General features: G+C 39.1%; 2 protein-coding genes across 3 annotated transcripts in view; both read right to left on the bottom strand.

The window, feature by feature from the left end:
- Positions 1-13,343, bottom strand: part of LOC120298917 (interleukin-20 receptor subunit alpha-like) — a 16,760-nt gene extending 3,417 nt beyond the window's left edge. The window contains exons 1-6 of one of the 2 annotated variants that reach the window (XM_039323123.1): positions 12,920-13,343; positions 9,705-9,834; positions 8,535-8,713; positions 6,331-6,506; positions 3,000-3,141; positions 1,370-1,512 (exon numbers count right to left, since the gene is read on the bottom strand). In XM_039323123.1, the coding sequence (XP_039179057.1) occupies positions 1,370-1,512; positions 3,000-3,141; positions 6,331-6,506; positions 8,535-8,713; positions 9,705-9,834; positions 12,920-12,998 (849 nt within the window). In that variant the 5' untranslated portion in view covers positions 12,999-13,343. The remainder of the gene's footprint in view (positions 1-1,369; positions 1,513-2,999; positions 3,142-6,330; positions 6,507-8,534; positions 8,714-9,704; positions 9,835-12,919) is intronic. The other variant, XM_039323133.1, reaches the window with a different exon arrangement.
- A 15,532-nt stretch (positions 13,344-28,875) lies between these two features.
- On the bottom strand, positions 28,876-50,057 carry IFNGR1 (interferon gamma receptor 1). The gene is given in 7 exon segments (XM_039322665.1): positions 28,876-30,522; positions 33,167-33,279; positions 35,060-35,231; positions 35,677-35,822; positions 36,481-36,647; positions 36,819-36,933; positions 48,626-50,057. Coding segments are annotated over 7 exon segments (1,245 nt in total). The 5' UTR covers positions 48,714-50,057; the 3' UTR covers positions 28,876-30,078.
- Positions 50,058-72,089: the final 22,032 nt, after the last annotated feature.

Here is a 72,089-nt window from a genome sequence, read left to right as displayed (position 1 = left end):
CCATGTTTGTTGCTTAATGCACACTGTATGAAGTCTTGCTCTAAGGATATTCTCTGTCTCTTGATGGCATGGCAACTGCTTGTAATCCATTGAGAGCAAATGCCCCATTGGAAGGTATCTATCTACACTTCCATCTTCCTAAATACAGCACAGTTCCCTCCTGCCAAATCTTGCTTGGCAACTTTGGATTCTCCTTAATGAGCTCAAAGCTATTGGTCCTTTGCAGGATTATTTGCAGTCATCTGGTTGTCATTCAGGCCACATTTGGGGTATGTGTGTGTGTGTGGTTATCTGTATTCTCAGAATCACTTGAATCAGAGTGAAAATGGATAGGGGACCTTCTTGGGACTTCGGAAAGGACTGTGTTGTAAACAGGAGATAGATGGTGGCATATACAGAAGGAGATAGTGAGACTCTGAGGATACAGATAAACTCCCAAGTGGCCTCAGTGATTTTCAGAGTAGTAATGACCAGATGATTGCAAAGAATATAAAACCTTCCATTCCCCATCAGTTAGTTAGAACTGAAAAAGCTTCTTGGATAAGAAGCAAAACATTTTCAATGAAAAAAACCAAGAAAGTCCAGTTGCCTTTTGGAAAAACACCTTTGGGACATCTTCCGATGTCTTTCGCCATCACTGTGGGTAAAGCTTGTTATTGATTTGCCACAATGCTGTTTGAATGACGCTAAAAGATTCTGTAAGTCAGAGGTCCCCAACCTTTTGGGCTCCAAGGACTGGTTCTGTGGAGAAAGATTTTTCCGCGGACCAGAGGGGGCGTGGTTTTGTGTGCTGCCTGCATCCAGCGGATGGGGCTTCACTTGTTTGTGCAGCCCGGTTGCTGGTATGCTGCGGCCCGGAGCCAGTCCACGGACCAGGGGTTGAGGACCCCTGCTGTAAGTCATTTGTAGAAATCCTCCATAGTCATGTAAAGCACTTTGAGCCCTTCCAAATAGTTGCATAGGTGAAAAAGAGATATCTTACCAAAAATATTGTCTCTACCTGGCAATTGTTATTTTAAGAAAAGCAATTTTGGGCAACTGCTCCTTGGTATGGTTTGCTTCTACAGTACCTATCAGGAGATTCTTCAAGTGAACTATTTTATGTAAACTGACCTGAGGATAAAAAATGCAAAATTCATTCCTCCACAGCTGTTGAGTCTTCCTGTTGTCCATTTCTATTAATGCATGACAGAAATTGCAGCATCCGCAATTCCCAGGAATAGCTATCTGTATTTAATGTCCACCATTGTTTCAGCTAAAGAGCTTTTTTCAAATAAGACATTTGTACTTGTATAAAATAGGTTTCATTGCATATTGTCTTAAAAAAATTATGGCATCGTATATTTCAAAGATGACAAAGAAGCCTTACCAAGTTCTTGGGATACGTTTGCTTCACAAGATGAGTGTACCTATATAGACAACAGCTTGACATCAAAATAATCAGGACTAATAAAAGGCCTGGTAAAGTATATCCAAATATGACTGTTGCAGTTTGTTTGAAAACTGGATCTGCTGAGAAAATATAGGTTAGATGTTTTCCATTTTTCAAAGGGCCAATAGGCAAAAAGCATTAACAATTGACAGCTATCTTTCCCATTTGAGAGCGGAAAAACATGCATTCTGCATGTGGTTTTCAACTTACAAGCCATTCATTTTGTGATTGTTTGAAGTTACAATGGCACTGAAGAAAAGCAGTCCTCACACTTAAAACCATCATAGTATCCCCAAGGTCTTATGATCAAAATTTGGGCATTTGGCAACTGGCATATATTTATGATGCTTGCAGCATCCCAAGGCACCTGACTGCCATTTGTAATCTCCCCAGCCAGCTTCTGACAAGAAAAGTCAGTGGATGAAACCAGATTTTCTTGACAACTACGTGAATCGTGTGCTTGTTAAGAGAATCTTGCTTCTTCCACAGACCTTGCTTCACTTAACAACTGCAGTGAATCTGCTTCTTCCACAGACCTTGCTTCACTTAACTGCAGTTATTTACTTAACAACTATATATAAAAAAAAGGGGTTGTAAAATCAGATGCAACTGACTTAACACTTGCTTTGCTTAGCAACAGAAATTCTGGTCCCAACTGTTGTAAGTCAAGGACTACTTGTACACTGAATAGAAAATATGCTTAAGATGTTATATCTATTTGGAAGTTTAACATATTTTAAAGTCTTTCTAATTTCGAGTAAAAAATCTGATCAGATTAGAGGGTTATTCAGAACCGAGAAGTGCCCTTTAGCTTCTGTAGAGAATTTTGACAGTTCTGTCTTCAACATATGCCCACATATAAGCCAGAATATTTATGAAATATATTATTTTTCAAAACGCACTGCATGTTAGCAAGCATTAAAATAAGGTCCCTTTTATAACTTCTTGCTTGTGTAACAGCTGGGTTATGTTCTTTTAAATTCTATATTTAGGCTGTTCATCCAGAGTAAGTTATTGATTTCTCTGCCAGCAGTTTCTTTCTTCGCCTAATTTATCTGCATTTATTAGGAATACATAGGCAATTAATAATGACTAAAAGGGGCTGACTTGCTTGTTTCTAATAAAAGATTTAAAATTATGCTCTTTAGAATCCCATCAAAGCAAAAATGCAACTACTTAGTATTGCAGAGCTGGAAATGAGTGGTAAAAACAGGTCTATTTTTGTAAAAGTAACTAGCAGAGGCCATATTGTAATATGAAGGTTGCCTTTTCTATCTATCATGAGACATGAATGGAAACCTAAGGTCAGCTATGATAGATCTTGGTTGATCTTTCAAAAAAACAATTATGGTGATATAGAAATTGAAGAATGAGAAGGTTTCCATTTGTGGCAGATGTAACAGATGTAACACAGGAAAAGTTACATGTATTATAAAGCCAAAAGATTCTTCTTAAGAATTTTCAAGAGAACTAGAAACCTATGTGGAATTGTTCCTCAACAATTTTCGTCTGTTCATAGTATTGATGACACACAGAAGTGTGGTGTATTTTATACTCCTTTGCTTACCTTTCAGGGTAGCAATGCACTGTTCTTCAGATAATTCACTAAACAGAAGTGGAGTAATATATACTTGTACTGTGACACAGTATAGTCTATTTGGCTGTAACTGTTGCACCTCCAATCTGTTGTTTTGAATGCAAAACATCCACTAAAGAAAGGAAGAAGGAAGGAAAATCTTTTTATGTTTTAAAAACTTAACTATATTGAGATGTCACTTACTGAACAAATACAGTTGAAAAGCCCTTTCTGAAAACTACTCTATAGTTTTCTATAGCCTCATATAAAAGCAGAAAATATGCCATATATTTGGGATTGAAAAGCCTAGCTCAGTGGTGGCAAACCTATGGCATGCGTGCCAGAGGTGGCACTCAAAGCCCTCTCTGTGGGCACTCATGCCATACGCTGGAGATGGCAACCATCCCTCTTCAACTAGCCGCCTGCTAACTCGCCGAGGTCCCACATGGCTGGATGCATCCCAGCACCCATGCGCTCTCTGGCCTCTGGGTGCAGGGTCCGATGGTGTCAGGCAGTGCCCGGCCTGGCCCCTGTCTCACCTTGCCCTGTGACAATGGCATCTCCGCCCTGCCTCACCCCACAGGACGAGCCTCCTGCCCACCGCCCCACCTGCCAGAGACCCCCTGGATCTCCCCCCAACCTTGCCCGGCTCCAACAGGTGTCCCTCCCCATGAGCAACATCGAGGTGATCATGCCTACCTTGGCCACACCCACCCAATCTGCCATGACACCACAGCCATGCCCACCCAGTGGGCCACGCCGACCTGGCACCCAGCGATAAATAAGTGGATTTTGGGATGCAGTTTGGGCACTCGGTCTCTAAAAGGTTGCCATCACCGGCCTAGCTAAAAGCACTGCATAACAATAAATATTGCAATCATGCAATAAGGTGTCACATATGATACTTCCTCACTATACGTGGAAAAATGAAAGTTTGTTCTGCTTTGAAAGGGAGTCTTTTGTCTTCAACAATATTTTGAACCAGAGCTTTGTTCAGGCAACAGATGCTTGAAATTCTAACATAATAAGTAACTTCTGATTTGATACGATAGCACTTATGCTATGTTGTGATATGGCTATAAAAGTGAAAGACTGTTATTTTTACAACCTGTTATGAATGCGCAAACCGTGTTAGATATGGCACCCACAAACAAAAGTTGCAAACAAGTCACTGACTGGTTAACAGTTCCCAATCTTCTGGGGGCACATTTGGAATTAAAAAAAAAAATGATATGGGAACAGTTGCAATACAACTGCTGTGGGATATAGTTGGTCACATATAAATCAGGTTGAGGGCACTTTAAAATGTTCATAGTGCCCTCTTGTGGTCTGGCTATGTTCATATAGCATAAACTGGGCAACTCAGTTGTGCTGCTGAAATTGGTGGCAAAATGTTCAATTTCCAATGATGTAATATTTAGGAATTATTTCTATCCACAAAAATAAAGGTAGAAATGGAAGCAAATACTGTACTGGGGAGGCAAACAAATTGGATTTTCAGCCTTCCTCTCCAACAGTGACCTGTAGTGAAATATTATAGCCGGGGTCTTCAAACTAGGCCCTTTTATGACTTGTGGACTTCAACTCCCAGAATTCCTCAGCCAGCATGCCTGACTGAAGAATTCTGGGAGTTGAAATCCATAAGTCATAAAAGGGCCAAGTTTGAAGACCCCTGTATTATAGCAACTACAAATCCCAAAGCAGGTTGAAAAAAAAATAAAACCATCCCTGTTATTTCCCCTTTCTACCATGTTACCTTCTCCTTATGACATCACCTGGGGCCATTCCCTTGGTTAACCGCAAATTGCCTCTGCTAATTCTGGGAAAATCTCCATCCTCCCTGATGCGTTGTGTTAATCTATTATTTCTTTACTGATGCCATATTGAATATACCACATATATAGCATCATCTAATTCCATTTTGACTTGGTACTATGGGAGGATCCACTCTCTACATCTCTATGTTTTCCCCTCCTCTTCCTCTCATACACACACAATGCTTGAGAGAGAGGCAGGCAAAGAAAAGTGAAGAAACTGGGTAGAGAAAACTATTTCAAGCAGGAAGTCAAAAGGACTTGAGTAGAAGGGCAAAAAGTATCAGCTCAGTTTCCAGCAAGGATTCTAAAGCCTCAAGAATCCTTGGTGAGAAGTAGATTTTCATCTATTTCAGCTATATATTTTAAGCCAGCTTTTTTTTTTTTTGAGAGGGGGGTTTATTTAAGGTACGAGTCAGCAAGGCAGATGGACAGCAATGCCACTGGAAGTACAGTGGTTCCAGATTATATCTCGATCGCTTCTCTTTGGAGCTTTGTCCTGCTCTGTAGTTGCTTCATAGTTTTGCTTCTCGTTTCTACTTCTGGCTCTGTTTCCTGAATTTTTTTTTTCAGTCCGCGCTTGCCATATTTAAGGTAATTAGATAGAGGATAAGCATTGATTTGACCTGGCAAACTGCCCTGGAGTTCCAGGTGCATCTTTCTTTTCCAGGAATTCATATACATTGGCAACTCCTCAAACTGGGGGGAGGAGAGGGAGCTTGGGAAAGAAAACAGATTTTGAAAACAAGAACGCCCTCCAACACGAGGCAATCTCCTCCTCACATATAATCTTCTGTTCTAGACTACAGATTTCCTACTACAGATGTGCCTATGAAAAGAGAAAGATTAAACTGGGAACATCTACAAACCCAGACGTCAGGCACAGTTACATTCTCACTGGATCTACAGTTATTGTCTGAAGACAGCCTTGGATTTTATCTCTGTCTGTCTACCTCAGCGTTTCTCAATCTCAGTACCTTTAGTCTGAGTGGAGTTGGCATCCGCTCACCTTAAAGTCACTGAAGTTGAGCTACACTGATCTACACCTTCATAAGCCAGAAGGATGCCACTTCTATCTAGTCCAGTGGTTCTCAACCTGTGGGTCAGGACCCCATTTGGGGTCGAACGACCATTTCACGGGGGTCGCCAAACAACGCAGTCCGCCATTTTTTCCCCCTTTTTCTTAGCTGTGTTACTCCCTTTTATTCTATTGGCTTTTGAAAGCCAATAGAATAGGCTCTCTTGAACAGAGTCTAATTCTACTGGCTTTCAAAAGCCAATAGGAATTGTCCAGGCTGTCTCTGCCCTGCTGAGCCCGCCAAAAATCCCATTCTGCAAACGGTGCTGCACGAGTTGAGTAGTCCTCGACTTACGACCGGTTGAGTAGTCCTCGACTTACGACCGGTTGGGGGTCGCAGCATTAAAAGGTTGAGAACCACTGATCTAGCCAGTAGCACAATCCATTTAAATTGCCAAGCAATAGTTTCTATTTCCATATTCACACTTACTCTTTTATTTATGTTCTTGTTGAATACTGACACGTTATATTGTAGGCCCGAGTATATTTCCTGCAAATACACGGGTTGCTCCCTGGGATTTCTCTTCCACTTCTCGGGGGGGACAACAGTGACTGAAATAGAATTCTCGGTCGATGAGAGGGCAAATGCAGGTGGATCGATAGTTGCTGAAAAGCAAACATATATAATTATTTAAAAGAGTAAGAACACAATAAAGGAGAATATTTGTAGCTCAGGGTTGAAATGAGGGGTCCTTGATGCTCTCTGAGCTTGCTTGTTTCCTTGCAGTCATTTCATTACCGAAACTAAGTAACATCATCAGTGCTAGGGATGATGATATTACTAGCACTGATGATATTATCTACTTTGCGTAATGAAACGTTTGCAAGAAAACAAGAAAGCTCAGAGAACACCGAGGACCCCTCAGTAAGAACACAATCAAAACCAACTGAGACAGAATTTCCTTGTTGGTCTATCTCAGTGTTTCTCAACCTTGACAATTTTAAGGCATGTGGACTTCAACTCCCAGAATTCCACAGCCAGCATTGCTGGCTGTGGAATTCTGGGAGTTGAAGTCCACATGCCTTAAAATTGTCAAGGTTGAGAAACACTGGCACTCTATCTGATTTATTTTTACCTTGAACTTTTCAGTAACGCAGGTTTAGGCTTGCCTATTCCAACAGGTACCTCTCCAGTTTGTCTCACTACATGGATCATCATTTCAAATCAGCACAGACCATTGTGGCTAGTCGTGAAGAAACCTAGGTTCCAACACAATTATAGAGGACCAGATTGGCTAAGCTGACTTACGTTAAGAAAAGTTTTAATATCTTCCCTTCAATTGTATCATTAATTTGAATTTATTTAGAAAAATTCAGTATATTGAGCAGGATCTAAAGAAAAAAAAAACCTGAAAAAGTTTTCCATGAGTCAAAAGGCATTTATATTGGTTTTCATAATCAGTTGCCATTGAATGTATACCGTATGGCCAACCTGGCTTTGAAATTGAGAGGTGATTCAGAAGCAGTTCCTGATGAAGTGTGAGAATTTTTTAATCAAAGAGAGAGAGAAAAAATAAAGCTACTAGACTTGTCCAGGCTTCTCACTGAATCTATATATTGCAATAAATATCTTTAGAAGCTGTATTGTTTTGATTAACACAGTGACACTTTCGGAGGGGAAATGGAAGTGTGTATCTGTGTGTTTCCCATGGAACTTCCTTTTTCAACTTCAACAAGTTTGGAGAAACAGACCAAAACCAGAACATTAATGAGTGCCAGTTGCAGCAGACTGAAATTAATATCCTCTACCCAGAAAAATAATAAATCACCTGCTTTCTCTGTTTAATGAGCTGGGATTCAGCAAATCCAATATATACCCCTAACTAATAGCGAAGGTGCAACAGCATCCTATTTCATAAATGGCAGCCTCAGAGACACAACAGTCTTAGAACAATGCAGTCAGGGGCAAGTACTTTATAACTATTCTTCCATGGCTTCCCCTTAGGTATTATTATGAAAAAAAAAAAAAAAATCCCAAACTCCTGTCTGAAGCTGCTGTTCACATTTTGAGGGAAGCTTTCTTCTGCAGCAATGGGAGTTTTCTTGATCATTCAGCAATTAATGGAATATTTACTTTGTATTTCAAAGAATGCAATTGAACTGCCATGCACATAACAGTTATTATATAGCAAAAGCCTGAGCTGAACCTTAATTATACCATTTTCAGTCTTTGTTCCTAGTCACCTTCTACTTGCATTTATTTCTATAGAACAATCCTCAGGCTGTGTTTGGACCAGTTCCTCTTTCGCCAATCATACATTTTGCATATTCCAACATGCAGTGGTGGGATTCAGCCGGTTTGCATTGGTTCGGCAGAACCGGTAGCTAAATTTTGCTGAGTTCGGAGAACCGGCTGAATGAACACTGCTTCCGGAAGTCTGTTCTAGGCCTTGGAGGCCTGGAGGAGTCCTCCCAGGTTTGAATGGCCCACTATGGATGCACTTCAGAGGCCCAGGTCTGCATCCAATAAGAAAACCGGTTGTTTGGGTATTTGAATCCCACCACTGTCAACATGTGTCTGTTGCATGAAATCAGTGGTAAGGGATGAAGGTGAAAATCAGCAAATATCTAACACTAGTTGCTGCCCTTCAGCATCTCACAACATTGTTATGAGCATATATTAGTTGTCCTTACTGTCTGTAAATGGATTGAACCTTGGTGATTCTGCCCAGACAGAACAATTTCCCTTTAGAGAGACTTTCACTCTGGCATGATATTGCTCTTTGTGGTTGTAGGTTTCCTGTGAGAGGTCACACCAGGTTTGATTGATATTCTTACATTCCGGATACTTAATCCATTTATCTGTGCCATATCTGAATATCAAAAGGGAAAAGAAAAACAGTCAAAATTAGCATTTTTACAATTAATCCTTAATTGGGGTTGAATTCCGGGGAGGAGGGAAATGCAGAGTTTTAAAAGATTTCTTTGTTGTTTAAATATTAAATGCCTATTTTAGGATTTCAGAAACTGGACTTGGGGATTTCTTCCAAAAAAGTGCATTGGGGAATGGTGGGGGTATAGCTGTGTCAAAAAGAGCACAGCAATTTCTGCTTCTGGAATTACTTGCTGGTAAATTTGGGGTGGGCTGTGTCTGCAACTCTTTAAAGCAGCTATATCTTTCCCTGGGATCTCTGGCTGACTGTAGAACTGCTACACAATCCTGGGAAAAGTCAGGGCTACTTTAAAGAATTGCTATAGCTGATACATTCATGATACACCTGTTGTAAAGTGCACTTTTAGAATCCAGCCTGAACTGTGGCAGAATTTTACTATTCTATGATGTTCTCATACATAAAAAAGTTATGTAACATAGCAAATCCTCTTCCAGCTAAATTTTAAATAAATAATTCATTTCTTAAGTTATTAGTAAGGAATGATGTTGTGATGAAATAGTAAAAATAAGATTTAAAGACAAATTTTTCAAGGGCTCTGAATTGTTTCAAAAATTCAGTATTATCATTGAGGAGTGGCTTTTTCATGTCTAATACTGCATCCTTCAGCATACTCTACTGAGAGCTTCAGCAAGAAGTTAATAAGAGTGAGTTAAAATACCTTTAACTCTATGCTATGTGTTTTCTCCTCTTAATACTCTCCCAGGCAGCCAGTTGCAGAAGAGATATTTCTCAGTGGAAGACTGAATAAAGCTCTGATGTAAAAATTTAAAAATTAACCTTAGGACTGCCTCCCTCATTTATAATCTTCAGCCTCTTATGGTTATAAAAAAACAAGCAGAATGAAGTATTTGCACATGGAAATAGCTGACTTTTACAATGTACACAGTGTAAAATTCAATAGCCAACATACATCAAATACTTCACTTTATAATTTAATTTGTTCTCTGCTATTCCTTCTGGTGGCAACCAATGCAGGATGTTCTTCATGTTTCTGGAGATAAAATGGACATTCTGTGGGCTGGGCAAAAGACAATGTGATGCTATTGGGAAAGAAAACAAATGACACAAATGAACAATTAGATTATGATCCACACATTAAAACAAATTGGGGGGACTTAAAACAAAATAGATGAAGGGGCTTTGACAGAATGAAACTCTTGGGTGGACCAGAAGTTCTTTCAGGAAAATTGTTCCGTCTCCCTTCTTAGGCATTGAAAAATAGAGGATGTTCTTTGCTGTCATATAGTAGCTTCATATGGAAAAAGCAATCCTGTAGGCTTAATAGAGAGCCAGTTTGGTCTAGTGGTTAAGGTTGCTGTTGTGGAGAAAATAGGAGGAAAGTGTATTGAGTTATTTGTAAAAATAAAAAAGGTGGAATACAAATAAATAACATAAAAATAATATCTATTCCCATTTTTAATGCTATTGTGGATAGTTTGTTTTAATTATAAGGATACAATTTCCATAGACTGAAGTTAAAAATGATCATTGGGCTTATAGTTTACTGATTATATCTATAATATATAGTTGAAAATTTAATAGAGTAGCAAGTTTGTGACATTTTGGGGGAAGTTCATATTTATTTCCACTATGTTCCTGGCAATTTCTGGGGTCAATACTGTGTAAAGGTGTTTTGCTTCTGGGACAGCAAAGAGATAGGCCTGTATGGGCCTGTTTGGTTGCAGACTGGATTTTGATGATGAGGCTCATTGAATATTTAACTTTATAGAAGAACTCTGCAGATACAGATGGTCCTCACTCACCACTCTTCTTGTTCAGTCATTGTTTGAAGTTATTACAGACTGAAATAACTTTATGGCTAATTTACCATCTTTGCAGCATCCTTCAGTAACTTGAGAGTAAGCACAGCCATAGTTCCCAGCCATGGGCTGCAGTGCAATCACATTGCTTTCAATGTGTACAAAACAATGAGCAGGCACTTGAACATTGTGAAGGGGAGTGATTAGGAAGCAACCAAATGCATGAAAAGTATAAAACTGAATAGTCTTCTTTCTTCTGGTTGGAAAACACCACCATAGTCATATGATTTTCCATTTAGTGACTGCTTCACTTAACAGTAGCTTACAATTAGAGTTATTTACTAAGGACCACCCATGGTCCTTGGTTATTGGTTGCTCCTCCAACAATCATCCAATGTTACAATGGTGCGGAAAGAGGAATTTTAAGACCTATCCAATCACATAATTGCAGTTGAGTGCTTGGCAATTGGCATGCATTTATGATGGTGACAGCATCCCAAGGTTACATGATTGCCATTTATGACTTTCATAATGAGCTTCCAGAAGCAAAGTCAATGGGGAAGCTGGCTGGAAGTCAGCATGTGATGTCATGCTTAATGACATTCATTTCACAACTGCCGCTGGGACTAATATAATAAATTGAGCATGGTCACATGATGAATCATTTTACTAACTGTGTCACTTAGCAATGGCAAGTGAAGATTACCTGTACTTGAATTTGAAAGCTACAAGTAACTATGATTTGGTCTTGTGAATTACTGACAATATTTGGGAATAACACTTAAATTACTTAAGTACATTTATGGAGATTTTTTAAATACTAAAGATCTTAATGTTATGTTATGTTCCAAAACTTTGGGTTCTTACTATTTTGTGGGAATTGTGGTTATATCAGGTCTGCGGTATTGCTAAGAGAATTATTTTGAGAAATTGGAAAGGTAGCATTATTCCTGATATTAAGGAGTAGATTCAAATTTATCTATCTTTGAAAGGGTAATTCTATCTACTGTACTAATAAAAATGACATGATATGTTCTCCTCTGGCATAAATTTTGAAATATTTTGTTACCTTAAACTGTCTTAATTTATTTTCTTTAATTTAGATAGGTTTAAGTATGTTTTAATATTTTAGGATATATAATATCTATAGGTGATTTAATCTTTTTTTGTTAAGTTTGCTATTGTTTTCTTTTGTTGTTTTAAATAAGTTTTCCATTTTTGCACATTTCTTCTTATAAAGCTTTTTAAGATAAATAAGCTTAGTAGAAATAAAACACTGAAGTTCTTTTTCAAATCTGTGTTTGTACCGTATGCATGCAAACAATAGAATTAACCATATTTTGAGTTTGCATAACACAGTAAACCATAAAATAACCAAACCAGCTGGATTCATAATTGAGGTTAGTGCTTAAATTTGACCAAAATTAAAGTTATGCCATCAGGTTCACTGTAACGTTGATTAAATGTCTGTGAGAACTCAGTACATAATGCAGAATTCTATGCATCTTATTTTAACCATGTTATTGTTATGCATTGCCAATGTTGTCATTATGTAGGCCCATCATAATATGGAGCTATCTTTATAATTCTTTTAAAAAAGCATTTCTCACCTAATTGCATTGGTATGTCACTTTTTCTCCAAGAAAATCAAGATAGTATATGTGGATTTCTCACCCTTTCTAGGAGAACAATTTGTTCAAAATCTGCCAGGAAGCTTCATTCTGAATGAAGATTTGGGTCTGGGTCTCAGTGCAACCATCTAACCATCCGCTGCATTAGCTGATCAATGAAAACTGCAGGGCGGAGGAGGCACCCATCCCTAGAAATAACTTCAAAGCAACAGTAGGATTCTTTTTTCCCCCAAAGAGTGAGCTGTCCAACAAGGCAAGAAATCTTGAAGCATAACTAAAGACAATTTGAAAGCATGGGAAAACAGCCCAGCCCTTTCTAAGCCAAAGACCTGTCTGATCGGGTTCAGCTACCTGTTAAAAACCTTGCAAGTTTCCCCTAAGTCTACTCAAGTCTTGCACACTGTTTGCATAAACAGTGCCATTTTAAAAAGTGAGCTTGGTTGCCCCCCCCCCGCCCCCGTGATTCGTCCACTCTGCAAGTATTCCGAGGTATCCCTTTCCTGATATTTGCAAATAATAAATGTAACGCCCTTTCCAAGACCTAACCAATCTTTCGCTACCCTCTCATTATTGTTGCTGGCCGCTTTTTTTTTTTTTTTTAATCTTCATCTATCAACACATCCGTCGCTCTTAGAAAAACGCGCCAGGAGCAGAAGCGGCTCAACGTTTCGGGTTAAGCCCAAAGCTGCGAGGAAGCTGCCCCGGGCGACCCCCGACGTTCCCGCATCACCTACCTGCCACCTCTGAAAGAGGCGCGGGGAAAATCAGCCGGAGCAGGAGGAGCCAGAGAGCTGACGCCGCGCGGTCACTCATTGAGAAAGGACAGCGCCTGTGCGTTGCATGATGCTCTTCTCCGCCACCTATCCTCAATTCGGTCGGACGCAGAGGGCGACCGCAGCGGCGACCCCAACAAGCCAAGAAGCGAACTTCCGGTCTTCCTAGGGCTGACACACTTAGCGACTCCTGCCTGGCCGCTTTTGGCTCGTTCCCCTGAGAGGGAGTGACGCGCAGCGACCCTGCCGTACACTTCGCGCCCCGACTGCTTTCCAGGGCTTGGGCTAGTTACTTGCAAGTTGCGCGCTAGCGCCTGGTTCCCGAATCCAAACACTCAGAAGCCACGCCTGTTTAAGCGGAATAGTGGCGAAGTGGGAACTGGGTAGGGCCTGTCTGGGGTTTAAATATTGGGGGGAGGGGGAGGTGAGGGGGGCAGAAAGTCTAATTGCAGGGCTAAGATGCTGGAAAATCTCGTCAAAAACCAAGCTCTTGTTTCATCTCTCCCTGGCCCCCCCCCTTTTTGCATAGAAATTTCTTCCAGAAAGTTGTCTTTATTGCTTGATTGATTTTAGTTAAGTCTTATTTACCATAGCGTTATGAAATCTGTTTATCTCTAAATTGTGTGTGTGGGCATTGGGAAGCTGTTAAGTGCCACAGCTTTACAGAAACCACAGAGAGGTCTTTTTCAAATATTTTTTTTTCTCATCTTTGTGGGAGAGAATGCACAAAGCCACAGTTTTTGGCAGTGGTGCAAAATCCTTTGGAAGTCTGTAATTTTAGTGACAAGGTACAGTACTGTTAAACGTCAGCATTTCTGCCAGAAGGACTATGTCAATTTCTGTTTCCTATTACATGGTCTTAAGAAGTGGTGTATCCTACAATATTTTACTTGATTAACCATTTACATTAATTGAAGAAAAACATTTTAGTTAATTAAAAAGGCATTCACAATTTATGGTGCAGAAGAACCTTTATTTACTTTTTAAAAAATGTCAAAAAGCTGGGGCTAGCCAGCACAGCTTTAGAACCAAGGTATCTCTCTTCCAAGAGTTTTGACGAGAAGAGGATACTCTTAATATTGTTGCCTGCTGCAACACCAACTTCTAAAAATAAATAATTATATATGCATTTTATGAATATGTAACTGATTTGCTCAACAATGAAAATGTTCCATAAGATTGTACCACATTTTTTTATAATGCAACCCTACATAAGATTATATAGAATCACAAAATTTCCAGGAAATTGTATACGGAACTGCAGCAAATCTATAGAATGGGCTCCCTATTTCTTACTAGACATATGTAGGATTAAGCTGCAAATCATGTGACATCAATAGCCGCAAGGCCAGCAACATTGGCTTCTTGCTCTAACTCATTTTGTACAAGTTGAGGCATCACTTCGATGGTTCTCATCCTTTGGGGTGTGTCAGTTGCTTATTATCACCTGCCAATGTGTTGGCACAGGGCAACTGGTCTATCAGTGAAAAATGAGTATAGAGCTTTGTTGTTCATATTCTGAGTCTGGATTCACCCATTGCATAAAAACATAAGCCAAAGCTTACAAATCGTCATGGCATTTTGGGAGGCAAAAGTCTAGCAATCTGGCAAATAAAAATGGGATTATTTTATTAGAGTACTTGGCAATCCTATGTGACTGACATGCAAGTGTCTTTATAGATAAAATTTTGTGCATTTATTCTGGCAAGGATGTTCCAGTTGATCATTTCAAAATCGGCACTGCTGATTTAATTCATCTTCAGAACCTCCTCACACTTAGTGGGTGTTTGAAATTTGAAACTGATTCTGAGTTTACATAGTGGATTAAACCATGGTTTATGGACTAAATGACAATTGGCTTATGCTAATATGTGAAGATTGATTTATCAGTGGTAAAGTCAAATTCACACGACATTCTAAGCTGAATCCAAACAAGCCACATGATAGCTTAATAAGATGTGCAGAGTCAACCTCTTTTACTCTTGATCTTTATTGATCTAAATGTTTTAAGTCAGCTAACTAAGGACTAAAAATGAGTTTTACTGCAAATAATACTGAAAGATCTTCAGGCTGTTTTGAAGTTGGCAACTGTCCCTGGATCTCCATAATGATATCCAGTGCTTTTTTTGTAAAAAAAAAAAAAAAAAAGGTGCCGGAACTCACACACGTCATACAACCCGCCTTGCCTACCCTACAAGGATCCATCCAAAAAAGGTGCCGGAACTCCGTTCTGGCGTTCTATGACAAAGAAAGCCCTGATGATATCCTAAAGCACTTTTCATGAGATTAAACTTATCCATCAAGGGTACTTTTCTCTATATCCTTCATGTATTCATCATATTTATATAGCTGCCCATCTCATAGATCGTGACTATGAGGGAGTTTCAATAAAAAATACAATGATCTAAACTCAGACTTTCATGCTGTTTTCCATTCCAGACTGAATTCCTATAATAATGTGGGGTTGTCTATTATTATGAATTGGAGCAAGTTTATACAGAAAACCACTTTGTCATTACTTATATGAATTCTTTGTTAAGGGAAATATGAGAGCTATTGGACAGAATATATCAATCAGGGTAAAAACAAAATAACCTTTGTCCTTAGAGGCTGTTTATGTGATTACCATATAGTGAAAAAAAGACTTGCTTATGATTAAAACTGCATTTTATTTCTTCTATCTATTTTATGTATATGTTAATTCAACTTGATATGTGTGTACTTGATATAAGAGATTCTGATTCCTTTCCATAAATCTAAGGTCTTTGAAACATCTGAACACAATTGATGAACACAATTGAATATTATCCTTTTAAAAAAAGTATACTATTACCAGACTGTGCTAAACAGTCATATTAGGAAAATAAACAGAAATGCCATCTCAAAAATAGAACTGTGCTTAAGATTGTTATTTCACTTTAGCTACCCAACTTTCTTATGAGTATGTGTCAGAAATAGTGGCTTTGTTTTACTACTCTAACTGAAGGTGCCTATGAATTTGTAACACAATTAATTAAAAGAATTTCCTTTTCCTGATCTTTCTATCGTTGAGCTCAAAATAATTTTCTTTTCCCCCCAAAATGCATTTAGAAGAGCAAGCCATATAAATGTTGTTGAAAGCCCTCTAAATTAGAAATGTAAATAACATTCTCAGATTTAGTCCAAATAGCATCACATATTGCCAGATGGACTGAAGGGAATCATGCAAGAATTTGGAAGGAAATTATATGAAGAGATTTTTTTTTAATCTCTGCCAGATAGGCAAAGCATTTTTAAAAACAATTATATTTGGATGGAAAGAATCCAGAGACTAATTCAAACATGCACAGATATAGCAGAATTAAATAATCAGACTCAAAACAAAATATTTGTTTCTTTAAAATTACTATTTTTCTATCAAGGTTAAAAAAAAAAACACCCCTCCAAGAGTCAGTCTACATAGCAGCAGGATATAAATTTAACAAACAAACAAGATGAATTGGTATCTTTTAAATATCATGTTCAGAACAATGGAAAAATATTTTTTACTCAGCCAATTCTGACAGAAGAGTAGCCATGGTAAAGTTTCAGGAATCCTTCTATTCAAAGGAGTTACAAAGCTGAGACCTTCACTCCTATATACCTCCTTCATAAAGTAGATAGCAAACTCCTACTCCTAGTGTAAGAACAACCCTACATCACTAATAATAATAATAATAATAATGATAATAATAATAATAATAATATTGGAAGGGACCTTGGAGGTCATCTAGTCTAACCCCCTGCTCAGGCAGGAAACTCTATACCATTTCAGACAAATGGCTGTCCAATCTTTTCTTTAAAACTTCCAGTGTTGGAGCATTCACAACTTCTGGAGGCAGGTTGTTCCACTGATTAATTGTTCTAATTGTCAGGAAGTTTCTCCTTAGTTCTAGGTTGCTTCTCTCTTTGGTTAGTTTCCATCTGTTGGTTCTTATCCTGCCTTCAGGTGCTTTGGAGAATAGCTTGACTCCCTCTTCTTTGTGGCAGCCCCTGAGATATTGGAACACTGCTATCATGTCCCTCCTCGTCCTTCTCTTCATTAAACTAGACATACCTAATTCCAGCAACCATTCCTTATATGTTTTAGCCTCCAGTCCCCTAATCATCTTTGTTGCTCTTCTCTCTACTCTTTCTAGAGTCTCAACATTTTTTTTTACATCGTGGTGACCAAAACTGGATGCAGTATTCCAACGTGGCTTTACCAAAGTATTGTAAAGTGATATTAACACTTCACGTGATCTTGATTCTATCCCTCTGTTAATGCAGCCTAGCACTATGTTGGCTTTTTTGGCAGTTGCAGCACACTGATTGTCCACTAAGACTCCGAGATCCCTTTCACAGTTACTACTATTGAGCAAGAAACCACCTATACCAGTGATGGCGAACCTTTTAGAGACCGAGTGCCCAAACTGCAACCCAAAACCCACTTATGCATCGTCGGGCGCTGAGTGGGCGTGGCCCATTGGGTGGGCGTGGCCCATTGGGTGAGCATGGCTGCAGTGGTAATGGCAGACTGGGTGGGACAAAAAGTTCAATCAATCAATTCCAACTTTGCGAGATTTTTTTCCCCGCAAGAAGTTGAAATTGATTGATTGATTGAACCTTTTTTTTTTTTTGCACATGGAGGTGGAGGCCTAAAGCAAAAAGGTTTTATAAAACCCAGCTAAAGGCCTAGGACTGGGGTGACGGCACGCATGCCCACAGAGAGGTCTCTGCGTGCCACCTGTGGCACACGTGCCATAGGTTCGCCACCATGGACCTATACTATACCTGGGCATTTGGTTTTTCTTGTCTAAATGTAGAACCTTATCTTTTTCACCACTGAAATTCATTTTGTTTTCTAATATACAGTGTTCAAGTCTGTCAATATCCTTCTGTATCTTAAGCCTGTCTTCTGGAGTGCTGGCTATTCCTGTCAGCTTGGTGTCCTCTGCAAATATTATGACTTCCCCATCTATCCCCTTGTCCAGATCATTGATGAAGATGTTGAAGAGCACTGGGCCTAGAACAGAGCCCTGGGGCACCCCATTACACACTTCCCTCCATGTAGATGCAGTTCCATGGAGGACCACATGCTGAGGATGGCTGATTAGCCAGCTACAAATCCATCTGGTGGTGATGCTGTCTAACCCACATTTTTCTATCTTATCAAGTAATAGATTGTGATCTACTTTATCAAATGCCTTACTGAAGTCCAACTAAATTATATTCACCGCATTCCTCTGGTCCAGTAATTTTGTCACTTGGTCAAAGAACGCAATAAGATTTGTCTAGCATGATCTGTTTTTGACAACCTATGTTGGCTTTTGGTAATGACTTTGTTTGCCTCTAGGTGGTCACTGATTTGTTGTTTGATTATCTTTTCCAGAATCTTGAGGTCAGGCTGATAGGTCTGTAGTTTCCTGGATCTGTTTTTTTCCCTTCTTTGAAGATGGGAACTACATCAGCTCTTTTCCAGTCCTCTGGTAGTTCCCCAGTACTCCAGGATCTTTGAAAGATATAATTCAGTGGTTCTGATATAACATCTGTCAATTCCTTCTTGACCTTGGTGTGTAATCCATCTGGTCCTGGTGATTCAAACTTGTCTAGTGTGGACAGGTGCTCACTTACCATTTTCTTGCCTATCTTAACTTGTGTTTCTAATCTGTTTTTTATGATACTGTTTTTGATAGGTTGGACTGCTTTTTCCCTTTGTGTAAAGATGGATGCAAAAAATGAGTTAAATAGTCTGCTTTCTCCCTGTTGCTTGTCACCTTCTTGCCACTTTCTCCCACTAATGGACCAATCATTTCCTTGACTTTTTTCTTGTTTTTTACATGTTGAAAGAAGCTTTTTTTGTTATTTTTGACTTTGATCGCAAGCCTTAGTTCAGTTTGAGCCTTAGCTTTCCTCATTTCATCTTTGCAAGCTCAGCCTATTTGCTGATATTCTGCCTTAGTTATGTGCTCCTCTTTCCACTTGTTATACTTGTCCTTTTTGTCTTTCAATTTATCAGATAGTTCTTTATGCAGTCATGCTGGTTTCTTTTGAGAGCTGTTATTTTTCTTCTTCATTGGTATTGTGCTAGACTGGGCTTTTATTATCTCACTTTTCAAAATTTCCCAAGCTTCTTGAATTGTTTTCCCCTTGAGGTTTCTAATCTATGGAATCCTTCCCAAGCTGTCTCTAAGTCCAAGACTCTAGTTTGACTATGGTCTATTGCTTGTGCTTGCATAATGTTAAATTTCAATATTGCATGATCACTCCCCACAAGGTTCCTGTGGCTTCAACACTTTCTATCATTTCATCCCTGTTAGTGAGAATTAGGTCCAATATGGCTAATCCCCTAGTTTTCTTTTTTGGAGACAAAGCTGTCTGCTAGGTTTGTTTGATCTTCTACTTGATGTAGAGTTTGTCTCCCAATTGATATCAGGGTAATTAAAGTCCTCCATTACTATCGTGATGTGCTTCCTACATATCTTAGCTAGCTGACTAGCAAAAAGTTCATCTATTTCGTCTTTTGGTTGGGTGGCCTATAGTATACACCTATGGCAATGTCATTTCCCCCCCCCCTTTATACTGACTCAAATGTATTCAAGACAGTTTTCATCATTGTTGTACTCTATTTCTGTAGAGATGTAGTTATTTCTTTTATAGACAGAAACTCCACCTCCTCTTTTATTTGGTCTGTTTCTTTTAAATAATTTAAATCCCTCTAGCTGCGTGTTCCATTTGTGGATTTCATCCCACCAAGTTTCCGTAATGGCAACAATATCATATTTGCCCTCATTTACCTGAATTTCTAGTTCACCCTGTTTATTGCTCATACTCTGTGCGTTTGAGTCCTTTATGACTGACCCTGTGTTTATTTTCTATATAACTTGTGTGATGCCTGAGTTCCCCTATTTTTTTACCACCTGTTTAATTAGTGCACTTTGTGTGGCACTCATTGTTAAAAGCTTGATTTTGCTTGACAGCTATGTTGATATTCTTAACTATGGTCTATTGCTTGTGCTTGCATAATGTTAAATTCCAATATTGCATGATCACTCCCCACGAGGTTCCTGTGGCTTCAACACTTTCTATCATTTCATCTCTGTTAGTGAGAATTAGGTCCAACAGGGCTAATCCCCTAGTTTTCTTTTTTGGAGACAAAGCTGTCTGCTAGGTTTGTTTGATCTTCTACTTGATGCAGAGTCCATAGTCTTGTGTTACATGCACTGATAACCCTATAATTGTTAGATTGCCGGGGACAGGAAAGTTCTGTATCAATTAACTCACTGTCCCCGTTGTTCATAGTATATCAATTACAAAAGAGTGGAAGAATCTTGAATTTTCATTTTTAACAGTGTTGCCAAAAAGGTTATTTCAGCAAATAAAGTTGGATATTTACAATGTGCAGTGACTAAATGCATTTGCTTTAAAACCTTTGGCTGTCTATTTGTTATAGTTCAGCCCATACAGATTTTCACAGGCAAAACACCACCCTTTCCAATTCTTCTGACAAAACTCTCTGTTGATAAGATTCAACATTACATGCACTGGTTTTCTGATCCTATAGGCCTAGCAACATTTACAGGAATAGTTATCAGGGAACTTCTGCGCTTTTATAGCAATACCACTTACACTTTATATACTGCTTCATAGTGCTTTACAGCACTCTCTAAATAGTTTACAGAGTCAACTTATTGCCCCCAACAATCTGGGTCCTCATTTTACCAATGTCAGAACATGGAAGGTTGAATCAACCTTGAACTGGTCAGGGTTGAACTGTTTGCAGTGGGCAGAGTCAGCCTGTAGTACTGCATTCTAACCACTTTCTTTTTTTCCCCTTACTATATGTGTCTACAAAATAGTAGTCCTATTGGTCAGGCCAATATATTTGAGACAGTCATCACTTCCTCCTTCAAAAATTGGATCTTTTTCTCTTCCCCCCCCCCATCCCTCCTCCAATGGAGGCTCTTAGTTATAGATAAACTAGGTAGCTCAGATTTCCTTATCACATTGTTAATCCTCAAATAAAGGTGATTTTTAATTAGATTCTTGCAAGTACCAGCCTTCAGAATTCTTTCTACAAAGTAATTCTCCTAACTTTATTGTTTCCCCACATGCTTTTTATGCCACAGAACATAAGCTGCCAACCAACAATGCTAACCACCTTTGTAAGGGTTGCTCCATCAACTGTTACTGGCATTCTTATTCTAGGTTTATACCAGTAGAATTGTAAAGTTGGAAGAGATACTCAGTCTAGACCAGGCATGTCAAACTGCCGGCCCATGGGCTGGACACATCACGCTGAAACCGCACCCAACCCAATGCCGGCAATGGGGAAAAAGTCGAGATACGTCGCGCGACGTCATGTGACATCGCAAGTTTGACATGCCTGGTCTAGACCATTGAGTGCAGCCCTTTGCTTAATGCAGGCATCCAAATTAAAGCATCCTCACTGATGACCATCTAGCCAGTTTGCACGTCTTTATTGCCTTCACCTCTTGCAGTATAGGCTGTACTATCAAAATGCCCTTATGATTAAGAAGAGGTTTCTAATATACAGTGTGATTCTGCCTTCCTGTAACTTCAGTCCATTTTGTTGTTGGGTTATGTAGTGCTTCCCAAAAACGTTCTACAAGAGTATAATGGAAAAAAATGGAGGGGGGAGATATTTTTTTCTAGTTATAAGCAGACTTGGTGGGAAATATGAAATTAAAACTTGATATTTTCTATATGTTAAGAATGCATATATAACATATTTGTTACTATATTTTCACAGGATATTGCTATAAAACTTGTGATTTGTTGAATACTTTTGTAATTAAAAAGTATTTAATGCAATTAAAATGATGTAGTAGTTAGATAAAAATGTTATATGGGGTAGAGAGCTTCATGGGTACCGAAGACACAGTGCCACTTTGGGGTCCACAGGGTGAAAGTATCCAATGTGGAATAGGAATAGGTTGGAAACATGGATCTGGACTTCTTGGGAAAAAAAGCTGAACTGTGCAACTTCAGTTCTATTGTCATTTTGTAAAGTATACCTAGAAGCTTTTCTCTGTTTTGGCATGTTAATAAGATAATGAAAATATTATTTATTGCTGGGAATAATTTCTGATGCATGAAGAAGCCTTCAGGGTTTTAGACATGCTTAGAAGTCACAGGTGATTTTTTTCCCATTGCAGACTGTATGTGTCAATAGGAAAACATTCTACATCCTGCATGACAAATGGAGCTCTTGGCTATTCTGTAAGTGGCCCTTGGATTCCTTCATGTTTTTAACACTACCCAATAATCAGATATCAACTGGATAGTATGAATCATTATTTCTGCTTCCCAGTGATCTTGTTTAAACAGCTGGGACATTGCCCATCTTGATGTTTCAACTTCTTATTAATTTCTTATGTTGCCAAGGTTTGCAAGAATTGAGATTCTTTTTTCTTGAAACTTCTGTGGAGTCTAAAGTTATTTCATTCCTATCAGCCTGGTATCCTAGAGGCTTCGTACCCAGCCATGGACATGCTATCTAAAAATGACAACTGCACTCTACAACATCTAAAGGGACACAAGGCAAAACTAGTGGAATTAGGTCTGCATCAAGGAAGTAAGCTGCTACCAGCAACCATGTTCTTGCAGATAGCATCATTAGCATTCAGCAAGGCTCTTGACTAACCATACTTTATGGTGTTCTGCTGCCATTTCTTTCTTTCTTTTTTAAAGAAAGACTCTGGAAAGCTACAAAACTAAGTGAGAACAGTGATGCCACTCTTTCTAAAATTGTCTCGCTCAGGTTTGAGGCTTGCTCCAGTGGTTTTGAACTTGTATCTGAAGATGGAAACACGTTAGACCTTTTGCTTTGGAATAGTTGCTATGTGATCTAGATGAGAAGATATTATCAACCTTTTATCATGATCAGATCACTTCCAGGGCCAGGTGCAATTGATGGCCACCTATGATCTCCATAGGGCAGGACCTATTCAAATCTATGCCAGGTACCAGATGAATCTCGGTGACTTTTGGTGAATAACTGGGGATGTTTTTGATAATCTGGTGGGCAAATTTCCTGAGGGTTGGTTTGCTGTTGGCAATGTGAGGTAAGCTGTATATTTGAAAACACCCCGAGAGGCCTATTAGCCAATCCTAGATGGTTCTTTCATTCAGCGCAGTATCAAGCGCCCAGGAAATTGGGAGATTCAAGCAGTTCAAATGAGTATAAAGGTTTAAGCTTGCTACAAGCATCTGGCCAACTGACCATTAAGGGAAATGTGGAAAAGATAAGAGAGGCATTCAAGATGGGCTGGGCTTAAATCTCTTGTGGGCGTGAAGGGACCTGTGACTTACAATGTGTTTGACCCCTCCTTCAGGCTCAGCCTTGTCCTCTCCTACATGCAAGCCTCTGGGAGATGAAGTGACAGAAGTGACATGTAGAACACCAGTGGAGGAAATGAAAACATAAATCTTGACTAAACATTTGGGCCTGCTTGGTGGTAATAAGAGTAGCAAAATGTTTTCACTTCTCATTTATTGGATCACTAAGTCTTATCCAGCAGCTGTGTTTCAGGGAGCTAATTTCCTGCTAAGACCTACTGCTAGCCACTCTGGTCTGAGCCTCAAATTTACTTGACTCTTCAAGGGCAAGGTATAGGGGGTTGATTAGGACATCATTGCCTCCAATTATCTGGGATTCCTTTTGGCTTGTAACCAGTGAAGAGGAAAGGGTGACTTCTGGTTTGGATCCTTGTCCTTCTGTTCCTTTCTTGCATCTGGGTGGAGGGATTGTTTTCTGGATTTGGGAGCACAAAGCCATTGAGAGAAATAATCTGGCAGTTTGGGGTGTGCTATCATCATGCTGATGACACACAGGTTTTTGTTGCTGACCCCAAGCCAGCAGTAATGCTACTGAAGTTCTCTCCTGGTTCCTGAAGGCTGTGAAGCTCTGGATGGGCAAAAGGAGACTTAAATTGAATTGTAGCAAAACAGAACCACTGTGAATCTCAAAACCCTAGGCAAATTAAGAGTTCCAGTAGTCCTTGACAATGTGTTTCCTAACCAGGGCTATTCTTGAAGAACTGATACATTGGAAGAAACTGCTAGCAACTCTCCATTTTAGGGAGGTGAAAGTGCCAAGGCTAGAAGTCACTGTTTTTGGTGGCAACACCAATCCTTTGAAGTGGCCTTCTAGTGCAGGGGTCCCGGACCCTCGGTCTGTGGACTAGTACCGGGCTGCAGCATGCCAATAACCAGGCTGCACAAAGAAGGAAAGCCCCATCCGCAGGATGCAGGCAGCACACAAAACCACTCCCCCTCCGGTCCGCAGAAAAACCTCTCTCCACGTAACTGGTCCCTGGTGCCCAAAAGGTTGGGGACCTCTGTTCTAGTGGATGTGAGGTTGGCTACTGCTTTGGCTGTTTTCCAGAAGAAACAAAAGACAGAGTTCTTAAGGAGCATGTAGGCCTTGATGCTACCTTGGCTGGGTTTATAGATTGGTTTTTGTTTATATATTTCCCACAGGGTTTTGGTTTTGTCCTGTGTATTTTTATCTTTGCAATCTAGCAATAATTTTGGGATTACAGCAGTCTATAAATGTGATACATACATGTTTTGTTATCAATCAGTCAGTACCATGAAAGGCTTCATTTTATATAAGGTTTGCTGGAAATAGTGTAATGTATCATCAGAAAAATTTATACATTGTGTATGAAAATCAGATTCCCAGTCTCTTGGAATCACTTACTGTCCAGATGATGCCTTCTATGTTTGCTGAATGCAAAACAAGAGTGCCATCTACTGACAATATTTCTGAAATTTATATGGTTTGTAACTTGCATACTTCAAGCTCTTACTAAACTTCTTTCTAGATTGATGGTCCCAGAAACTCTCTCCTGATATTGCTGTATTGTACTCTGAAGGAAACTGCTTTCTTAGCCATTCACAATTAAGTGGTGTTCTTAAACAGCTGTTTTTAAAACATAAACAGATTTAAACAAACAATGATATGTTAAAAAATAAAATGCTGTATAAAACATGAATGTTACAATAGTAATTAGAGGATTTCCGAATTAATTTAAAAACATTTATTAAGACAATGAGCAAAATACCACTGAAAACATAACAAAAGAATCGGAAATGAATCACACAAAAGCAAAATCTTGCTATGTACATACTTACACATGTGCATTTCTAATCATAATTATATCTTTACAAAATTCAAACTGAACATTCTGTTTAAAAGGGATTATATACCCAAAAGAATTCCAGACTTATTCATGAAATTTGGACCTGAAGCCATTCTCTGATTTTAAAGATCTGAAAGTTTTCTGCATTTGATGTATTTTATGTAATAAGGAGATTCCTTTGATGTTAAATAATGTGGATATATTCCAAACTTCAAACACAGTACAAGTATTTATTTGATAGGATATATGCACCTTAATTTATACTAAAATGTTAGCTTGAAATCAAATTGGAACTTGTGACCAAAATATTCAGCATTAATAATTAATTTTCTAGTCCTGTAAATTCTTGTTTTCCTAACTCTTGAATGATCATACAGTACATACTGATGTTTCTAAGTTTGTGTTATTAAAGTGTCAGAGAAAATAGGAAAGGTGCCAGAACTGGTTTCAATTTTTTCAGTCGTTGAAAGTAAGTTTTAAATATGAATTTGGGATAGTAAAGTGTTGTATTAGGAAATGAATTCTATTTTTTATGTCCCAAACTGCACAGCTAATAAAACTGTTGAAAAGATAGCACATATATTATATGTAAGACTGTAGAGAAACAAGAATTGAACATTTTACTACTTTTGATACAAATAGTGCCATAACACAGTTGGATAAACATATTGAGAAAATAACTAGTTTATCCAAAATGAAACTTTGGAGCATCAAAGGTTTGAAAAGCAACAGCTGAAAACTAGGACTGGATAAGTGTCCTTTGTGAAATATTTTGTGTGTGTGTGTGTGTGTGTGTGTGTGTGTGTGTTTAAAGAAAGTCTTGGGATACTTGTGGTATTGTCTGAGAGGTTTCCTCAAAATTACTATTTTATTTAGTCACTGGAATGGGTTCTTAACAAATTTCAGTCTAATAAGGAAATTGCTACAAATGTTCACCAAACATTCTGATTTACGGTATGTGATGTTATTAAAAGACACTCAAGGCCAATTCAGAGTACGAAACAATAGTTCCTATGTTGAATGCTTCTCTACAAATGTGAACAGCAATACAAATAAACACTTTTCAGCCATTCTGAAAAATCAAAGCATATTTACTTTCTTTTTAATACTTGTAAACAGATCCTGAATGCCATAAAGTCAGACTACATTGTATCTACAGGGAGACAGAATGCCTTAATCCTGTAGATAAGAAATTAGTTTTATGGTTTTTAAATTTAGAAAGCTTAGTCATCCAAAGAAAAACATACCAAAAAAACCCCCCACACCAAAAACCCCCCACACCATCATATATTGCAAACTTGTGCCATTAGGTATAAAACCCCAACTCTTCAGAGTAAGCTGCCTTTGCCTTGTTCAGTATTTTCTCCTAGTATCAATTTATGGTTTGCTTCTTTCATTTTCTTGACCATTTTTGATAGTGTATGTTCTTCTCACCATCAAGACCAAAACAACAATCCAATATAGGAAAAAACTCTGAACATAAATAACACCAAAATAAATATATTGTCTGACTCCAGCAGATATATAGGAGGTGGACTAGGCTGACCAGATGCTAGACCATATGACAAATACAAAGAGTCATGGTGTAGTATAAAAAACTGGGCATTTATATGGTGCAGCTGGCTATGCATAATCTTCTCCTAATTTATGAGGCTGGAGCATCTGGTGTGTTGCTGTCATGAGATCTGAATCTTTCCCCCCAAGCAAGCATATCTTTTGTGTATCAAATTTTAAAAAGCTACCCTCCCAGTCAACTAAATGACAATGTAATTGGGAGATATTTTATTCCTAAGCTGTTGCTTGCAGTATCTTGTAAGCTGTAAGGATACAATTTCAGAAGTTGTGTTCCTAATTTGAATAGCGGTTGTTTAATGGATAATTTGTTTACTGAACTGTTGCCATAGCCTTTACCTTACAATGTGCTACAACAATCCAAAAAGGAAGGTTAAACTGTATTGGATCACAACAAATCCACAATACATAGTGTGACTGTGTACCTGAACTGAGGCATTGACACGACAATCGTAAGGTCAAGAAGATATACAAGGAGAATCGGAGACGAGAATCTATGAATATAACCTTATGAGTAAGTCTATAAAATGTTTCTAGTCTGCTAATTCAGCAAATTTCAGTTTGCTTTTTGCTAACAAAAGAAGAGTGGAGATACAGATAACTTTACACGTAGTGATCGCTTAATGATTGAAATTGGCAACTCAGTTGCTAAGCAATGTGGTTGTTAAGTGGGACATCCTGTGGCCCTGGTAGACTTACAACCTCATTAAGTGAAACACCTGCGGTTGTTAAACAAGACATTGTGTGATCGTGACTTACAATTTTACTGCCAGCATCTCCATTGATGCTGCTTGTGGAAGTCAAGGGAGAAGTGTGCAAATGATGATCACATAATTGCAAACGCTGTGAGTCATGAACGCCTGCCAGGTGTAAAGTACGGAATCTCAAACTTGTGACCACAGGGATGCTGAAATGGTTGTTTGAGGACTGGCTCTAATGTTACTTTTACAGTATCATTGTAACTTATGAATGATTGTTAAACTGGGCAGATGTTAAGCAAGGACTACCTGTATTTTTTTGCCCTTGATTCTTTATTTTGATATAGTTGCTACAAGATACGTACTGTCAAGGAAAGCTATCCTGTAATAAAATGATAGTCATCTCAACGTTTAACATCTATTGGGGTCCAGATCTAAGTATTACTGATTTATATCTTGCCTTTCCTCACAAGATCAAAGCCGTGTAGATACCAGTTACTTTGCCATTCCTCCTCCCAACAACCCTGTGGGGAACACTGGGCTGACTGGAATGACTGGGCCAGTCACCTAGTGAACTTCTGTGGCTAAGGGTAGACTTGAACCTGGCTCTCTATGGTCATAGTCCAATACCTTAACCACTACAGTTCGCTACCTCTCAAATAAATTGTAGTGTTACCAAACTAGTTAGAGTCAAGGAAGATGAAACCTTTGTTTGTAAAGTACAATGGATTAGTCTAGCTTCACTAATCTGGTACTTTCAGTGCTATCGGGAGTACAAGTCTCAGATTTTTATGTTTGCCGGGAGAAATATCAACAACCTAAGATATGCAGATGATACCACTCTAATGGTAGAAAGTGAAGAGGAACTAAAGAGCCTCTTGATGCGGGTGAAGAAGGAGAGTGCAAAAGTTGGCTTGAAACTCAACATTAAGAAAACCAAAATCATGGCATCCGGCCCTCTCAATTCCTGGCAAATAGATGGGGAAGAAATGGAGGTAGTGACAGATTTTATTTTTCTGGGCTCCAAGATCACCTCAGATGGGGACTGCAGCCAAGAAATTAAAAGACGCTTGCTCCTGGGGAGGAAAGCTATGGCAAATCTAGACAGCATACTAAAAAGCAGAGACATCACCCTGCTAACAAAAGTGCGTATAGTCCAGGCCATGGTTTTCCCAGTGGCAATGTATGGCTGTGAAAGTTGGACCATAAGAAAGGCTGAGCGCCAAAAGAATTGAGGCCTTTGAACTATGGTGCTGGAGAAGACTCCTGCGAGTCCCTTGGACTGCAAGGCGTTCAAACCGGTCAGTCCTAGAAGAGATCAACCCCGACTGCTCTTTAGAAGGCCAGATCCTGAAGTTGAAACTCAAATACTTTGGCCACCTAATGAGAAGGAAGGACTCACTGGAGAAGGGCCTAATGCTGGGAAAGATTGAGGGCAATAGAAGAATGAGATGACAGAGAATGAGATGGCTGGATGGAGTCACTGAAGCAATAGGTGTGAACTTAAATGGACAGGAAGTCCTGGAGGAACGTTGTCCATGGGGTCGCGATGGGTCAGACACGACTTCGCAATTAACAACAACAACAAAGGATTCTGGGAATTGCACTTTTGGAGATACCAGGTTTAGGTAGGTGATTATATCTCCCTGAATTTATGGACTGTATGTAGAAACAAGAGCCTTAATGGTGGCGGGCCATTTCATGTGTCACAGCTGTAAACTACTTGTTTAACACTTTCCAACGCAAAGTGAAGATTAATAATCACCTGGCAAAATGTATACTGTAAATATAGGCACTAAACAAATGGCCCAAGTATTTACCGTGGCCCAATTATTTGCTATAAATGATGCAAGTATTTTCCATATCTGTAAAGATAACATATGTTCATACACTTATGAGTCATATATAGTGTACAGATCTAACACATGCAGAAACCAGTAAGCCTTTTTACATAAAGTGAAAGTCCTTGATTACAACATAGCTCCATTTACTTACTATGGTCTTCCCAAGTTCTTAACGGTAATGCCTTAGCTGAAACGTATGCTTTTTTAGTATTCCTTTAAAAGTTGGACTCTTTGTATTTTTCTCCCATCAGCAAAAAGCCAACTGCACAAACTGCCCTTACTACATATAGTAAACTACGTTTGTAATATTCCCAGTCTTTTCTAATAATCAATATGGACAGAAGCCTCTTGTCAATTAATCCCTCTATCTTTAACCGTCTTTATACTTTTGGCAGGAGAAAAATAATTGCTCTGAGAACAAAGGGCAGAATAGTGCTCTCTAGTTATTCCAGCACACAATCATCAAGACCACTAGGAAAGAATGATAGGATTTATAGTCTTAACATATTTAGAAAATACCGGCTCCTTAATAAAAGTATATCAAGGCAGCTTCTTGGCATATCATGAAACCATTCTATTAGAATCTTACGAATACCTATTCAAAATGGAATGAATGCAATAAGACTTATTTTTACCAAGTATCTACAGGAGTGTAGCTTCAGTCCAGTTCTTTGACATTTACAAGTGCTCATCTCAGGTTTTACACCATCAAGCTATATGAAGTCCCACTGTATTGCAAGGATTAAAGTGCTCACAAGCATGGCTGTGGATGCTTCTGATGAAGTTTCCAATAATGCTCTTTCATAGGAAAAACAGCTTTTCCAATTTTTGGAGGGTCATCAGAATTCTTCTCCAGAACTTAGGTCTACCCAGTGGGGTTTGTCATACCCAGATGGTTTTATTGAGCACCTTAGGACAGTGGGTTTTTGGACATCTGCTCTGGGAAGATCCAGATTTTGAAGATCAGGACATGTGTCTTGGCCAGTGATTGATTTAGAGTAATCTGTGACATTGTCTTCATGAATCTGTTCAATTTCAGAGATTTCTACAGCCATATCCTCTTGGATGCTCCTTGCTCTTTGGATTCCTTGGGAATCATCGATATCTACTTCTTTGCTATAATTGGGATCAGTGGTATTTACCTTCTCAGCGACATCTAATTTCTCTACTGGTTTTTCATCTTCACATGTTACCATTGGCTTGTAGGATGTCGATGTTATAGTGTCATATTTGCATTCTGACTTAAATTCGGCATTGCTGACTTGGTTTCTTACCACAGCCACCTTTAAAAAAATGTAACAACAAGAAGTCAGTCATCCATTCCATTTTTTAGAACTGCAGAAAGGGATGAAATAGGAATTATAGCAGAGGGCTAAACTATCCCAAATCTGGCAAGTGAAACTAGGACAGAGAGATCTTGATCTGTCTAAGTTTTTCCTAGTTGAGATTGAACAAATTCTCTCTCCCTCTGTACAACTGGTCCTTGATTTAGGACCCTTCCTTTAGCTATCTAAGTTAAAACAGCACTGAAAAATGTGATTTGTGATCAATTCTCTTACTTATGTCCCTGCCGTCACATGACTGCACTCCAAGTGCCTGGCCATCAGCTTGCACTTACAACAGTTGCTGTGTCCTGCATTCATGTGATTGCCATTTGTGACCTTCTCAAATGGCTTCTGATAAGCAAAGTCAATGGAGAAAGCCAGTAAGAGGTTGCAACTCATGGTCTCACTTAAGGGCTATGGGGAAAAAAAAGGTGCAGAAGTCTCTATTGTGGTTATAAATCAAGGACTACCTGTAAAGTCCTGTGGCACTGTTCATGCATCATAACCTTTAGCTGAAAGTTTACCGAATGAATGCTGAGCAAAGGGGAACACAGACCAAGTTAATATATGTGACTATATATTTTAAGTGGTATCTGTTATTTTGACATAATCAGCTAAGACACTGAGAGTCTCTGTGTGATTGTGGTACCATATAAATGTGATAGGCAATTAATTAATCAATAATCCTAACAGATCAGGATCATGGAGAAAAACTATGTAATTGCTATGAGTCAACAACCTGATAACATATAATAAATCCAAAGTCCAGATCACTGGAATATGTTGAAAATTTTCCTCAACTACTGAGTAGTGAATTTAGATGAAATATCTTTATAATACAACATGCATTCGAAAGTTAAACATTTTATTTGATGATACACTACCAATTGTGGATTCTAAAATTCATAAACTTGGTCATGGAATGTGACCAAAACATGTGTAATCAGTGATTCACAAGTCATTTGGTTTGTAGTTTTAATGGAAATTGAAATAAAACTAAGAGGAAAGATACTGGAAGACCAACAATTAACATTCTGGACAATATTGATATTACGTTCATCCAATTAATAAAACTTTATATTACTGCTTTCTACATGAAAACAAGTAGCAATCATATACCTTTAACACTGTAACCCAGGTTCTTGGGAAATATTTAATAGGCAGATAAAAATAAAAATCCAGTCTAAACAGTTGTCTGATTGTTCAACCAACTAAAATAATAGTAATAACAATAATGAACAATTAGAGCACAACTTGAACGCCATTGGCATTGACAATGTCACCATCAGTCAATTGCAAAAGGCAGCTTTACTGGGAACAGCTTTCATCCTGCGACGCTATCTGTAATACCATCAAACATCCAGATCTGCCTATCCCAGGTCCTTGGGAAGGATTCGATAAGTAGACAAGAATGCCAATCCCAGTCTGAACATCTGGCTGACTATGCAATGAACCATAATATTAATAGTAATAATAATGATGATGATGATGATGCAACAGTTAAATGTATCCAGTAAGATAACAAATATAAAGACCTACACCGAGAGCCACACTATAAGATTGATGGGGATGCATATATAACTCATGCTTTGCTATTATTATCAACATTGGTTGCTTTGATTGGGGGTATTTCTGCATGAATAATAATTAAGAGAGATTAATACTAGTTGCTGGATTTGTTGCAACTAGTATGTAACAGGATTCTGAAATTAGTATTGCTTAATAAATATTTCTTTGCTTCTGTTTGATTTTGTTTTATATTTGAATACAAAAACATACTGTCAGGCTGTTACACCTTTTTCTGAGAAATCTCATAGGAGCACTAAGGAAGTTAATGGAAAACAACCTCCGTAAAACTCTGATTGCCAGAATTAGTTGGCATATGCCCAGTTATTATGTTGAAATTACTACAAGCAATTATCACAAGACCAAACGAATGGTATCCTTAAGCATCCAAAAACACTGGTTATTAATGTCCACCTTAACGACAAATAATTTGGCTAAACAAAGAACAAGGTGTTTTTAGGACTTCACTAGGATCCCTTTTTACTATGGCTTTCTGATCTTATTTATAATGTTATCATGGCTGAATAAATATTGAGATTGGTACTAGCCTTCTATGGGTTCTGGGGATAGTGAAGGGCCCCTGATATTTTTCTCCGCAAAGCAAAGCCTCATTGCAGCAACGTAAGACTTACTAGAGAGCACTTCTAATGACAGAAATGTCGAACTCATAACCCCACTGTAATGGTCTGGGGCAGGGGTAGGCAACCTTGGCTCTTTTATGACTCGTGGACTTCAACTCCCAGAATTCCTGAGCCAGCCATGCTGGCTCAGGAATTCTGGGAGTTGAAGTCCACGAGTCATAAAAGAGCCAAGGTTGCCTACTCTGTACTGGACAAAGATCTGATAAATGAAAATTGAGTGTGAAGGAGAAGCAGTGGCAAAAGCATCTCAGAAGAGACCCTCCCTAGTTTTTGGGAGAGTAAAAGGAAGGGATAGGTGGGATACTTTCAGATTTGCAAGATTATGTTAAAGTAACCTTGCAATAAACATAAAGCTTGTTAGCTCAGACGGAACAAAAGATATTGGGGTAACTTACCAGAGATTTTGGAAGCGTAATTTTTCTCTCCTTAAATTTTATAAAGACTACGACAAGAATGATTGCCAGAATAACCAAGGCAATAATTCCAAAACATACCAATAGTGTAAAACCTACAATATTTAAAAAAGACACGTTATTATATAAAATTAAAGCTGAATGCCTATTATCACCATGTGATGTACATTTTCTATACACCTCAAAAAAACAGAAGATATATGGTTATCCAGCAGTTAACTGGTCCTTCTTTAATAAAGCATAATGAACTCATGCAACTCTCTAAACACACAAATGTATGCAGCCACTGTCCAAAAAAGCATAATCCAGTGTATTTAAATGAATCTAATTATAAAATCATTTTATACTGAGGTAGCTAGCTAGCTTGATATTATAGCAAATTAGGGGTAGAGAACACCAACAGACTGAAATACTTCCACAATAATATTTTGTACAACTAGGGGAGCTTCAACTTTGGACAATAGTACAATTATACAGATATAGTTTCCAGGACAGAGATCATGAGAAAAAAAGCTTCATGGAAAACAAAGATGACAGAACCACTTAGAAAAGCAGAACAAGTACATACCACAGTTAGAAATAATATCGGTAGAAATATTTCACTCAGCTTTAAACCTTGCATTAGTGCTTGGATGTTAAACTGTGTACAAATGTATAAAAATATAAATATTTTTCTAAAAAATATGCTACTTAAAAAAAGACAGCTCAGAATAGAATTGCCAAGTCTTATAAAACAGATTCAGGACTCCAACATTTCTTTTCCTCAATAGGATGGACTATCTCTTCTCTCATTTACTGATTTTAATTAATTGGCAGGAATTAGTTGTTTCGGAATAACTTTATAAATAACTGCAGTGTCAACTACAGATGCACTTTGGTAATAATTCCTGCTATGACTATACCAATAAATCCGTACTGTGTCAAAATGTTAATATATCCTTGAAGAGTTTTCAATGAGACTGTGACACTAATTCCTATAATGCAATTGTTTATAAAGCTAGAATTTACTTTCCATGTGCAATTTTTCCAGCCTGAAACTCTTGATCCAATAGACTTAGAAAGATTAGACATTTTTTTTAAAAAAAAATTCTATTTCCTAAATTTATGGTCAGAATTACCTACATTTAGGACCCCTGAAATAGATATTCATTAGTTGCAACTTCAATTGTCAGTATAATACATCATATAATATATTCATTTTTCATAAAAAGATATCACTTAGCAGCAATTGAGAAAACCAGTAATTTGGAAAGGTATAGAATTGTGCATTATTTTTCAAGAGTTAAAATTTGAATAGTCTTCCTCTTTTTTTATTAAAAAATGGGGAAGAGAAATATGCTACAATCCAGATGGAAACTCCACCTAATTTCTCACTATTCCAAACTATACATTTTGATTCTCTAGCTCATTCTTTTAAAAGCACAATCTTTTGTAAAATTTGGTAGGGAAGAAGCTCCACTGAACAAAATGATGCTTAATTCAAAGTACATAAAAAGGTTCAACCTAGACATACACTATATGTTACTTTTACCATGATGTTCTGCAAGCTGAAATGCAAATTTCAGCATTTTAAAATCAGATATATTAAATTTATCATCTCAAAATAATGGTTTTTTTCTCTCAATATTACTAGATGGAATTTATAAGCAAAGAGAAAAGAAAACTGGAGAAGGGGAGAGAGAGGAGAATCCAACTTACGCCTTTTTGCTCTCTTCTGCCCCTCAGGATTTTTCAATAAGTAATACTTTGCAATACACTGAGAGAAAACCCTTTCCCACAGACATGTAAAAATGAGATGCTGATAGAAATGTGTTGAGCTTTAGAACGGAATATTCTGTACAATTTATCTATTTACTGAAGATTTAAAATCTTTACCTAGGCGGGACTTGGGAGTTGGTGAGATGCATTTTTCTTCTGATTCTTCACCAACCTTTGTTAGTGTCGGTGAAAAGACTTGAGTGGAAATACAGTAAGAGGTATCCAAAGAAACAGACAGAGGTAAAGTGGATGGCTCAAGATACCAGTCATCTGAGATAACTTCTTGTCGCTATAAAAAAAATGAGATACATTGCAGTTAGAACTTCCTTTAAGAAATGTAAACATAATAAGCAGAAATAAATGTACAGCACACACAGTTTTCTGGAATGTTGTTTCCAAACCTGTGAGTTTTGAATTTCCTAAGAGTCAGATTCAGTCTTGCAAGATTCTGCTACTATATCTTTACAATAAAAATAATATTGAACTGCATGATTTTGGTTTCCTAGTGTGGTCCACCTTGAAGCGCTGATAAGTGAGCACTGGCAGGAGGTATCTTGCCAAATAAGAGATTATTGGTGACATACAGCTTCACCTGCCATTCTCTATTCTGCTACCACCAGTGTCAGAGGTAGCAGGAGCAGCCATGCCTAAGTTCACAAGGCTTAATGCCTTTTTTTGAATACAGCATCAAAGGCACAAATATTAGGAAGAAAAATTAGAGTCTTAAAATATACCTCTTCTGGGTTTTCCCTTTTCCAAATGAACAATTTGTAGGTAAACTCCTCAATTAGATCACCATATGGAAATAAAGGCGGTTCAATATTGACTACAATATCCTGATTATCAATGGAAAGATTGAACTTTGGAGGTCCTATTTGGCCTGAAAGAATTGCAAAATTTCTTATTAGTATCAACTTTTGACAACAAAACGCAACACTCTAATAAAATCCTTATTTATATAGAAATAGAATGCAATGGTATAAGTCACCTTCTGGGAACAATTATGCAGGAAGAGGCCACTTTTACAAAGTGATGAATATTGTCAAAACTCAAAATCCCATCTGCCTTATAAAATTTGGAGAGTGCAAGAATATGTTTGGGACGACGTGCTTCTGATCCATTCTAGTTAATCCTGTCCTGTTGCTGTCTGTACCCCATCTTGGAGGAAAATAAAAGTAACAAAGCATTGAAAGAGCCGATATGCACCCCTTTCTCAGGAGACGGGAACTTCTCCTAACTTGAAGGACGGTGGTGTGCTTGGTGCTCTTTGAGCTTGGCTGTTGCCTTGCAGACATTTCATTACCAAACTAGGTGGCATCATTAATAATCTTTAATATTTAACTTCTAAAAAGTGGTAAATACCTTTGATCTAAACCAGGGGTTCTCAACCTTGGCAACTTTAAGACTTGTGGACTTCCAACTCCCAGAATTCCTCAGCCAGCTGGCTGAGGAATTCTGGGAGTTGAAGTCCACAAGTCTTAAAGTTGCCAAGATTGAGAACCCCTGATTCTAAACTGTATATATGAATGATCACTTACCATCCCGGAGAATGTCAAATTTTTGTTCAACGTATTCAGATTGGTGTTGTCCAGAAAGAGCTTTCACTCCTAACCAGAAAGTTTCTCAGTTATCAGTTTTGTTGGTAAGATCACAATAATGTTGCTTTATGTTGATGCAAGTATCAATTTCCTTGTAAACACCAGTGCTACCTAAAATGAAAAAAAAAGGTCAGTTTATAGTCAAACTATTTTTAAAAAGTAAAAAGAAAATGTGTGTCTATTGCTTTTGCTGATTTACTGGGCAACAAAATCCGTGACAAAAATTGAGAAAAGCATTATAAAACAAAACGCAGAGTTCGAAATTAAAATAGTCTTACCCGTAGCACTTGATCTGCACTGTAAATAAAGGTCTTAAGGATGGGCTTCCATAATCCCAGCATACAGAGATGTTGTTGTTATATAATTTTACAGTAACGTTTTTCGGAGAAGGAACTAAAAAGAAAAAAAAATACAGATTTTAATGAAGTTTTAAAATAGCTATAAAGATGCTACCAATAACTATTTTCTTTTACTAGGGAAGGTTTTGAGATTTATCCTAGAACAGCGGTTCTCAACCTGTGGGTCGGGACCCCATTTGGGGTCGAATGACCATTTCGCGGGGGTCGCCAAACAACACAGTCCGCCATTTTTCCCCCCTTTTCCTTAGCTGTGCTACTCCCTTTTATTCTATTGGCTTTTGAAAGCCAATAGAATAGACTCTCTTGAATAGTGTCTAATTCTATTGGCTTTCAAAAGCCAATAGGAATTGTCCAGGCTGTCTCTGCCCTGCTGAGCCGCTAAAAGTCCCATTCTGCTACGCTTCGGCCGGCGCAGGGGGCGGCACCATGAATGCGCGGCGCTCCCGGGCAGGGAAGTCCTCGACTTACAACCGGTTGGGTAGTCCTTGACTTATGACCGGTTGGGTAGTCCTCGACGTACGACCTGTTGGGGGGTCGCGGCATTAAAAAGGTTGAGAACCACTGTCCTAGAAGAAACAGATGCAGGAATCAGGCTCAGGTACAGGAGTGAAACATGTAGGACTTTGATTAATGACCTCTGCTGGGACCTGGATGTGGGGGAAAAGTGCTTCTCCTGGATCTCTCATCAGTGTTTGCTGATCGCTGGTTTACAATAATTCTACTCCTTTCTGAGCATACAGCAGTAATCAATATGAATGTGTGGGGGAAGAGATGTCAAGCACACATGACTCTTCCAGTAACAAAGCTCTCTCTCATAAATACCGTATTTTCCGGCGTATAAGACGACGGGGCGTATAAGACGACCCCCAACTTTTCCAGTTAAAATATAGAGTTTGGGCTATACTCGCCGTATAAGACTACCCCTCTTCCAACACACACCAAATAAAAATGAAAAAACATCAGATTTGATTTCAATATGATAATTTTAATTCAAATGCTTATGACATGCAGGTACTTAGCAGGAAAACTATCACTTTATAAACATAAAGCTGTTTGTCATCAAACATGTAAACATAAAACAGTGCAAGTGGATTAAACTTTTCCTAATTCTCTCTAAAGCTGAAAGGAAGGATAAGACAATAAACCCATGGGAGCTGTCGTGCTGTTTGTTTTCTAAGCTTCAACCAAACTGGAACTGATGATGATAGGAGGAAGATAATAAACAACAGAGAGAGAAAGTGCTGGGCAAGTCCCTGTCGAGTCAGCAACGCCCATCATAACTGCAAGCTATTTTTACAGGTTTTGCTGGTGTGACAGTTTCCCTTTAAAAGCCTTCAAAATCATCCTGTTCGTCATCTGATATCATAAGTACATCAATGACATCTTGTGATACATTTGTAAGGCAGTCATTGTATGGATTGAATTCCGTATCAGATGGTGTGGTCTCAGCTTCGGCTTCCTCTTTATCTTGCCACAAGTAGTCATCCTCCATACCATCTAATGCAGCGGTTCTCAACCTGTGGGTCGCGACCCCATTTGGGGTCAAACGACCATTTCACGGGGGTCGCCAAACAACGCAGTCTGCCATTTTCCCCCCCTTTTCCTTAGCTGTGCTACTCCCTTTTATTCTATTGGCTTTTGAAAGCCAATAGAATAGACTCTCTTGAATAGGGGCCCCATTTGGGGTCGAATGACCATTTCATGGGGGTCGCCAAACAACACAGTCCGCCATTTTTTCCCCCTTTTCCTTAGCTGTGCTACTCCCTTTTATTCTATTGGCTTTTGAAAAGTCCCATTCTGCAAACGGTGCTGCAAGTTGTCTGCAGCGAAGGCGAGCTGTCTGGAAGTTTCCACCCCTCCCTGCTGAGCAACTACTAAAAAATGTAAGTAAAAGAGGGCCAGGGATGGGAGGTGGGAGGCTGGCGGGCGCAGGGAGGGTTGCTTGTGCGGGTGGGGCCTGGTGGGTGCCTTACCTCCCTTGGGCTGGGCCAGCTGGTGGCCCAACCGATGGTCAGCCTGCTCCGTCTCTGCCGCTTGCCAGCTATGCCTCGGCCAGCGCAGGGGGCGACACCACACATGCGCGGTGCTCCTGGGCCGGGAAAATCCTCGACTTACGACCAGTTGGGTAGTCCTCGACTTATGACCGGTTGGGGGTCGCGGCATTAAAAAGGTTGAGAACCACTGATCTAATGAATTTGATATGCCACACTTCTTGAAAGACTTGATTACTGTTTCTGCATCAATATTGTTCCAGGCTTTTATGATAAACTTGCACAAAACATCCAACTGTGGAGCACGCATGTTTCCTCCTTTTGTGAATGACTTTTCGCCGCTAACCATCCATTCATTCCACTGTTCTCGAATGCGATCTTTAAATGGCTTGTTTAGGTACACATCCAGTGGCTGTACCAACAATGTCAATCCTGCATGAATAACTGCCGCATCTGTGTTTATTCTTGCAAGCCTTAAATGAGCCCTGAACATATCCCACACCAGTAGACTACGTTTTTGAATAAGTCCACCTGGTTGCCTACTCCATACATTATCAAGCCATAGCTTTACCCCTTTTTCACCCATCCAGCCTTTTTCATTTACATGTACAAAACAACCAACAGGGAACTTGAGTTTCAGCATTGTTTTTCTTTTAAAAATAATCATTGGTCTCAGTTTGGCACCATCAGCTGTGCATACTAGTACCACTGTAAAACTGGACTTCTCATGTCCTGTTGTTTTAATTAAAATTGTTTTTTCACCTTTTTGATGGACAGTTTTATTTCCAACCATATCAAAATTCATTGGAGTTTCATCCATATTTCCAATACTACTTAACGCATAGCCATGTTTAGTGCGCTGCTGTATTACGTATCGATGGAAACTATTTAATTTGCTATCAAGATCTGCAGATAATTTTTGTGCAATTTTCATCTTTTGCCTCAGTACCATATTATGCCTTCCCAAGAATCTAGTACACCAGGCTACAGTGGCCTTAAATCTGTTGCTGTGATCTGGGTTAGATTTGGCCCACTGAAGTGCAAACAAACATATTTTATTTTGTGTCACTACATAACCGTTTTGGCGATGCTCATTCATCATTTCTGCTACATGTTTTTCAAGTTCTGGCCAATGTGGAGTGCCTCTTCTTAATGCACACTTACCCCTTGGCATACTCTTTAATGCTTTTTCATTTGCTTTCCGGTCCTGAACCATCTTTTCTGTTACTCCATATTGTCTTGCAGCAGCGCAGTTATTATGTTCCATGGCAAAGTTTACAACTTTAAGTTTGAAACTGGCTTCATATTTCTTTCTTCTTGCTGGTGGAGCCATGATGGGGTCTTGACTGTTGGACATTTGATGAGTAATATGCCAAACCACATGTGTAAAGGAATAAAATAGAATACCCGTATTTTCCAGCGTATAAGACGACTGGGCGAATAAGACGACCCCCGACTTTTGAGAAGATTTTCATGGTTTAGAAAGTCGTCTTATACGCCAGAAAATATGGTAGATAACAGTGAGAAGTTATTTATTACTTTGGTGAGACATCATCAGTATGCTAATAATGCTCAACTGTATGCTGCCATTTCAGGCCAGACCATGGCAAGGATGTTGTAATGGTTGTGACCTAGTAGTATTTGGAGGCTATGAGGGGCTGTGTGGGTACAAACATGCACAGATTGAACGGGCACGATCCTATTCCCCAAGCTGATTCTGAATCAGGATTGCGTCCCCTTTGAAGCAACACATTTTGAGAGACCGGGATGCCCTTGCAAAACTGACTCACACTCATTTGTCAAAAAGTTAGACTATTGCAATGTGCTTTAAATGAAATTGCCTTTGAAGATGACTTGGCAGCTGCAGCTGGTTCAAAATACATGCTTTGGCTATGAATGAGAGGGATGTGTTCACCTATTATATCTAGGCTGAACTTGCTGCACTGTTGACCAATAAGCTTCCATAGTCAATTCAAGTAACTGGTTTTCAATTTTAGCATTCTGTATGACTTGGCACCCATTTACTTACTTATTTAATTTCATTGTGGTCATCAACCAGCACAAGAGAATTGGTATTCAAATATTCAAAATATCCAAAGTTAAATTGACAACGCCAGGATGGTTAAGAAAAGTACATACAGTCCATTTACTTCACTTGTTTCAAAGCGGGGTGATAAGAAAACACTGTTATAAATATGTAAGTAACTAAGTTGCAAAAGGTTAGTTGTTAACTGCAGAAGCATTATAAAATTAAACTATATTTATTACTGCAGCTTCCCATCTAACTGGAAAGATACATAATTCTGAATTCCAAAGTCAGTTCTCCGATTAACAGAATTCTGAAGCACGCAGAGAATCTGAAGTGGTCACCGTGCCTACTGAGTGGGAACTAGAGAAAGGAACTGTCCAAATTTCTCTTTGACATTAAAGAGAAACTTCCTCTTGTATTGGAATCCACAAGTTATGTTTTTACTCATGTTGTGCAATAAAGTTGCCATGCTCCTTGCTTCTTTGTTCAACACACAATGCTTTTCAGCTAGCAAACATCTTCACTAATGGATCTAGGGCAGTGATGGCAAACCTTTTAGAGACTGAGTGCCCAAACTGCAACCCAAAACCCACTAATACATTGTCGAGTGCCAGGTGGGTGTGGCCCATTGGGTGGGCGTGGCTGTGGTGGTAACGGCAGACTGGGTGGGACTAAAAAGTTCAATCAATCAATTCCAACTTTGCAAGATCTTTTTTCCTGCGAGAAGTTGAAATTGACTGATTGAATCTTTTTTTTTTTTTTTTTGCACATGGTGGCTGAGGCCTAAAGCGAAAAGGTTTTATAAAACCCAGCTGAAGGCCTAGGACTGGCGTATGTGCCCACAGAGAGGGCTCTGAGTGTCGCCTCTGACACCCGTGCCATAGGTTAGCCACCACTGAGTAGGGGGAAAGTGGTCCAAATTGAGCTTCTCCCACTGAAACGTATTTTGAAAATGCTACCTTGTATTCTATCTTAAGCATGCATAAGATAAATACATCAAAAACATTCTAACTCTGTAGAATAATGTTTGGGCTATCAATTAGTTTACTCAGTTGTTTTCAAGAGAGAAGAACCTGCAGCCATTCCAGCTATTGCTAAACTACAATATTAGTGTTCCTCACTGTTAGCAATGCTAACCAAAGTTGCTAAGTGTGTCATTCAGAAAAGCACTGCAGGTTCCTCATTCTTAAGACAAAGGGTGAAAAAAAAGGGGGGGGAGGAGAAAAAAAATAATAATAGCAAGACCAGATTAGTGCATTGAAAATATTACATTTCATAAGATTAAATATCAAGATGACTCCCTTTTAAAGAGGTTTCCAGAACTGACACTAAAAAAAAGGACTGGTCTGTTGATCCTGCCAGCACTGAACAAGCCATTTGGTCATAGAAATATGTCTAACAATGCCAAAAGTCTGTGTTTCAGCAAAGATGTTCTTGATTAAAACAATCGTTTTAGTATTTAATTCATTTTGATGTTGCAACTTCTATTTTCCCTTCTGCTCCCCATTTTTCAAAACAGCATCCACATGTTTGAATTATTGGTCATGGTACTGGAAGTTGAGAGTGATCCCATTACTTTCCGGAAGAGCCTACGTGCCTTGTTAGTTAACACTGGTTATAATTATATGACTACTAAAAACATAAGAATTGCTAAAATATATAAAAATATGTATGTATAGAAAGTATTTCATTAAAATTCCAATCTGATAGAGACAGCTTTCAAGTCTGTCTCTTCTACTACCAAGTAGCCTGGGCAGAAATCTTAGTGTAAACAAACTGGAAAAAAAAAAAAAACACGGCAAGAAAGAGATTAAACTCATGTGATATATTCTGCACCAGACATTATTAACTAATTTGCATGGAGAAACTCATTTTATATCCTAGCTTGCAATCAATCTGCAATGAACAAGATGTATTTCACTTGTACAGTCTAGGCCAGGGGTAGGCAACCTTGGCTCTTTTATGACTTGTGGATTACAACTTCAATTCTGGGAGTTGAAGTCCACAAATCATAAAAGAACCAAGGTTACCTACTCCTGGCCTAGGCCACAATTGCACATTGAACATAGGCCTAGATCAGTGGTTCTCAACCTGTGGGTCGGGACCCCATTTGGGGTCGAACGACCATTTCACGGGGGTCACCAAACAACGCAGTCTGCCATTTTTTCCCCCTTTTCCTTAGCTGTGCTACTCCCTTTTATTCTATTGGCTTTTGAAAGCCAATAGAATAGACTCTCTTGAATAGAGTCTAATTCTATTGGCTTTCAAAAGCCAGTAGGAATTGCCCAGGCTGTCTCTGCCCTGCTGAGCCCGCCAAAAGTCCCATTCTGCAAACTGTGTTGCACCAGTTGAGTAGTCCTCGACTTACGACTGGTTGAGTAGTCCTCAACGTACGACCAGTTGGGGGTCGCGGCATTAAAAAGGTTGAGAACCACCGGCCTAGATGCAGAAAATCATCTGATAAAGTCACAACAAAATGCCATGGGGGGGAGGGGTGGAAACCCTGCCTCTTAAAAAATGTTGATTGTTCTGAAGGCAGGTTTCAGTAATTATGCTCACCGTGGTGAGGTCCTGAGATTGTGGAGGTCAGCAATTACTACTCTACATTTCTGCAGCTATCTTCAACTTCTTCAAAAGTTCAAACTGGGGTTTCCTTTGGCTGCTGTGCTGCAGAGATTTTGAAAGATACTAGCAAACACCCGACTAGAATCTTGCTTTGAAGCAGAGGAAGCAAAGAGAGGAGAGCTGAGCACTGTTTGCTGAACATGTTTGCTCTGGGAAATAAGACCCAATGATGTTAACGTGCTTAGAGCAGGGGTGTCAAACTCAATTTCATTGAGGGCCGCATCAGCATTGCGGTTGCCCTCGGGGGTGTGTGGCCAGGGTGGGTGTAGCCTACTGGGTGGGCGTGGATGGAGTAGGTGTGGCCTACTGAGTAGGCATGGCCAGCTCTACATCGTTCGCGTCAAGGGTGCCTGTGGGAGCCTCGGCAGGAGTGGGACATATCTGAGGATCTCTGGTGAAGTGGGTGGGACCAGGGCAAGCGCCAAGGCATGGTCCATTTCTTCAGTCCTCACAAAGGGTGACACCTCCCCAGCATGCACCCAGGGGGCAGGGCTGACGCGGCAGGGGCTGGTTCCTCGCAGTTTCTAGACAGCCTTGTGAAGCTAAGACTGAATGCGTTTCAGCATAGATGGCCACCACAAAATTGTACATTGGCTCCCAGCCGGCCTGGGCCAGGGTCAAGGCAGCGGGGGCTGTTCCCTCACTGTTTCTAGGATGGCTTCGTGGGCCACATGAAACCACTTTGCGGGCCTTGTGTTTGACATGTCTGCTTTAGAGAGCCCGCTGGTCTAGAATAAACCTACCTTCTTTGGGCGAACACCATTATATCTGGGGCCCAAATGACCCGTGCTAGTTAGTTAACTGGTTAAGTCACCTATCGCTAACCCTCCCTTTTTAAATTCTTCCTCCAATTTGCTCTAGCTGAGGGAATCAAGTACATGTAGTCCTCAACTTACAACCATTCATTTAGTGACTGCTCAATATTACAACGGCACTGAAAAAAGTGACTTATGACCTTCTTCACACTTATGACCGTTGCAGCATCCCCGTGGTCACATAATTAACATTCAGATGCTTGGCAACTGCCATATATTTATGACGGTTGCAATGTCCCATGGTCATGTGATCCTCTTTTACAATCTTCTGACAAACAAAGTCAATGGGGAATCCAGATTCACTTAACAACCGTGTTACTAACTTAACCACTGCAGTGATTCACTTAACAACTGTGGCAAGAAAAGTCATAAAATGGAGCAAAAACTCACGTAACAACAGTCTTGCTTACCAACAGAAATTTTGCGTTCAAATGTAGTTGTACATAAAGGATTACCTATATGTCATTCAAGGAAAGACAAACTGTCCAGAGCATAAAATATTCAGTATTTTATAAAATGTATACAAGCAATCCAATCAATATGTCTATAAATGGAATTCCCTTAAACCATTTATTTCTATGAAGAGAGCTATCCTACTGAAATGCACACCGTCGTCTTTAGACAAAAATGCTCCTCAACATTAACACAATGTCTGTGGAGATTCTCAGTCATCCAGGTCATAGTTGTCCCAAAGATGTTTTTTCACGAGGCAACTGGAGTTTCTTGTTTTTCTTTGAAGGTGTTTTGCTTCTCATCCAAGAAGCTTCTTCAGCTCTGACTGGATGGTGGGAATGGAAGGATTTATGCTCCTTGCAGACAGCTATTTGTATTGTATTCTTTTAGAGAGTGCTTGAGGCCATTTGGAGCTTTATCTGTGTCGTCAGGGTCACCTTCAGCCAGCACAATATACATGCACACTTCAAACCCAAGAGTACACTAAGGCAGAAGCTTGTCCATCCCAAAGATAAAATACCCAGACACAAATGGAGCAGTGTAGTATATTCACTACAATGCAGTGAGCCATGTGGCAGATCTGTACATTGGGGTTAACACAACCACTTCATAAACATATAGCACAACATAGGAGAACAAACCATCAGGACAAGATTCAGCAGTCCATCTACATTTAAAAGACAAAGGCCACTCTTTCGAAGACAGCAAAGTCCACATTTTGGACAGAGAGGACCGCTGGTTTGAAAGAGAGTCAAAGAGGCCTATGTCAAAATTGAACGGTCCTCTCTGAGCAGAGGGGAAGGGATATGACATCATCTACAGTCTACAACAGGGGTCCCCAACCCCTGGTCTGTGGACCGGCACCGGGCTGCGGCATGCCTGAAACCGGTCCATGCAAACAAGCAAAGCCCCATCTGTGGGATGCAGGCAGTACATGAAACCACGCCCGCTCCAGTCTGCGGAAAAGCCTCTCTCTACGGAACCGGTCCCTGCTGCTCAAAAGATTGGGGATCTCTGGTCTACATCACAGTTCTTTCAACAGTTCCAAGAAGGCTCTATATCCATCTGCACTACTCAAGTGTCTCTGACGACAGATAAACTTCCAGATGGCATCAACAATGCTCTAAAAGAATGCAAATGACCAGCTGTCGCAAGGAGTATAAATCCTTCCATTCCTCTCCAGTCAGAGCTGAAGAAGCTTCTTGGATGAGAAGCAAAATGTCTTCAAAGAAAACCAAGTCCAGTTGCCTCGTGAAAAAACATCTTTGGGACAACACAAAATCATCTTGCCTCCATTTACAGAGTGTCATCAAATACACAGCAGTCTAGTGAGGCTATCCCCAACTTTCTGTGTTTGTATGCGCTGACAACACTTATGCTGGGACTTTTGTAACTAATGTCTTAGCCACTTAAGCATGCTTCTCATTCCTGTGGCTGCACTCAGCATGGCATGCTCTTTAAAAGGAAAGCAGGAATGACTGAAAGCTTGCTTAACTTCAGAAATACCTTATTTATAGCAACAAGAAGGTGCTTGCTGACAAATAATAAAAACCACCCTGCACAATGAAGTATTTTAACTGTTCTCTACTTCCTTATTTAAAGAAGAAAAAAAATACTAACACTGTTGTACTATGATGAAGGAGAAAAGGCTAAATCCCACCTTAGCCATGAAAGCCAGCTGGGTAACTTTGAGCTAGATCAGGGGTTGGCAACCTTGGCTCATTTATGACTCATGGACTTCAACTCCCAGAATTCCTGAGCCAGCCATGCTGAGGGGAAAGGGAGAAGTTTCCAAGCTGAGCCATGCTGGTTCAGGAATTCTGGGAGTTAAAGTCCACGAGTCATAAAAGAGCCAAGGTTGCCTACCCCTGAGCTAGACTCTCTCAGCCCAACCCACCTCACAGAGTGGTTGTTGTGGGGAAAACAGGAGGAGGCAGGTGTGTTGCATAGGTTTGCCACCTTGAATTATTTGTAAAAATATTAAAGGTGGGATACAGATAAATAAATTGGCAAATGCTTCACTCAAGAATAGCTTACAAAAGGAGTACCTTTCAAATGTTTTTAAAAAGAACGAATGAACAATTAAAAGTTTTCAACGTTGAATAAAAGTTTTTTCCTATGCATCTTATTTAGTGAAAAAAAATCTAAAGCTTCAAAAGGCATTTCTTGCAGCTTCCCCAGCCTAGTGCTTTGTCTTGAACTGGTTTTCAACTCCTATAGATCCCAGCCATCAGGGCACTACATTGGAAAAGTGGCTCCATTTCACTGATAAGTCCCTTTTTAGTGACAAGTCTATTTTGCATGTTAAAGGCTTCTCATGAGTGCTCTAGCAAAACAACTGCTAACAAGCAGAATTTGCCTCCCCACCAGAGTTGCCATTGCCAAACAACAACAAAAACATGACAGTTACTGAAAGGGTCATTATAATATCAGGCCAGCTTCATCTTTACTTAACATTAAATAAAAGCACCTTAAAAAGTTAGCAGTATGGGGCAGGACAGAAATGTAAGCAGATGCCAAGAATGTGAATATACCAGGATTACTTTGTCTACTTCTGATTAATCAACTTTTATTCATGCTCAAAGTTGAACCTAATAAAAAGATGTCATAAAGTTGAGCACAACTCATGATGACTTCTGGACATGTCCATGTTGTTTTTGTGACAATACTGAGGAAATGATTTGCTTTTGTTTTCTTCTAAGTTTTTTTAAAAATTGCCCTGTGTAATCTATAGCCTTGGGATATTCTATACATAGTCTTCCATTTAAGTATTAACCACAACAAAAGTTTCTTAGCTTTTTAAAAATCAATCAAGATCAACCATGACAAACATGTAAGTGAGGTTTTGGTGAACTATCACCAACTATCAACTATCATCTTCATTCTAGTAAAGTCTGGGAAATGACAAGACAAGGGTGATGTGAACCTAACATCAGGATATGTTCAGATAAATCAACCTGGCATGAATAAAACAATGCCCCACTATGGTTTCTTCACTATCTCCTAGATGTGTTAACAGCCACTGTGTGTGTTAGGAAAATCTGGTTTATTTAAAGTTCCTGTTTGAGGAGGAACTGTATATGGACATTACTAATGAAGTCATAGTTACGATTTTTATAATATTGTATATATAGTTGATTGTGTTTGTAAGCCTCTCAGTTTTGACTTTTTGATTAATATTCGTATATAAATAATGAACAGGAGTCAAAAAGAAAATGGAATTACCACCTGCATTTGACCATGTTTTAGGAGTTAAAAATAAATCAAGAGGGAAACTCGGAGGACACTACCCCAATGCTTGTCCCTTACTGCAGGAAGAAATAAAGGAAAGTAAACAAAGGCTAAAGCAAATTGCCAGGGAAACCCGGCAAAAAACTCTTTGCTAAGAACTGGGGAAGAGACCTCACCCTTTGAAATTGTGAGCAGTGCACGCAGCCTCTTTTTGTTGATGTTGTTTTTCTTAACGCATTGATTAGATTCAAGAATCTGAAATAAAAGGCCGAATTCACCCAGAGACGTTTGATACGCGGAGGTGGGAGTAGAGTAGACAGAAAAAAGAGCGAATGACGGGAAGAAACAGGATAGGGTTCAAACAAGAATCTAGGCAAGGGCCGGACAAACCCGATCTAATGTAGGCTTCTTCTGGCAGGGAGGGTCTTTCTTCTCTCCCCCCCCCCACTCCGTCCCTCCCGAAAGCCACCGTCCTAGGCCATATTTGGTTGATGGTCTCCCCACCCCCCCTCTTGTAAGACAAGAAGCAGGCGTCAGCCCTGCCCGCTTTAACCTCCTCGTAACTCTTGGTCTCTGGCTTACCTTCCGTCTGCGGTTCCCGAGCGTTAAAACCGCTGCAGTGGCTCCAGCCTAAGAGCGCCAGGACGAGCCAAGGCCAAACGACCCTCATTTTCTGGACGTCTCGCTCAGGGAGCGGCCCGATTTCGTCTACGGCTTGAAGAGCAAGAAGAGGGCGGTAGCAGGGGCAGGCGAGAGGCGGGAGGTGGGGGGGACGGGACAGACGGAGGCAGCTTCCGCGGCCTGGAGTCGCTTCCCCTAGACGAGCTCCACCTAGCTGGCGCCTTCCATGAAGGGGTGGGACAATTGCTGGACTTTTTGCAGGAGAATCCCCGCTAATTGGTACTGGCTACGGGAAAAGGGAGGGCGGAGGAAGGTTGACTGGTATTTATTGGTTGGGTAACAAAAGAGTTCTAAATCAGCTTTTCTGTTTATTTAGGGTTGCCTGCCGTAAAGCTTCGTAAGTTGGGCCTAGGTGTTGCCTGCTTTGGGTTTTCTTATGTAACTATGTTTCAAGGACACAAGTTTCTTTGGAGGAAAGCCTTTATCCGACACCGCGCCTGGGCTCATCTCTCCTCCTCCTCCCTCCCCCTTTTCGTTACCATGTCTGGGTTGCAAAAAATCCGGACGGCCGCTGTGATGGCAGCAAAGGGAAACCTAAAACTCGACGTCACCCGTTCCGATATAGCACCTTATTCTCTGCGGAGGAGATAGGAAGAAGTCTGGGCAAACGAAAAATAGAAATCAGCGGCAAGCCACATTTGTCTTACTGTCAAGAACACTGAAGGGGTGGGCCTGTGCTGTCACCCGGAACCACGAGGATTTAAAGGAGACCCGGTTTTTATCAGTTCAGGCTGAACGAGATGGTGTTTTTTTGCACACTTGAATGGATTCATCACCCACCTCCCCAAATGCAGGAAAAATAAACGCACCTCACTGAAAGGCCTCCCTTATTCTGCCACACTACAGTTCTTCTCTAAGTAAATATAGGAGTCCCGCCATACTCTGAAATGTTACTTTGCATTACTATTGTTGAAGGAAAAGTCTTCATCATGGTTCAGTCCAAGCCGGGAATAAACAAATGGTGACTGCGTTAGAAAGAAGGTGGCAGTTTATTGAAGAGGAGAGCTAGACAGAAAGATGGCTCTGGAAGAAAAGAGAGTGAGCACATGTAGGGAGTGGGTTTTTATACCCTGTGGAGTCTTTTGTTTGGAGTTGTTCCTGTAGCAAGAACTTTTCTGAGTGTGCCTTTCTGGTATTCTGATGGTGGTGGGTTAATCCTATTATGTCTCAAAGGTCACATCCTGCTTCCTTGGGGCTGGGGCAGATGACTCTTAGATTTTTGGTGTGAGGGGTTGTTGATTCTAGGGATCTTTCTTCGTAATCCCAGTTTCCTGACTCCAGTCTTTCTGACAAGATTATCACATCTGCATTTCTGCAGACTTGGTTTCTGTTTGGGACAGATAGACTTAGGGGTGGGTGGGTTGGTTTCTGCCTTTAAATCCTTTAGGGAAATATATTCTGTCTTTTAAATATTTCCAAAACCATTTCTTTCTCGGGAAAAGCAATACAGTTCAGATTGCTTCCTGAGAAGGCTGCTCAAGATTGCATCAAAAGGATTTGCTTCAGGTCTGTTTTCATACAGTATGGCAGAATGTGCCTCCCAGCAGCGTGTTGTGCATTTCCTCAGAATATGATAAGATAAATTACTGTGTAAGGTGTGGTTCTTGAATTGCAGTGCTTGAATGCAACAGATCACTTTGCCATATTTTGAAAACAAACATTCTGCTGGACAGAAACTGCTACAGGTTGTTCTATAGATTGGAACTATGAATTCGATAAATGGACATAATTAATCCTAAGAGAAGGCCAGACCATTCTGCTAACTCAGATAATCCTAGATTTAGAATAGAGTAACAGAGTTTGAAGGGACCCTGTAGGTCATCTAGTCCAATCCCCTGCCCAAGCAGGCGACACTACATCATTTCTGACATATGGCAGTCCAGTTTCTTCTTGAAAGCTTCCAGTGATGAAACTCCCACAACATCTGAAGGCAAACTGTTCCGAACTATCAGAAAATTTCTCCTTATTTCTAGGCTGAATCTCTCCTTGATCAGTTTCCAACCATTATTCCTTGTCTGGTTTTCAGGTGCTTTAAAAAATAGGTTGACCCCCTCATCTCTGTGACAGCACCTCAAATTATTGGAACACTGGTATCATGTCTGCCCTGGTCCTTCTCTTCACTAGACTAGCCATGCCTAGTTTCTGTAACCATTCTTCATATGTTTTAGCCTCCAGTCCCCTAATCATCTTTGTTGCTCTTCTCTGCACTTTTTCTAGAGTCTCAACATCTTTATTTATAGTGTGGTGGCCAAAACTGGTTGCAGTATTCTAGGAGTGGTCTTACTAAGGCTCTATAGAGTGGGTATTAGTACCTCACATGATCTTGATTGAATCCCTCTGTTAATGCAATTTAGGATTCCATTGGCTTTTTTGGCTGCTGCCTCACACTGTTGTCTCATATTTAATTGATTGTCCACTGAGTCTCCAAGATCCCTCTCACAGTTACTGTTATTAAGCCTGGTTTCACCCAATCTGTATGTGTACTTTTCATTTTCCTTGCCTACATTTACAATCATTCATTCAGTGGCTGTCCAAAGTTACAACAGCACTGAAAAAAGTGGCTTTCAACTGATCCCATAGGCATGACTCACACAGCATCCCCACAGTCATGTGATCAAAATTCAGGTGCTTGGCAACTGGCATGTATTTAGGATGATTGCAGCACTCTGGGGGTCACATGATCGCCATTTGCAACCTTTCCAGCCAGCTTCCGACAAGCAAAATCAATGGGGGAAGCTGTATTCACTTAACAACCCCATGATTCACTCAACAACTGTTTAACAATTGTGTTTTGCTTAACAATTGTGGCAAAAAAGGTAATAAAATTGGGTAACTCACTTAACAATTACCTGGCTTAGCAACAGAAATTCTGGTCCCGGTTGTGTTCATAAGTCAAGGATTTCCTGTATTTCAGGATGGATGTGGGAAGTAGATAAGGAACAAGATTTTAGTACCAATATACAGTAGTCTGTTTAACTATATTTGGTATAGTTTAACAACAAAGGGAAAAAAAATTTTCTTTTATTTTACTAATATTTTATTTCAGACTTTTCTGGAAATTAGCTTTAACAGAAAGAACCAGACAGTCTTTACTGCTGCTTTTCTAGATACCTCAGTCTTAAAAGAGATGTCCTGTCTTAGCAATTAGCTGATGCTGTTACATTTGCTGCTTGTTTTCACATACCGTGTATGTAGGGCCTAATTTTATATTAAAACTACCGCACTATTGAGGTCAACTAATTCTCCCTATCTCTGATCTTATTAGAGTACTGTGTTGTTATCTGCTGTTTTTTCAATATCAAAAGTTACTTTGCCTGGCAAAAAAGTATTTGCATCAACAAAGGTAAAGAAAGTTAGTGGGCAAGGAATTTTGGATATAATGTTATGCTTGAACAATGGGAGAATATGTGTATGAAAGGTTTTTAATTTACATTAAACTACAATTTAAAAGAAAATTTCTATAAGAGGATGTATCGCTGGTATTTAACACCAGACAAGTTATCCAGAATGTATAAAGGTATTTCAAATGAATGTTGGAAATGTAAATGTAAAGAAGGGACTTTTTATCATTTATGGTGCACATGTGTTAAAACAAAGAAATATTGGAGTAGGATTCAAATACAGAAAATTCTTAAAGTGAATATAAAGATAAAACTAAAACTTTTCTTTTGGGTTTAATGGAAAAAGACTTGGGGGAGAAATTGGAACTTTGATGTTATATATGTTGACAGCAGCAAGATTACTCTACACACAGAAATGGAAGGACATTTTGATCCCCACAAAGAAAACTAAGAAAAACTATAAACACCGAAAAAAAGAAGGGGTCCACATACAACTTTCATAAAGCTAAAACGTTGAGGCACTCTTCCTAAGCTTGTATCTCTTTCAGCAATGCTTAAACCAGGGGTCTTCAAACTTGGTCCTTTTATGACTTATGGACTTCAACTCCCAGAATTCCTCAGCCAGGCATGCTGGCTGAGGAATTCTGGGAGTTGAAGTCCACAAGTCATAAAAGGGCCAAGTTTGAAGACCCCTGGCTTAAACAGTACTGGCTGGGCATTTTAAAAGTTGGAATCAATGTTGGGAAATGCTGAGCTAAAGTATGAGTGGAAGCTATGAAAAAAATACAGTGAGCAACTCTGAAATAGGTGCCTTGAACTGTATTATTAAAAGTCCATACAAATCAAAGGGGCATGACTTGGTAACTAAATCAGACTGGATCTCATAAGCACTTCAAGAAAGAACATTCAGAGATAGTTTCAGCACCATAAAAAGGATATTTTTCTCATCAATGTCTATAAAGTATTTGGTGGTAGATCCTAGATATGGATTGCTTAACAAGGCAGATCTAAAGGGAAGAGCTAATCCTGCAGATATCCAGAATCTAAGAAATGTGTTTGAGCTCAAATGAATCACACTAAAATTTAATTTATTTATTATTAAGCAAATTTGTGTGGCTGCCTATCTCACAAAAAGTGACTTTGGGAGATATACAAAAATGTGATAAAACAACCCATGTAAAACAATCAGTATAAAAATATAAGAACATTGAAAGATAAATATTATAAAAACAAAATATACTAAGCTTAGGCAAAAAAAGAATAAAGAGAGACAGGTCAGCAAAGGAATCATCTAAGCATCCTGGGATCTCATGATCCCAGGAAGACCTAGGCCTAGTGACATAACTTGAGTCTTGAAGGACTGCTGGAATTTCAAAAGGAGTGGGGACAATCTAATTTTGTGAGGAAGAATGTGACTCTTTTTCCAATAAGTTTATTTGGTTCTCAAATTATTACTATATTTGACAGTTCAACAATCAATGCAAGGAAAATTATTGAAGAAGGATGTTTAATTACCATAGTTGTACCACATTAAATAAAAAGAATAAATCTGGCTGAATTAATTTTTTTAAAAAAAATCTTACGGTATATAGTACTTTGATTCAAAGCAATTGGTCAGCTGACCCCATACCAACCTCATATGTTAGTTGAAATGATGGATTCTATGAGAAGAAGTCCAATTAAAGTCAGTAAGGATGGGCAGGGGGCAGTAAGGAGCAAAATGGGTGCCCTTATACATCTCCTAACAGAGTCACATTTGGTGAAATGGGTGGCACATAAACACAGTAACTAAATAAATACATGAAGTATATATATACTAGGACAAAGCAACGGGCAGCTTTGACGCCCACCCCTGCTAAACGCTCAGAACTAGTAACACATTACACAATATACCTTTCCTTGGAGTTCACCGCTCTCAATGCCCTATTTTACTGTATGATACTTTAATAATGACAAAAAGGGAAGTAGGGCTTTAATCACCTGACCATTAAATAATCTTTTGTATTTAAAGGAATGCCCATGGAGCCCATATTGGGCGGTGTGGTAACTCAGTTATTAAGATGCTGGGCTTGTCGGTTGGGAAGCTGGCAGCTCAGGTGCAAGACGCAAGCTCCACATGACAGGACGAACTCCTGTTCCTTCCAAGCTAGCAGCTTGAAAGCATACAAATGCAAGTACAGCAGATAAATAGGTACCACTTTGGTGGGAAGGTAACAGCGCTCTGTGACGTCATGCTGACCACATGACTGCAGAAACGTCTTCGGACAGTGCTGGCTCAATGACCTCAAAATGGAGATGAGCACTATCCCATTTAGTAGGCAATGATTAACAGAGTAAAATCCACAGCAACTCCTTTATTTTATTTTATTTTTACCTTACCTTCAGGATATATACTGGCTGCATAGGCATCCTTCAAAAATAAACATTACAGTATGCTGCAAGTAAAGGGCAAGGTCTGGAAAATATTTTAGGCAAGCAGCAATGGTAGGAAGGATAATAGGATAATAGCAGTGGGAATATACTGTATATAATAATATTTACATACAGTTTTAGTTCTGTATTAAGAATGCTAAGGCAAAGTTTTTACATATTTAGTCATGCATATTAAACAGATTATGAAATAAATGCATTGCATTTTTACAGATTTACCACAGCACAGGAAACGTTTACCTCATAGTGAAAGTATAACCAAAAAGTGTTAAACCTGAATGTATGGTATTTTCTTGGTGGTTTGAACAGTAAAACAGATACTCATTCTAATGGCAGAATAAAACCTCTGATGATACATTGTATAAAATATCCAAGGTCTCCTCCAGTGCAACAAAGGCATTTAGTACATTAAATTTAAACTTGTGGTTTGATTTTTTTTTTGTGCTTTGAAAATTTTCAGTGGTAAAGTGCAAAAGCTTTGATAATAAGACTACGTACACTGTATACTCTTAAGTACCTTAAATGCTCTGAGGTCACATATGCATCTTATGCTATTAGTTAATAACTTTCATTAATTAATTAAATAATTAATCTTATACATTGCAAGTGACACTAAACACGCCATGAACTTTTCCTCATTTGCCTCTTAGCTGTGACACAAAATTGCTTAGTAACGTCTTCATTATATTTCATCTGATCCATTGTCAAAATCTGAATCAGTTTTAAATCATCTTCGGGGGTACTGGTGCTACAGCTCTGCATTTAGCAGACCTCAGGTAGGTACAATTTAGTTCATAACTTTTTAGGCACTGGCTAGAAGCAAAATCTTTAAGAACTCAGTATCTAGCTATTACCTACTTATTTACTATTTACTTACCTATGTTCCTTCTCTCTCTCCCCTCCCCCGCCCTAAATTAGATTCTAGGTCTCTTGCTACTCTTTTCTTGTCCTGGAATATGGTGGGGACCCTCACATAATGGTCTTGTTTGATCTGAGGCACTTTGCTTTTTATCTTGCCAATTTCACCCTTCATAGATTCCACCCTTGTTCAACACAAGTTTTGCCCTGTATGCAGTCTGATTCATTTTACCAAACTATCTTTAATCAGCATAGTCATATGGCTGCATGGAGGATAAGTTCAGCTTGGCATCTGTTGGTTTCTAAAGCCCATTAGGGCATGTCCACTTCCTTCTGCCCACTGGGCTGTGCAGAAGTGTGATAACTTGTGCCCCAAAGGAGACCATCAGTTAGTATCACCTAAGCAAACCTTGCCAGTCTATCTGACAAAATTCTTGTCCTCCCCAGCCCCATCCACAGTAAGAAAAGAGGTTGATGGGAGTTTCCCCAACAAAAAGTAATACAGTGGGAGAGGAAGGAAACAAAAGAAACCCACCAAACATTGTTTTTAACATGTCCAGTGCACCATAAATAAGGACAGCACATATGCTAGCTTTGTGTTTTGGCAGGATAGAGAGTAGCACAGGATACTATTTTATAAATAATATATAAAACTAAAGGAAGAATCATGTTCTGTATATTGATATTACTGTTTCCGCCTTTTATTTAGGCATGTTTGGGGAATTTCTTTATAATCCCTCAACAGATGCATATCCAAGGAACTCTAAGAAAGAAAGAATTAGCATATCATATCTGGTTGTGTTTCCCATCTGATCTAGCTGGGAAGGCTGACTGAATGCCTCAGTCCTGTATTTGTTCCTCAGATGTTGAGCCAATGAAATGCCAGACATTTTTTTTTTAAAAAATGGTGGACTGATGAAAAGCTGGGAACTGTTTTAACACAAGTTCCTTGGCAGAATGGTGAATGCCTGAATCTTCTTTAAAAGTTCTGAGCAGTGAAACATTGGATGTTCCTTCCTTCCTTTCTCAGAGATTCTGCCAGTTACACTTTCTAGCCTAAATCAAGGAAGAATGGTAAAACTATGGTGTTTTCCTTCCTTCTTTGTTATCAGTCTGCCATTGGGTATGCCAGACAAGAAAGTATTAGCTATGAGCAGGACATAATGGAATGGAACTCATAGAAGGGATCTATCAGTGGGAAACTGCCCATGGAAATAAAAGCAATTGCAGGTTGTTTTCCTGGCATGGATAGAAGACAGAAGCAAGGGAAGCCACCAATCAGGTCATGGTAAGAGCAGTCAGATAGAATACCAAGTCATCATCCTGGCCAGAACCAAAATGGCGTAAAATCCAAAAATGAATTTCTTAAATTGGGTTATTTTGCAGCTGGTTTCTATATGGGATGAAGCCTGAGATCTGTGAGAATGTTTTAAGAGACAAGAAGAAAAGAAAGAGAAGCTGCAGGGTAGGTACTGGTCAGATAACAGGCAGCTTAGCCCCAAGAAGCAATGGGAGTGTGGCAAATGTCTCAGAAGGGACTTTCCCTATTTTTTGGGGGGTAAAGTGTGTGTGTGTGTGTGTATGTGTGTGTGTGTGAATTTACTTTCAGACTTGCAAGATTCTGTTACTGGAGGTGAAGGTCCCACTCAGAAGGTTGAGAGTAGAGAGTTCAATCCTAGGCAGCAGCAGATGTTTCTCTATCAGGACACAAAAGAAAATATCTGCTGTGAACTCTGCATAGACATCAGGAAGGGCATCTGGCCAGTAAATGCTCAACTCCATTCATTTGCCCTGATTCCACCCCAAATAAAAGGATTAAAGGGGTGTAAAAAGAAAAACAACAAAGTTATTGTTAGACTCATGATAGGTTCTTCTTGTCTGGACTGCTTTGAAGGGCTAATATAAATCTTACAAGTCTGAAAGTGCATTTCTTTGCCTGCCTCCTACTACTTTTACAATCTCACTCCACTTTAGCCCACCCCACTGCATGTTTTCTACCACATTGATAATCTCTATCCTGCCTCTGTTGCCTTTGTTTCAAGTCATTACAGTCAGTTGTTTGGCTCCCTGGTGACAAAACCTAACAGTGTGAAGAAATAGGTAATTAACATTTGTCACCAAAGTTTACTTACATCAGTCTAGTGGATAAGAGATCTAACCATTCAAGACAGCATGGAAGTACCAACTTTTCACCATCTAAAGGACTTTTCCACAGCATTTTTTATCTTGTGGTCTTGGAAGCTCTTATTTCCTATCTTACTTCACTTCAGTCACACTGCTCTGATAGTTATTTGAGACTGAGGCACTGCTAAATGACTATGGCATAATGTTGCTACTGCCATTGTAAGTGGATGAAGAAGGGGAAATGTGAATTTCTCATCTCTTTAGAGAAATTCAGTGATCACACCAAGCTTTTTTGTCCCAAAATAGAGCAAAAAATGTTAAAGAGAGCCCAATTCCACAAGAAAAGAGCAGGCATTAGTTTTTCATGTGCATCAGTAGACTGCCCCACATTACAGAATGGAAGGTTTCCTTGCAGAAATTGTAGATCTGATTTTGAGATGCTGCTTCTTCTTCGAAGCCATGGAGCAGGAGAAGGCCCTTGCATGCAAGTGATTCTTGCTACTCAATGGCTAGCATTAGGAGGAAGGGAAGGCATACGCAGGCAGGTAGGCAGGCAGGCAGGCAGGCAGGCAGGAGGGTGAAAGATTTTACACAGATGTCACTCCAGTCATTGCTCTCTTTAGTCCCATCTCATATTGGCACCTAATATAGCCACTATTCATAATACCAATGAAGAGAGGTATCTTATCCAGCTCAGTAGAGAATAGATATCTTATCAGGGATCAGTCAAATCAGCCCTGAGTATTTATGTGCCAATAGCTTTTTCCTGGTACAGGTGTGGCCTTATTTGAATAAAAGTGCATTGCTTATACAGGCCCAAGTTATTAGCTTGATTTATTTATATCTTACATATTGTTCAATGCCTAAGGAAATTCCCCAGAACTGTTTAGTCAGAATAAAGCTGACAGCCTGTGTTAAATTATAATATTTAAAAACTGTATCCATAACTATATCTCGATTAATTTCTTAATACCCAGAAACCATTTGAAACAAGGCAAAGTAAATGTTTAAGTTTTACTATAAACATGTTATTTATAATAAACATGTTTATTAAATAATAAAATATTCACATAGAGTTGCAGAAGGAAAGGAAGGAAGGAAGGAAAGAAAGAAACAAAGGAAGGAAAGGAAGGGGGAGAGGGAGAAAATAGACTCCTATTTAGAGTTCCAGCCATACATTTTTCAGGATACCCATCACAATATTGTCACACCTATTTTTACGTTTCTTTGTCTCCAAATAGAGGCTTAGCAATGTAGGGTGAGCATGCACAGTTCTCCGAGGGTTTTTTTGGTTCTTCCCTTGTAGGAGATTTTATTTCAAAGAGAGTTTTTCTTGGTGCAAATGTTGGGGTTGCCTTGAGCTTGCTGATATCTCCCATCTGTGTTTTATCATGGTTATTCCCATGAGTGTACAATATAAAAGAGAGAGAAAATCCAACAAAGCAGGCAGCGACAAAGCAGAAAACAAAACTTGGTCCAGCATGGGATGAATCACGAGGAAAGAAATTAAGAAACTGTGGGAAGAAAAACCATTTCCAGTTCCAAGCTGGGAATAAAATGGAGGCTGCTTTTGAAAGAAGGTCTCTTTATTGAGGAGCAGAACCAGAAGCAGCATGTGGTTCTGGGACAGCTGACGAACTGATTTGATGAGTATTTTTATGAGGATTTTTATACTATTTTACAGCATTTTGTAATTTGGAGGCTTGCTTTGTATACTTTTGTTATTAGATTTGTTTAGCTTGCTTGTAAAGGCTAGCAATGGGTCTAAAATACTGACTTCCTTGGTCCTAATCCTGTCAAACAAATGTAATTAATTTTATCCCCTTATCTTGAGTCTGTCTATTACCTCCATTAAGCTCTCTTTGTGAATCAACAGGCCTGATTCAACGTTTCTGCTTTTTGCAATAGCCAGGGGTTTATGAGTGAAACAGTGCTTCTGCATTTCTTTTCCTGAGCTTTATTTTTGTAATTTGGGGTGCCTAGTAAAAAGGATTGGCAGGTTCTTATCACAAAATGTTTTTCATTTCACAAAGGAAGGGGAGTCAAGGAAGAGGAAGTGACTGGTAATTATTATGAATAGATAGTGAAGGACAGAACATTGTAGCCTGCTGTTGAATCAATGCATACATAGGGGAGAAATGATTTAAATATCTGCTATTTTAGCAAATCCTCCAGACTATTCTAGGATTTGAATTTCACATTTTCAAAGCTTGGCAAGCAAACCAGAGCTGGTTCTGACACATGTTTAATTCATTATGGCTAATGATGTACAATTGTAGGATGGAAACAAAGTAGAAATGGGAAACAGCCCCCACAGCTGAAACAACATGTTTGACTCTCCTGAGGATGTGACTTGGCACGGAGTCACAATAAATTCCACAGACCAAGAATGCAAGGGTTTTGTCACAGAGTGAAGCAAGACTGACATTATAAAAGACAAATGAGTAAATGCCCAAGAGAATGGAAGTGTTCTGCTTCTGGTGGACACAAGGCAAAAGAATGCTGGAATAGGGTTTATTTAACAATTCAAGTCACTTTATATAAAATTGTACTTACGTTGTAAATCCACTTGGAGTCAGTGTAATACAGGAACTAACGAAGTACTACCAAGATACTATATCAGTCAGAAATATTAAATCATGAAGAGGGAAATCAGAAGTGTTTTCTTAATGCTAATAATGATAATTTCAAATTTCCCCCAAATCTGTAAAATTTATTACACTTTGCAGAATGTTCAGCTGGAAATTACACAAGAAAAGAGAAGCACTTGTGCTTTTAACTAATAGTAATAAAACCAAACTATGTTAATAAATAACTCAAAAGGCATATCTGTATGGGTTTTTTCTTCTTTTCTTCTTTTTATAGTGGTAAGTTTGCCATGATTTTTGACACCTTGATATATTAACATAATTTAATCCATGATACATTAACATGACTTAATTATAGATTATTCTATTGTTTTATTCAAGCTTCAGAATTTATCAATGTAATTTACACTAACCATAGGTAACCAGGAATTATTTGGGATATTGTGTCCATATTAAGGTGCCGAGGTGGCGCAGCAGTTAGAGTGCAGTACTGCAGGCCACTTTAGCTGACTGTGTTCAGCAGGTCAGCGGTTCAAATCTCACCGGCTCAAGGTTGACTCAGCCTTCCATCCTTCTGGGGGAGGTAAAATGAGGACCCAGATTGTTGGGGGCAATGTAAATATATATATACATTGCTTACTGGTGTACACCGCTTAGAGAGTGCTTGCACTTAAAGCGGTATATAAGTCTCATAAATAAATTACAGAATTTTATTCTAGAGGACATTTTGCTAGCCAAACAAATTGTTGTTTATTTATTTTCTTTGATGAACTGTATTATTTTTGGTTTAAAAAAAAGATAATAGGATTTAAACAAGTTTGTGACATTGTAGAAATAAAGTGATTTATAGCAGAATCTTGCGCAACCTTCATTTCCATGAAATTTATTTATTTATTTGATTTCTATAGCTGCCAATATCAACGAGTGACTCTGAATGTATTTCTTAAAATGACAAAGCAGGTAACTTGCCCAGCTTTAGAATGCAGCAAGTTTTGGCAACATGACATCCAAGGCAAGCATCCCAAAAATCAATGTGTGGTTCAAATTAAGTAACTGGACTTCAATTCCCATGAAAACTACCAGCATGTCTGGGTGTGGGGGAGAGAGATCAGAGAATTGGGACTAAAACAGGGTATTTCAGTTTGTGTTCAGCGGAATCACAAGCTGCTGTGAGGACTTGGTTGGCTTCCCTAAGGGCAAAACTTCCATCTCATCCATAAAATAAAATTAAAACAAAAAGCAAAAAAAAAATCTTCACTTGAACAGAGTGAGTTTTGGGGATTTTTTTTTTAAGCTAACCAGTTCTGAAGAAAATTGAAAACATCTACTTTAAAATATTTGATAATAACCAGGTTGCCTTCCCTGTGGAGAATAGGATCTTCATCACTTCAGTGAAGAAAGCTGTCATTCCTTGAGTTATTCAGTTGGTTGAAACCACTGATAAAAGGACCTGAAAGGTATTTTTTAAAAAAAATGTTCAACATAAAATGTTTATCTAAATAACCTAATGAAAATCATTCCTTTCTATGGTGGCATTGAAGAGGGATCAGTAAATAAAATGGAGTTTTCATTTGATGACATAAAGATAGTCCTCAATTTATGAAAATATGTTCCTTAGAAAAGATATTAGAAACTGACACTATCAATATTATGTATAATACCAGAAAAGGTGATGAAGATGTGTATATTTAATTGCATATGTATTAACAGTAACAAGAATTGTATTTGCCCAGTGAGGAAAAATGCATACCACCGGAAGAAGGGAGGATCAAGGAAGCAATGGATGGTGTAGCATTGGAACTAGACTGAGAAAGTCAATATGTACCACTGAATTACCAATGGACACAGACAATCTGTTGTTTATTAAGTACTCATGATTGTAAAATTAGAAAATTAATAAAATATTTATTAAAAAAGATAGTCCTCAATTTACAACCATTTGTTTCATGAATATGCATTACAATGGCACTGAAAAAAATGACATATGACTAGTTCTCTCAGTTACTTATGACCACTGCGGCATCCCCATGGTCAGATGATCAAACTTTGATTGCTTGGCAACCAACATGTATTTACAATGGTTGCAGAGTCCTGGGATTGTCATTTGCAATCTTCCTAGGGAACTTCTGACAAGCAGAGTCAATGGGGGAATCTGAATTCGCTTAATAACTGTGTGATTCATTTAGAACACAACAGAATAACAGAGATGGAAGGGACCTTGGAGGTCCTCTAGTCCAACCCCCTGCTCAGGTAGGAAAAACTATACCATTTCAGACAAATGGTTGTCCAATCTCTTAAAAACTTCCAGTGTTGTAGCATTTACAACTTCTGGAGACAGGTTGCTCCACTGATTAATTGTTCTAACTGTCAGGAAATTTCTTCTTAGTTCTAGGTTGCTTCTCTCTTTAGTTAGTTTCCATCCATTGCTTCTTGTCCTGCCTTCATGTGCCTTGGAGAATAGTTTGACTCCCTCTTCTTTATGGCAGCCACTGAGATATTGGAACACGGCTATCATGTCACCCGCTCGTCCTTCTTTTCATTAAACTAGCTGTACCCAATTCCAGCAACCGTTCTTCATATGTTTTAGCTTCCAGTCCCCTGATCATCTTTGTTGCTCTTCTCTGCATTATTTAACTGAAGTCTATCACTTAACAACCGTGGCAAAAACAATTGTAAAATCAAATGTGAGTTACTTAACAACTGCCTTGCTCAGCAGTGGAACTTTTGGGCTCAGTTGTGGTTGTAGGTGGAGAACAACCTGTAATTAAAACATGTAGGTCTATATTCAACCCTCATGTTATATCATGTTCCCTGAGTCCTCTTCACAACAGCACCTGACCTTTTTAATAAACTTCCAATGGGTCTTAGGCATCCTCCTCACTTGAGAAAACAGCTGAAAGGCCACCTTGTTCCTCTGAGCTTTTCATGAAATTTGAATGGAGCCCTTTCAGATTTGATTTTAAATATTTTTTTACAATTGTTATATTTTAAACAACAATTTAATATTTTAATATTTTTATTTGAAACGTCAGTGTTCTTTTCATTGTGGTAAGCCTGTCCTGAGTTCTATGAAGTAGCAAGGCGAGGCATAAATCTAATTAAATAAACAAAAACTAGGAATAGAAACTAAAAACAAAAAAAGGAGGTGCCTGTTTATTTTATTTCACCAGTACGAGAGAAACTTTCTTAAACTATTGTGCTACTGGAATTTCCCTGTAATAAATTAGGTAATCTGCTTTACATAATTTCTCTGTTGATGGGGCTTGGGCAGGCCAGTTTTCTGTGAAGGAATAATAATGAACAAATAACATAACAGTGTGTGACTATTTGGGAGAGAGTATACAGATTCTAGAACTAAGTCTCACAAAGAGCAAATTAATTAAAGTGTTTGCTAGATGAAATGACTGGCAGGAAAATAATCTTTACCATAGTCATGTGATGGGCCCAAGTGAACTAGTATCCACTATAAATCTTATAATTCTTTTCTTTATTCCAAACAGCGATAGTTCATTGCTTCAGTAGTCAGTTCTTGCTATCCTGAGAAAGGCAAATGTAACTATTGTCTAAGAGAACCTTCCTTGAAAAAATACTTCAGGAGCAATTGACCAATTGCTCAGTTGACCAAGAAGTATGTGCACACTTTGCACAATAGCAAGGTGGTCGGAAAATTTCTTTTGATGTCTGCTTTGCAAGAAAGGGTTTCTCATTCTGAGACATTTGAAATAATAATAATAATAGTAAAGTTGGAAGGGACCTTGGAGGTCATCTGCTCAGGCAGGAAACCCTACACCATTTCAGACAAATGGCTGTCCAGTCTCTTCTTAAAAACTTCCAGTGTTGGAGCATTCACCGCTTCTGGAGGCAGGTTGTTCCACTGGTTAATTGTTCTACTGTCAGGAAGTTTCTCCTTAGTTCTAGGTTGCTTCTCTCCTTGATTAGTTTCCACCCATTGCTTCTTGTCCTGCCTTCAGGTGCTTTGGAAAATAGCTTAATTCCCTCTTCTTTATGGCAGCCCCTGAGATATTGGAATACTGCTATCATGTCCCCCCTTGTCCTTCTCTTCGTTAAACTAGACATACCCAATTCTAGCAACTGTTCCTTATATGTTTTAGCCTCCAGTCCCCTAATCATCTTTGTTGCTCTTCTCTGTACTCTTTCTAGAGTCTCAACATCTTTTTTACATCGTGGTGACCAAAACTGGATGCAGTATTCCAAGTGTGGCCTTACCAAGGCATTGAAGAGTGGTATTAATACTTCACGTGATCTTGATTCTATCCCTCTGTTAATGCAGCCTAGCACTGTGTTGGCCTTTTTGGCAGCTGCAGCACACTGCTGGCTCATATTTAGGTGATTGTCTACTAGGACTCCGAGGTCCCTCTCACAGTTACTACTATTGAGCATGGTGCCACCTATGCTGTACTTGTGCATTTGGTTTTTCTTGCCTAAATGTAGAACCTTGCTTTTTTCACCATTGAATTTCATTTTGTTAGTTAGTGCCCAGTGTTCAAGTCTGTCCAGATCCTTCTGTATCTTAAGCCTGTCTTCTGGAGTGTTGGCTATTCCTGCCAGCTTGGTGTCGTCTGCAAATTTGATGAGTTCCCCATCTATCCCTTTGTCCAAATCATTGATGAAGATGTTGAAGAGCACTGGGCCCAGAACAGAGCCCTGGGGCACCCCATTACACACTTCCCTCCATATAGATGCAGTTCCATTGAGAACCACACGCTGAGTACGGCCGGTCAGCCAGCCACGGATCCATCTGGTGGTGATTCTGTCTACCCCACATTTTTCTATCTTATCAAGTAGTAGGTTGTGATCTACTTTATCAAATGCCTTATTGAAGTCCAAATAAATTATGTCTACAGCATTCCTCTGATCCACTAATTTTGTCACTTGGTCAAAGAATGCAATAAGATTTGTCTGGCATGATCTATTTTTGACAAACCCATTTTGGCTTTTAGTAATGACTTTGTTTGCCTCTAGGTGTTCGTTGATGAGAATCTTGAAACACAGATTCTTAAGGCCTTAGGTGTTTGAAGAATATTATCCCTGTATTTTCTCATTTTGCTAGCAATAACATGAAAATGACAGAGCGAAACAGTTTCTGACTGGAAGACCAACTGCATTGCTGAACAAAAAAGTTGACTGGGAAAAAAAATTTATAGTGGTGCCGAAATATACAGGTGTACATGCCTGTACTGACCACTCTTTCTCTGCTCTTACCTTACCCTTCCCATTTCTTTTCTTTTGTAGGATGGGAATATTAGCAATACTTCATCAAATATTTTCTTAATACTTATTTTCATCCATGTCAAGTTAAACATTGTACCTATTCTGAGTTCTGAAAATTAAATTAACTATGCTATAGCAAACTTGCAAGTTGATTTACTTCAAGTGTAATAGACTTGTAATTTGTAATTAGTAATTTCACAAACAATTTCCCCTTGTTCTTTTTTTGTTTCTATATCACCACTATAGGACAAAATAATGTTTTTCTGAATTTATGTGAATTTTTTTTATTATGCAAAAATGGTCTCATTTAAATGCTGTCTCATTAATTGTATTGGTGTGTAAAACACATTTGTGTATACACAGTTTTGTTGCATTGATTAATACATTGAATAATTATTAAACTATAATGACAGCTAAATCACTATCCTTCCTGCATTTCTGTCTCATGTTTTTGTCTTCTGTATGCTAAACAAGTGATACAATTGATTTTTACTGATTTGATAATGGACTTCTAATTTCAAAGGACAAATTATTTTATTAGATAAATGTGTATATTTTATTACTTAATGAAACATACAATAAAGTTAGCATTAACAGCTCTTTCTGCACTATGAAAAACCTTAAAAAGTAACAGAGAAGACTGAAGATGCTGTTATACCATTAAATATGTTAGTGCTTAACCCTAATGATTTCAGAAAGACTTCTTAAAGCAAATAGTGTCTATATATAATGAGCTTGAAATAACAGTACTTTGAGGGTTGGATCAGGGACTTTTATACATATTAAGTGATAATGTGAATTTTCAAAGGACTGGATTATATGTAAGTTGTATTTGAATAAATATAACATATCCTTTTCTATTTTTCTTTTACAATGTGCATGTCCCGGTACCAAAACAAATAGGCTGTATTTGTCATTTGTATGACTATTAAAATATTCTTCTTTCTGTAAGAAATAAAAAGTTCAATGTTCCATAGTGACCATTTAAAACTTTTGTTTAGACAAAATAAACTTTTAATGAATATGATTTCATCTCAGAATATCAGTCATGGCAGGATTCTAACAACAAAGATTTTTTTTAATCCTTGAATTTTACAAAATTCAAATGTGACATTCATGATGAGGTGACATTATAATAGCAATATTTATATGAAATTTCAGAATTTAGAAAAAGAAAGTCAAAACAGCAAAAGACCATTCTTCTTACAGTATGTACTAAAAATTCTAAGGTTACACACACACACACAAAAAAAACGACAGAGAGGGTTTTGCAAACATGTTGCAAGCAGTGTAGGAAAGCAAACGCATTGTGTACTTTACGTATGTTCTAAAACTCATCATATTGTTTAACTGTGGATTTTGTACTTATTGCTTTATTAAAAGGTGAAGCGGTCTACAGTTAAAATCTTAGATGTGCTTACCTGGTGGCAAATTTATTTGTTTGTTTATTTATTTAATATTTCTTAATCTTCCACCTCCCTCAGAGAGCAATTCTGGGCAGTGAGAGAGGCTCTGGGCAGTGTAAGTCAAATTTGCAGAACTGAGTAGATAAATTCTATTTATCTTAATGAGACTCAGTTCTGAGTAGAATTTATTGCAAATTTCAGCTACTTTTAGTATTTCTTTTTTGTTAGAGTTACTCAAACAAGTTCTTACGTTCTGTGAAAAATCAGATACTTTTTAATTCTCTGCCTTTTGCCTGAAATATTCCTCAATATGGGGTATAATGGATTATAATCATATGTTCATAAAAACATATAAATATAAAACAACATACAAGTCAGCCCTAATGGGTGCAAAAATGGGTTTGGTGGGTCCTTCATCTCTGCACTCCCAAAGTAGCTGCAAGAGTTGTGTGCCTTTCTGGCATGGAGGGTATTGCTTAGAACAGTGGTGGCGAACCTATGGCACACGTTTCAGAGGCGGCACTCAGAGCCCTTTCTGTGGGCATGTGTGCCAGGCCCTGGAGATGGTGAGGGACTGGCCCCCGCCACCCTGACCCCGCCCACCCAGTCTGCCATGACCACTGCGGCCATGCCCACCCGGCACCCGGTGATAAATAAGTGGGTTTTGGGTTGCAGTTTGGGCACTGGGTCTCTAAAAGGTTCGCCATCACTAGCCTAGAAGCACCTGTAGCTGTGAGGGTAAGGCTCAAAGAAGGACCCCTGGGAAGCCTTCCAGAATACATTAGACAATTAGCCAAACTGGAAATTTAATTTATTAAATCATGAAAAATATTTATTGCTAATATCGACTGCTTTCCAAAAGCACTTCATAAACATTTCATAGGACCTATGGTTTTGAAAGGCACTTTAGTCTAGAGGTCCCCAACCTTTTGGGCACCAGGGACCGGTTCCATAGAGAGAGGTTTTTCTGAGGTCTGGAGGGGGCGTGGGTTTGTGTGCTGCCTGCATTCCACAGATGGGGCTTTGTTTGTTTGTGCGGACCAGTGCTGGTCCATGGACCGGGGTTTGGGGACCCCTGTTCTAGTCCAACCTCCTGCTCAATGCAATAATCTCCAATAAAGGGCCAACCAACCCACTTACAAACCTTTAGCAAATGGAAGTCCACCTGTTTTAGGCACACAGTTCTACTGCTCAATAGCTCTTGCCATTACGATATTTATTTTAATATTCAACCTGGATCTCCTTTAATTTCAACCTACAGGTAGTCCTTGGCTGGCAAGGATCTGTCAAGATGCTGCTGCTGCTGCTTCATATTTCAATCAAAGGCTGCTCAAGTCACTCCAAGTACTCAGCATGGGAATGGCTAAGACCAGACTCTGCAGCCGAGTCTTCTAGACAAATCATTTGCTTAACAGTTGTGTCATTTATTCTTCACTTCTCCCCAGTAATTTTATATGAATTGCAGGGCTACAATATTTTTGAATTTCCGTTACGTACCACTTTTCCAAAGACCAAAATTTTTGTTTGGAAAGGAATGCAGGTAATTCCTTGACTTGCAACAGTTCATTTAGTGATCTTTTGAAGTTACAACAGAATTGAAAAATGTGACTTATGACCATTTTTCACGCTTACAACTCTAGCAGCATCCCCACGGTCATGTGAGGAAAATTCAGATGCTTGGCAACTGACTCACATTTATGATGGTTGCAGCGTCCCATGGGGTCATGGGATCCCCTTTTGCAAACTTCTGCCAAGCAAAGTCAATGGGGACCCCAGAATCACTTAACAACCGTGTTACTAACTTAACAGCTGCAGTGATTCACCTCACGACTGCGGCAAGAAAAGTCATAGAATGGGGCAAAAGTCACTTAACAATTGTCTCACTTAGCAACATAAAGGTTGGGTTCAATTGTGATTGCAAGTCGAGAACTACCCTGTACTGGGTCTTGATTTCAACAGGGAGCAAGTCACGGATGTGACTTTTTAGATGATGCTAATTTTGGGATATAGATATAAAAGAGTCACAATCTTTTGTGCAGAGAGTACAGAGTCAAAGCTCTTTGTACTTACTTAGATGTCCTTGCTTTTGTTGCTGCATTACCAGGTTGATACCTGGAACAGAATACACAGACAATCAAACCTATGCTGTTGAACTGTCATAAAACTGATATTAAGCCAGCATGTTAGGAAGCTGTTTTGATACCAAAGGCAGACAGCTTGGCACAAATATTTAGGTAATTATTGTCAGGGCAACAGTAGTTTAATTAGAGACAAAGCTTCTCCCGCAAAGTAAGCACCCTGCCTTTCGGTGGCCAAGTCCAGAAAGCTTGTCTCACATTTCATCCATTTTGATTATACACACTCTCGTTTCAAAGCCTCATATGGGAGGATGATGCTATCGTGAAAGATAGCTATGCACTCAATTTTCATGCTGGACGGTGAGTGATCCCATGGTAGTTGGTGACATTTTAAGTTACGGACAGGGAGGAGGGGAAAGCGAAAGCCAGCTTATTCATTGTCAGTCTCTTCTTCCTGGCTTTCTCTGTGGCCAAGCTCCTTTCAGCCTTATTCATGATCTGAGCCGTGGAGAAGAGAAAACTTATTTGCATTATATCTTTGCATTTAAAAGCTATAAATTAAAGGAAACTATAAATGTTTCTTGCTGGTAAATGTTATTGCTCATAAAAATCTGCATTTGCATCTGTGCTCCTTATTGAATTTTTCTCCTAGCTCAATAAATGCAAGAACTGTAACATAACTTCTGTATTCTAATAAGAGCAAAGGAGAATGGCCAGTCCTTTGTTCTTTGCTTCCCTGATGTATTGTTATCCCCTGGCATGAGATCAAGTAATTCATAAATTAGCAGGGAATACTTTTGAACATTTGTTGAGTCTAGGGACATTCTGAGAAAATGAGCAGGTATTAAATGGGATCCGCTTCTTCCAACAAAGTCTGGGTGTACAGTTGTTTTTACCTTGAAAAGTTTGTCACCTAGGATTGATCACAATAATCTAATAATGATAGAGAAGGTCAATGCTAATATAATTCTAGAGTCCATTCTCTTGTTGCTGTGTAGTATTCACATGGACATTTCTTTTGCCTGTACTGTTTGAAACTAAAGCGCCTTTTATTCTTATACAGATGAAGACAAGAAACAATTGACATGGAATTAGAAAATGGAAAATGAATCCACCTCTGTTTGGGTGCATGGCCTTGAATCCTATTCCTTATTGTTCTCTCCAAAGTTTATTTTTCCTATCTTCACTTACTGAAACAGCTGCTCAGTGCAAATCAATTCTTTTCAAAACAAGACAGCTTGCTCCTCATACATCTTTCTGTAACTTTTAGGCTTCCTTAAGTACCTGAAATGGAGGATGAAACCTAACTAGCAGTGGGTAGAGGCCATAAATTTGATTCTGAAAAAAAGCCATACAGTTTTGGAAATGACAATCTTACTCTGGGCCATACTTAACTTTGTTTCCAGGGCAAAATATTTCATAAATAATATTGCAGTGCTTTTCAATACCCTCTTCTAAAATGTGTGAGTGTGTGTGTGTGTGTGTGTGTGTGTGCGCGCGCGCGCGCGCACCCATACACATAAATATATACACACATACATAACTACACACCATAATAGTTCCAGTCTGGTTAGTATGGTAGTTAAGGGCACAAGGTAGAAAACTACAAGACTGTAAACCTTAAATATGAAGTCTGTTGGATGGCCTTGGATCAGTTGTTCTCTTTCAGCCCTAAGAGGTAAGAGCGAACCACTTTCAAAATCTTACCAAGATATATATGATGTATTTGTCTGGGGGTGGCAGAATATGATGCATTTTTATTGTTTCTGATAGTAACTTGATGAGACTCAATTTTGCCAAAGGGTACATTCCACTTAAAATAATTTGGTGCTAAAGAGTATGGGGTTGATCAGAGGGTGATGCCTTTTTTTTTCTGAGTGAGTTTTGTTTCAGGAAATTAAGGCAGAAACACAAGAATTCTTCATTTTTTCCCATAGAATCAGTTAACAAATACATCTGCACAACTGCCCAGAATGGAAAACTGAATATGAGATGAAATAAATTGTAAATTAAAACTTTCTTTAAATCCTCAGAATTCTTCCATTTCTCAAGGTGCTCTTGTTGGAATTCCAAAATTAGTCTGATCATGAGGATTACTCTTACTTTTAGAGCACATCTCTTAGCCCTTGAATACAACCATCCTCTTTCTTTATTGAAGGTTACATAAACCACAACAAGACCTTTTTTTTTTTGTTCAGTATTGTGAACATAACTATTGTGGCACTGTGCAGCCTTCTGAACTCGCAACAAATAGATATGGACCAAAGCTTTGTATTTGATATCAGTTGTCCAAAGCCAATGAAAACGTGTTCCTTATATTCTGGAAATTAATTGCAAATCCCCCATTACAACTTGCTGCTGAATACATTCTATTGGAGTGATTAACAGTTAGGTCACTGTAAAGAGCCTTCTGAAATGCTTCCCCTTTCCCCTTTCCTTCTCTGGGCTGAGATACCTTTTGCATGACATTTGTCTAGGCTGCACTAACGGGTGAATATGTGTTGGTGCATTCTGGCATGTAAGTCTGCCACGATTGTATGTCTTCCTTATCATGGTCAGTCTAGTCCAGTGGTTCTCAAACTTTTCAATGCAGGGCGACCACCGGCTGGGCCACCTGCTGGCCCAGCCCAAGGGAGGTAAGGCACCCGCCGGGCCCCACGCACGCCAGCAACCCTCCCTGCGCCCGCCGACCTCCCACCCCTGGCCCTCTTTTACTTACATTTTTAGTAGTTGCTCAGCAAGGAGGGGTGGAAGCTTCCAGATGGCTCGCCTTCGCTGCAGACAACTTGCAGCACCATTTGCAGACTGGGGCTTTTGCTGGGCTCAGCAGGGCAGAGATAGCCTGGACAATTTCTATTGGCTTTTGAAAGCCAATAGAATAAAAGGGAGTAGCACAGCTAAGGAAAGGGGGGAAAAATGGTGGACTGCGTTGTTTGATGACCCCCGTGAAATGGTCGTTCGACCCCAAATGGGGTCGCGATCCACAGGTTGAGAACTGCTGGTCTAGTCATATATCATATACCAGCATTGCACCTAACTTCTGGTATTGCACTGGAAAGGCAAGATGTGGAGGCCTATAAGAATCTTTCTGTACTGAAGCAGAGAGATGTAGAAAATATTCCAGAAAATAACGCTGAGATAATTTTGAAGATTTTGCTAACCTGTTTTAGTTTCCAAAAGTGTATTAGAAAGTTGAGAATCAGTTTGGTATAGTGGCACCAGGCTAGAAATGGGAAGATCTCAAGTCCTAGTTTTGTCTTAGGCCCAAAGCCAGCTAGGTGACCTTGAGCCAGTCATTTTTTCTCAGC

This window comes from Crotalus tigris, unplaced genomic scaffold (assembly GCF_016545835.1).
Source record: "Crotalus tigris isolate CLP2741 ecotype Arizona unplaced genomic scaffold, ASM1654583v1 scf7180000017611.44802233496:7321179, whole genome shotgun sequence".
Lineage (NCBI taxonomy): Eukaryota > Metazoa > Chordata > Lepidosauria > Squamata > Viperidae > Crotalus > Crotalus tigris.
Note: the sequence above shows the minus strand (reverse complement) of the source record. Positions and strands in the feature narration are given on the sequence as shown.